Source organism: Epinephelus fuscoguttatus, linkage group LG21, assembly GCF_011397635.1.
Source record: "Epinephelus fuscoguttatus linkage group LG21, E.fuscoguttatus.final_Chr_v1".
Lineage (NCBI taxonomy): Eukaryota > Metazoa > Chordata > Actinopteri > Perciformes > Serranidae > Epinephelus > Epinephelus fuscoguttatus.
Window position 1 is genome coordinate 10,138,088 of NC_064772.1, and position 72,089 is coordinate 10,210,176.

The window sequence follows — 72,089 nt, forward strand, 5'->3', positions numbered from 1 at the left end:
TTTGGCGCTGACAGCGGCTTGCAGCTAACAGCGCTGTTAACAGCGGTAAACAGCTGTTAGCGACCATGCGAGGAGAGGGATAAGGTGTGTGAGGTTGAGCCACTTGTCAGTTGTCAAAAGACGATTTACACCCACCCAACAGTCCTACGTTGTAAACACAGCCAGCATGGTGAGGAGGGGGTTTGTCAACTCGGGTCGTGTGTGTCTGTGTAGGAGCCTGAATGAATACTCCATGAAATATCGGATGACATGGTATCATCAATGTTATCATAGCTTTTTGGTACAGAGCGGCTACCGTTGTTGCAATACACGTTTGAAACACTGAGGCTCTAGAGTGTGCTATACATTTGAATGCAATATGTTAGATGGGAGAAATTCTTACACACTGTGGCTTTAAAGAAATTCAAGGAGTTCTTGAGATATCCCATTCACGAGAATGGGACGGACGGATGGATGGATGGAAAACTCAAAAACATAATGTCTCTGGCTATGGCTCTCATCAGCACAGAGACATAATACTGTAGTAACTATGAATGATTAGTGTAATGCATTGCCTATTTTGGTGGAAAACAACTTAAATTTTTCGTCAGTGAATATTTTGCTAATCCATTAAGCATCAACATTTTTGTGACGTGCCAGGTGCATTTATTAGCAAGTTTTCCTCTTCATTTTAATCAAGAAAACATAATTCACACTGCATTACACTTCTCTCAAAATGTATTAACTGTTTAAAATTAATAATACATTCCAATGGATAATTGTTGTCCTATCCTCTTTGCATTCTAATTTCTAGGAGAGAGGACTTAATTGTGACATTAAAAGAAATTAAATACCTTCCAGTGCTTATGCCCAAGCAACATATTTGGCTCAATTGATTTTATTATTCTTTAGTTTTAATGATAGTTTTATTCTATTGTTGAGATTGTATTCTATTAATGTTTCAATTAAACGTAATACTGCTAAAATTCATACTATAAATAAGATCAAGAAATATAACTAGGATTTCATGAATGACTCCACTGCATAAGAAGTGTTTCTTCATTTTCCTTGCTGCTAAGCTTCCATCTCGCTCTGTAGAGCTTTAGAGAAACGCACACAAATTTGTCTTGGCTGTAAATAATACTATAAGACATGCCAAAAAGAAAGAAACCTGACATTTGTCATTTCATTATCACGTCCAATCTGTTCTTGTCATATGAGAAGAAAGGCCAGTGTTTGAGAAAAGGGAAAAAAAGAGTTTTGCAGCAATTCCATTCGCATCTCTCTGATATCCAACTTTTTCTTATTAATCACAAACCACATCTAAATGAAATGAAATGCACCATGCTGTATTGATCCCAGGACTAAGGACATCAACGACAAACAGTCCTGTTACTTTTCTCTGCAAGATGAATAATTGTCATGCCGGACAATGTGTCAGCAATGTCAGTGCAAAATGACAGGGAGTGAAGAGAAACAGTGCTTGAAGGCTTGATATAAGCCATCAGGGAAATGTAAAAAAAAAAAAAAAAAAAAGTATGCTCATGCCACATAACAACCAATATGCCCTTAAAGTCCTTTGCTGTCAGCAAGTACACACAACTCGTCACAAACACGTAGCCAGGTTGTTTTTCTTTCAATGAACATCTCAGGTACTGTAATACAAGAGACCCACCAGGATGTATTAAAGCTGACAGCTTGTCTGGCAGCTATTTTCAAATTTATTTTCATGACAAGCATTTATTTCAAATACATCATGTGCTGTTTCTTCTGTCGGCATCACATGTTATACCCGTGAAAACAGTCTCAGTGGCAGCATGTATTGATACAAACAAGGTGTCCTCGTGGTGGGCATTAATCATGCTTTGGATAATCGGCCACCATTTTTATTTTGGCTAAGGAATACAAGCTTACATCTGGACATGGAATCTGTCATCAGCCTCCAGTCACTGCAGCCTTAAAGAAGACGCAAGAAAATGCAAAATCTAGTGACTGTGGAATCATCATAGCTATGATCAAACCTTGTTCTAGTATGATATAACACTAGCTTAGTCTACCTTACATCATTTGTGTGTTAAAGTACTGTCGCTGATGATATCTTTTTATAGTGGGGCAGAAGTAAAGATCAAAGCAATCTGGTTTGATCAAGTATTGTCTGAACATCTTGAGCAATTGAATTTTGCATTTTGATGCTGAGCTTGTCGTAAGCCATATACAATATTGGGATAAATTGCCTTCATACTTAAGATCAATGCATGTCATTTGCAATGCTTTGATACTGGAACAATACAGAAAGTATCATTGCACTTCCAAGATATAAAAGCCATTGGAGAAGGCTCATTTGAAAATAGCTGAATGTTCAGTTTTAAATTTGCCAAAATACTTCAGTCATAAATTAGAGAAGTGCACTCAGTGAAGTGCAGATCTCCGCCAGGTGGTCGCCTGAGCTGATCACAGCTACCCTGGACAATTGTTGTAATTTCAGCAGACTCGCTGCTGCACATTTCAGAAGCTTATAGAAATACATGCCTTGTTTATTTTTGATGGGGCCAAAGCATGTCTCACAGAGCATATCAAGTTTCCTGTTATCAGGCACTGTATGTAAAATATAGATATGGTATAATTATGAGGGTGAATGTATTTTAAATAACTTAAACACAGCTAGAAATCTTTGACTCATATCCTTTGTAACTGGACTTCTGACCTTTACAACGTTGTCTGTTGGCTACAGCCCAACAAAGTGGGAAATGACAACAATAAACACAATCAAACAGAAGAAAAGCAAACATTTTACTATATGGCCTACTTACTTAGTCATGGTGGAAGCACAAATATCATAGAAAAATGACCAAATCAATAAAATCTGCAAGCCCACAAAATTGGCCAGGCAAAATTGACCTCTTCTGAAATGGTCATATGATCTTGTGCGACAGATGGGACAAAACCAGGTTGCAGCTGGGCCTGGTGTCCCACCAGGCTCCCTTACAGTCAAGATGGCTGTGAAGCTAACAAAAATGGGGACTATTTAATCTCGCTCAGTATGAGCTTTTACCTTCGGACAGACGTTACAGGATGCCCAAATTTAAACTGAATTTGAAGTTGAAAATCACAATTTGTGCCAACCTTAATTAAGATTTTAAATAATGCGCTTGATGCTTAAGGGTTGCTTTGTGTTTTGCTTATGGTGCTTTGTTGTGTGTTGGTGTTATGTGCAACACATCAGTGGCTGATGTGCAGTACTGTTAGGTGCAGAATGTTTTATGTTTTTGTGGTTAAAGCTTTTCTTCTGGACTATTATTGTAAGGCAGCAATACTTGTGCAGCTCCTGAGTCCAGGACAACTTACCCTATGGGAACAATAAAGTATATTGTATAATATCGTATTGCATCACATCGCATCGCATCATATCGTATCATATCATATTGTATCGTATCTTATCATATCATGTAATGTGCCTAATCCCAGTGAATCATAACATATCAGGTATGGAATTAATCAGCAGATGCTCAGGTCCAAAATAAGACCAAACTTTTCGATGGATGTCAACTTTTGAGCCACGATGAAGTCTGGTTAAGAGGAGTGAGGAATCAGCAGTCACGACAGTGTAACACAGTCAATAAAAGAGTTTTTTCAACATTATGAATCACCGCAACCACGAGAGGTCCCTGAGCATAAAGTCATAAATGTGCACACAAAATGTTAGGCTGAATGATCCAGTAGCTTGCGAGATTAGCTGCAGATAGACAGATACACACACTCAAGCATGCATGTTACTTTATGCATGATTCCCTCCAGGCTTGCAGCTGACAGAGATAATAATGTGTCCACACACTATATAGTGGTACGTTATCTGCATGTATTCATATTCTAATATAAACTTGTCAAAAATATCTTTGATAGAGGTGGGCAAACCAAATTAAAGAGTTGAAAAATTGGTTTCCACACTACTGTGCTCCCAAGAGTACAGACCACTGACATTATGAGCACAACAAATTGGTATCATATCTTCCACCTGGCAAGACATTTCACACCTGGACATGGGTGGCCTTTTTGACACTAATAAGCATCCAAGAGGGAAGGAGAAGGTGAAATCCAGCTGAAAACTAGCCAGTGGCAGACAGCTGAGGTCCTGTTTGGCACTGATCTCCTCACTGACTTGCTGAAGAAGTTCACAGATGGCTCACTTATACTAGGCTCGGGGTGCAAAATAAACAAAGTGCTGCGGATGTTGCTAATCTGACCCCAGCAGTGTACAGTAGGAGCCTGTCTGGATGTTGAATGAGGCTGTGTGATTGTGGTACATGACAGTACATTCAGGGTCGTAGCTGCAGCGGGGGAATGGGCCACGTCTTGCTCTATTTTACACTTTAATGAACTCTTCTGATTCTTGTCATTTCTTTCTGCTAATTGAATTCGCAGTAGCTTTATGTTTAGTTGGGTTTGCCATTTTTATCTAGCACCCAGTGCATATGGCAAGAATGTGGAGCTTATTAAAATGCAACATTTCCTTCCAACTATTTGCATCCAATTTTGTACAATTTCGCAAAATATTCATACAGCACAGCATCCTATGGCTTCCTGTCTCATTTATATTCTACTGCTGTATCCTACTAAATAGCCATGGCTTGATAGACTGATTCACAATATAATGTCAATCAAACATTCTGGACACTACCACCAACAGGCACCAAAGGTATTGGCCATGTTTTATTCATACAGCTTTAAAATTTTCATTTTCCTCTGACTTCCTGCAAAGTACAGGCATAGTTGGAAAAAAAGAAATGTATAAATGGTGGTCAGAACAAACCAGTTGTAAGCTGTACGTGTTTATTCACTTCTTATGTGTATAATTAGATTCATTAGAATAATTAAACAACCTGCCTACAGAGCCTGACGCTTTGAATAGCAAAAGGGTGAACCTCTTTCAAGCGTTTAAAGGATTGACTGCTGTCTCAGGGCAGTTTAAATGCTGTGCATTTGCAATGTCATGTCTTTGTGATTTATGAGCTGCAGCTAATCCAGATAATAAGCTATCATACAAATAATGAATAAAAGAGCCCCTTTCCTATACCTGAGACGCAACATCATGTTAAGGTTTTGTCTTTTTTGTGTATGTGTGGGTGTGTATGTGTGGGTGTGTGCATGACGCAGAATAAATGAAGCACCTTTACGCTTTGTAGTGAGAACAACAAGTCCTCATACTCAGACAGCAAAGGCCAAGGACAGACTAAGCTCATGGTTAATACATTACTCTCAAGTTTAAACTTGAGCGGCTACTGATTTAAAGAAAACGGAAATTGTAATTCCCTTCTCAAAAATATAACATCTGAATCTGCAGCTGTTTTGTGTATTTTTCCTTTTTTTTTTTGTTGGGCATATATTTGAGAAATAGCATCTAAGCCTTAAAGTGCATTCAGCCCAAACGCAAAGCAATTATTCGTGCTGCCCGTTAACATCAAGGGCTCTAGTTCCGCAGACTGTGCGGGGCGGGGGCGCAGCGTACCTGCACTTCGCCAACTGGGTGTGGCCAGGCGGATTTTGCAAGTTTGGCACACCGTGCGCCTGGCGCAGCTACTCCTCTTTCCCACCTCCGTCCCTCCTACCTGCACAAGACGGAAAAAGGGAGGAGAGAAGGCGTGGAGTGGGTTTTACACACATCACACCAATCAAATGAGCCCCTCTCCTCGCCCTTAAATGCGCCGCGCGAAGGTGTAATGAGAGTTTACTCAATTCGCCATGGCAGAAGAGAGCAGCAGCGTCATACGGCCAAACTTCTCCCAGGAGGAAAGTGATGTTTTGGTCCAGGAGGTCCAAGCTCGCAGTGTCCAAATATACGGAACTGTGAGCAGACCTCCACGGGCTGATGATGCAAAGGTAGCCTGGGAGGAGGTCACCACAATTGTAAATCAATGTTGCGTTTCTCTCGTGCGCGCGCTCTCTCTCTCTCTTTCTCTCTCGCAGTCTCACTCTGTTTCTTTTCTTTTGACTTTTCTAAGATGACAGATGCTGAATATATACTCCCTGTCTGATGCTGTGGCTGTTTGTGGTTGGCTGAGAGGAATGTGAACTCATTAGTTTGCAGCTGTGTTAATCAAATCAGGTTGGGTTTCCATTACGCGTGCCAAACGTGCCAAACAGCCAATCCCCTTTGATCTGACATCAGATGTGACGGGACAGTCGATATAGAGATACATTTATGTGCTGATTGCAGATAGTTGCATTGAATAGTGTTTTTTGTGGGTATTTATTGCATTGTTAATGTGCCTGACATTCTGGAAACCTGCCTGTGAGGTTTTGGTGACGTGTGCACACTGTCCGTCGGTCAGCCAAACTTCCACTTACACCGACTACGCTCTGCCTGCGCTGACAGTAGACCTGGTTTCAGCTGGCGAGCTTTTAGCGCACCTTCGGCGAAGCCTTTTGGCACGAAACTGTCACTGCGCCAAGCTGGATCTGTCGACACCTCCCCCTGCTGCGCCACCACACCCATCTCAGCGCACCTCAGTCTGCCATACTACCAAACTGAGTGTGCCTCGGGTTGCGCAGCTCAAAACTAGCTCTGTGCGGGGTTCACCACCCTACGCTGCGCTGGGAAACTAGAGCCCCTAAAGTCAATTAAACAGAGTGCCCCAGAAATGAGTCCTAAAACCCAGAAATGAGTTAGCATTTTAGCGCTCCCGGTTTTTTGTTAGATGCCTGAAATAAGGTCTGTAGTTAACAAAAGCTTAAGAGACTCTTACGTTTTGTTCTACCACATAAAGTATGTCAGTAAATACCCCTCTTCTAAATTTTTAAGCTTTTGTTTGTCTTAAAAGGGGTGGCTAAAAATTGGCTAATTGAAACTACAGATTGTCATCATACTTAACACAGCTTTACAGCTGCACTATGGTGGTGACCTTAAGTCATGGGACTGTAGTGTAGTCTGTTTATTGCCTAACGTTAGCTTGTTCCTTCCGGTGATTGCTTTTCAGCCTCAAAAATCATTAAAGTGGTGTTCATTTGTGAAGATTATCTTGCTGAACAAAAAGTGTAGGTACCATAAAAGTTTGTTTACCACAGCACTTATTTTCTGCAATACTCCAAAGTCCAACAGAAAAATCCCATAGATTGTCTGATGAGTAAACCAGGGCGACGCTAACATAGGCCTCAGCCTACAGAAAAACATCATCCCTGGAGCACCCTATGATGCAAATAGATGCAAATTAGCACCAGTGGACTTGAGCAAAAACTTGCATGGCGCTGTGTTGCGAAAGTCTTACAACAAGGACAAAAACACAAATCTCCAACTGTTGCCGCCTGTGGGCACCTGGAGCGCACCAAAGCAACATCATTAATGTAAAGAGACAGACCAAAAAAGGAGAGAGCTTGGAGAAAAGTGAGCAAAGCCGTAGGACTACATGATAAATTCTGAAAATAAGTATTTGTTACTTGATGTTGGTTGGTTGGTTGGTTTGTTACTTGATGTTGGTTGTTGGTTGTATGACTAACAAACTTCTACAAACTAAGTTAGCACTCATGTTAGCGTTAGCTGCATTCCCCAGTTAGCTAGCACACCTGGCTCTCCCAGCGTACTTCTCAGTGATTATTTTTTTGGGAGCAGCGCAGGGCCAAAATTCGCTTCATGTATGGTTTGAACAGGGGCTGCTTGATTTTGTGAACATATCCACAAATATTTTGGTCAATACTAATACCACAATTATTTAACACAATTTCTGATTGACTTTTGAAACATCATGCATCTGTTGAACTTAAAATAATAATGATAATAATTATTTCTTCTTTTAAACAGTTGATTTTTTAATGGATTTACAACACAAGACAAACTGGGAGAATCATTGCAAAAGAGAAGGCATCACAATAATAGTTTTATCTTAAATTATCCTGTTTTCATAATCACTGGGGGCCAATATCATAAATGAAACACTCAAGTAATCGACCAACCCTATGTCAGGGCTAATTTCCAGCAGTCTGTGTTGTTTGGTCATGTTATATGAGAACCGGCTAAGTCAGCTTTACACTTAGTGATGTGTTTATCCCACATTATAGTGTTTACCTCACTTTGATTGATCCAGTTGGGGAAAACGACTGCCAGAACTTCAAGCAATGGGTAGTCCTATGACAGCAGCACACCACGTCACCCGGTGACTCAAACCATATATAATGAGTCACTGGATCACAGTCAGAACTAAGCTACGGCTAACAATGAGTCGTGGCCAGATGGTTACTCTAAATCTACGAAATCCGTGCGAGCCACTTCAAAATATTCTTGTCTTCTTGTTTTATGGTGAGACAACCCTGTGGTTAAGGTCTGGTTAGGTTTAGGCACTCAGAGTCTTTTGGTTTTGGTTAAAGTGATCACTTGAAATGTGGAACATGAAATCTCAGGGGAGTTTTCACAACTGAGGGGTTACCATCTTGACACGACCCAGACAACTCTATCCCCCCAGCAGGTTAACTCCTTGTGTGGCTGCTGTAACCGAGGTAATCATAAATGTTAGCACCCAGCCATACAAATATTGCACTTAAATGACAGAACAGATCTTCAGTCTGAAAAAAGATGATAATAGCAATGTTTATTCCGCTCTTGGCTCTGCTCTCAGCTGTCCCTGACTTTCTCCACAAGACCTTTGGTAGTGGAATGCCTGCTTTGCTACTCATGGGTTGTTCAAAGCCATTTCAACAAACAACCAATGCTTGTTTTTCCCAAAAAAGTCTCAGTGAGACATACATTTAATGCTTATGTTGTCTTTAATGTCTGACTTTATCTTTTGAGAATGTTGAAAAATAGGTCATAATATTCTCTTTTCACTTACACCCCTTTCATGCCAGAGTTCAGAGTCAGCTACAGTGAAGAAACAGCATGGCAGGTGCTAGAAGACACAAATATTTGAACCAACTTTTGGTCTTTTGTTTTAAAGAATATCTTCCTACTCCCAACACACCATGCTGCCTCTAACACTATGCACTCGCATAAGCCAGAAGGCCAAGGCACTTTCTCTTATCTGTGATGAAGGATACAAATGTAAGTATTTTATTCTTATTTAATTTTCCAAAAGTAAATATTTCAGAGAGACGGCAACACTACAGAGGTGCACATCATTTTGAAATGATGTGACTGCAGGCTATAATACTATTTTGACAGATTACCTTCATCATAATTTTTTTAACTTAAATTTGATTTTTATGACTGTTATTCTCGATTAGAATTCAGGAGTAATATGCCTCTAAAATTGCATTTTTCATATCGACTACTTTCAGAGCCATTTAATTTAAAGTGTTCACTGCAAGATTGAATATTCATGTTAGCAATGTTAATTCATTTGCAATAGTCTTTCACTGTTGACACTTATTTAACTAAAAAGAGATACGTTATAATCACATGAAAGAAAACATACATTCATACATGCAGCGCCACATGACACCAAGGTGTACACACTAAATGAGCTCAGTGTAATGAGCATCACATGCAGGCTTCACTGCAACAACAGGGACATTCTGGGTTAAACTGTTAATACAGCAAAAAACAGAGCAAGACAGGCAGATTAACTAAGAAACAGGACTTAAAAAAACTCAAGGGAAAATGTGTATATTCTGTGACTACTGACTTTGCCCAATGTATTTCCCTGAATATCATAATACTTCACCTTACAATGGATAATTTTGCATCACAGAGTTAGTGTAATTATATGATAGGATGAAATGAGCTCCAAGAAGCAAATTAACAGATTTGAGGGTAACATAGATAATTACATGTTTTGGGGAAATGTGCTTCAATACTAATGTGGCATTTAGAGAGATTTTTCTTTTAATTACACTGGTTCCTTTGGGGGAAAAAAATACATTTTTAGAGATGGTGGATAGAAAAATGTGCTGATACTAATGCTAATACTTTGTTTTTTGTAAAGAAAGAAAGGCTATCACATAATCAGTGTTGAGAGGGTTACTTTAAAAATATATTTCACTACAGATTACTGAATACATGCTCTAAAATGTAATTTCTAATGTATTCAGTGAGATTACTTAAACTAAGTGATGTATTCTAAACACTTTCAGTTACCTTTGGAATACTTTAAAATCATCTTGCTGCACTCGTTTCCACTTACATATGTGACTGGTGTCTGTAGATGCACAAATATACTGAATATGCCTCTAGTGTCAGGTGCAAGGAAGTGCATTTCTTTACAAATCGATAGAAACCTTATAGAAACTACTGTATCTCTAGCCATGGGAAGAGGCCAATTCTGTCCATTGTTTTCAATCCAGTAGTTTGGAATATGCACTTCAAACATTACCGGGACAGAAACAGGACCAATATTGCATAGCAACAAATAAGTGAAGATGTTAGAATGCCAGGTACGTGGCATGTTTTGTGAAATATTTAATTAAAGAGATGGAAACGGCTGAATGAGTCATATGCCTATATTTTAATATCAAACTGACAAAGATGATGACTGTATTTAATATCAGACTGATAAATCTAACTGTAACATTGGGCTATGTCATATTAAATCTGACTGTATTTTATATTAAACTGATAATAACAATATGACTGTATATAATGTATGACCATATTTTAGCAGAATTACATTACTCAGATTCACAATGTGTTAAAACTAGATAAACAACTTATTTTTAATCATACAAACTCACTTGACAATCAACACAGGAGACTGACTTGAAGAAAATAGCCTGTTAGCTAATTAGCAGCCTGTTAGCTAAGCTAGCACACTGTCATACAGTCTCCCTGAAATCCACTGCAAGATTTCTTGATCGTAGTCGAGGCAAATTCCAGATCAAAATATCACGGGGGGGTGGGTTCGCAGGCACATTGGATGTCAAAAAGATTCCCATAGGAAAGAATGGACTTCTGGCTGACTTGTCTCCGTAAACATAGGTACATGGAAACGAGGCATTGTATTTTCATGCCAAAAATACAGGACAGTGTCCTGGTTGTACATTTACTCTGCCATTGTCATGTGGCAGATGGACTGCACGCATCTTTTAAAAATCTGTTCATGGTAAATGTGCTTCATATAAATGTTACACTGTGTCCTAAATACGTATTTCTGTTACGTCATGGAAACCAACCACGTAGGTTACCAATCAGCTGTACGCTCATCTCGAGACTCTGAGTTTCCAAGGGGCCATGAGTACGAACATTTCTCCACCTGAGGGTTACATATGAGCTCCAACAGCGCGCCAAGGAACATGGTACCATAGACTGAGTTAGAAAATCCTGGGTATTATCTGACTGCTTCTTTGCGCGGAGCACAAAGAAGCAGTCTGAGCTACAGGCTACAGTGAGGCTAAAAACAGAGTTCAAATGACGTTTTTCGAAACAACTTTATATGTCGGGGCTGCAGCACACTTGGATCACTACGGATGAGCATGTTGGAGATAATTTGTGGTTTCAATTTTGTGTTCTTGGACGTTAGTCTGGGGCGCCGTCTGCCATTAGGTGTGCTAGCCGCTTCCCCCGCCGATCTCTGCAAGGGATGTGAGGACTCTAAAACTTCACCAGAGCCTTCCTCAGCATGAGGGTGAGTAGATAATGGCTGAATTTTAATTTTTGGTTGCACTATCCCTTTAAGCATGGGAGTTAAAGTTCACACATACAGTATAGCTATATTATAAGCTAACTGGGCCTCTTCGCACCATGGTTTTGAATCATATTTTTGTACACAACTCCCAGTTTTATATTTGTAGCCATCACCTATTCCTCTCCCATGCAAAAAGGTGTTTAAAGTATAGAGTGTGTAATCACAAGGTTTGTGTTGAAATTAGGAATTGAGTGAGGGGGCTACACATAACTTAGTTATTTTTATCAGTTACATACCAACTCTGCACATAATTCGTGTTATGTATGTTTTTAAGAAAAAAGCTCATAGATTCATGACTAATATAGTTGCAGATAATGAGATTCTATGGGAAAAACTAGGCCAATACAAAGTTTTGGATTGGCTTGTAGGCAATCAGATGAACTGTCATGTCTGTCTATATTTTCCCCAAAAAATGTGCTTAAAGTTGCAAGAATTCAGCCTCTGTGAATTCAACACAATGTCTGGCTGAAACCCTGCTGGAGCTGGAATTAAGGGTCGATTGGGGGGTCGAGATGTTCAAAAGTGGGCAGATTGGACGCCAACAACCGTGGACGGTAACCTATTCTACTGGAGAGAAGTGCTGGCCTCACCCCCCAGCTGTGAACCATTTTCCCACAGTGGCCATAATAAAGTATGTCTCACTCTGGGTGGGAAAAAAAAATAATGTACTGGCCGCCTATGACCTGTGCTTTTGCACCAAGATTCATAATGTACCAGTATCAAAACCACAAAAACATTTATTATTCCATAGATTTTTTCCCTTGACAACTCATCAGATATGAACAGAACTAAAAATGGATTAAACTTCATGGTTTTGTTTGGAGGCAAGTTGTAGATTTTATATTGAAAAAGAATCTATTTAATGCAAATACTGACTTTATGTTTACAAATATAAACAAAAATAACATGATATAGGGGACACTACAGATACACATCTATTTTCTGTGACTTTAATTTGAAGGTCACTGATTACTCCTTCCTTTTTCATGCTAAAAGCAGACATGGGCTACCTGACAGTTTATTTGGCCACATACACCGCACTCTGAATGACAAGCAGCAAATTCCCTTGACATCAGTCTTAAGTCAAGTGTCCTACATATTTAAAAGACTATTAAAGCCTTAATGAAGTGTTCAGTGATGGGTGATTGAACGCACATAGTCAAATGGAGTGATTATTATTCAGTTTGCCTGGCTAAATTTACACAATACCCTTCATAAACACCTGATGCTGCACCATTATTTATTTATTTGTTTAAATTAAATGTCTCCCAAAAGGAATTAAACCAGAATAGATGCAGGCCTCTCATTTCCATAATCTAATGCTATGTTTATGAGCTACCATGGTGCAATTTGAATAAGAATGAATCCTGATAGAGATTCAGGGTCTGACAGCGTGGAAGAGTGCCTCCCCAAGGTTTCTGAGTGCCAATTCAGACGCACAGTTAAAGCTCCTGCTGAATCCAAATACTGTATACTTCTTGCTTAAATTTGGCTGTTGTCATGCAAATAAAATAATAAAATAAACAATCAAGGATTCCGAATTTACCCAAGACTATTAATCTCTGTTGGGTGGAGTAATTGCTGAGACTGCATTTAAAACTTTCAGGCTGAAAGTAATGTTAATGTGTTGGAGAGGCCTGTCTTAAAACATAGTCCATCTCCACTGGAAACACGATCCAAATTTGAAACATAGCAACCTTCCAGTCCCAACTATCATATGATGTGTCCAAGCTGGTTTTCATCCCCAGGTCATCAAATACCGATGCTTTGTCACACCCCTTGGCTTGGCACCAAAGGTATCCTTTAGCGTCTTCTTGAGACACACTGGGCTTTCAAGTGACTCTAGTGGAAACCTTTCCACAACGATACTTGATGCTGAGAGCAACAGGAGCTTGCTGTTGGTGTCCCATGTTAAACTAAAAGTCAGTACTGTTTTAACACAACATTACGTACAGCTGCAATCAAATTTATTCAACCCCCATTGCATATTAGGCTTATTGGCAAAATATACAATTTCTCAGCTGTTTGCAATAAACAAATTACATGAGAACTGTTTAAGTAGTTCAATGAAACTAATATGCAAACGTGATGCATAGCCAGACACCAGCTTTAGACAGCGTTCCTGAGGAATCTTAGCCCATTCCTCATGGGCAATGGCCTCCAGTTCAGTAATATTCTTGGGTGTGTGTTTTGCAACCGCCTTCTTCAAATCCCACCAAAGATTTTCTATGGGGTTCAAGTCAGGCGACTGTGACGGCCACTCTAGAATCTTCCATTTCTTCTTCTGAAACCAAGCCTTGGTGGACTTTGAGGTATGCTTGGGATCATTATCCTGTTGGAAGGTCCAATGATGCCTAAGCTTCAGCTTCCTCACAGACGGCACGACGTTTTTACCTTTTTACCCTCCACACGCTGCAGGTTTCCAGTGCCATGGGCAGCAAAGCAGCCCCAGAGCATCACTGAGCCACCGCCATGCTTCACTGTAGGCAGGGTGTTCTTTTCAGTGTATGCTTCATTCTTCTTCCTCCAGACATACCGCTGTTCCATAGGCCCGAAAAGTTCCAGTTTTGTTTCATCGCTCCACAGAACAGAATTCCAAAACTTCTGTGGCTTATTTATATGGTTTTGAGCATAATGGAGCCGACTTTTCGTGTGCTTTTGGGTCAGTTGTGGTGTACGTCTTGGAGTCGCGGCATGGAGCCCTTCAGTGTTTAGTATGCGCCTTATTGTACAAACTGAAACCTCAGTGCCTGCTGCCACCAAGTCTTGCTGCAGGTGTTTTGCAGTCACTCGAGGGTTTTTGACCACTTGCCTCCTCAGGAATCTGGTGGCAGCCGCTGACAGTTTCCTCTTTCTGCCACGTCCAGGTAGTGTAGCCACTGTTCCTTTAACTTTGAACTTGCGAACTATGCTTCCAGCTGTACCTCTAGGAACATTCAGAGCTTTTGCTATCTTTTTGTATCCTTGTCCTTGTTTGTGCAAGGCAATGATTTCTTCTCTGAACTTTCTGGACAATTCTTTTGACTTAGCCATATTTCTAACATGCAATCAAATGTCACTCTCAACAAACCCCTAGCCAGTCCAGGTATTTATGTGTTCTGTCTCAAGCACACCTGAATTAATGAAGCCCTTGATTAGTTGCACCAGGTGTGCCTGAAACAGGGGGTTGAATAATTGTGATTAGTTGCATCAGGTGTGCTTGAGACAGGGGGTTGAATAATTTTGAGACTGCAGTAGTGATTAAAAGTAGCATTTTGTGTTGAATTTGGATAAAAACCATGGTAATATTAGTTTTATTAAACTATTTCAACTGTTCTTGTCTACTTTGTTTATTGCAAACTGCTGAAAAATTGTACATTTTGCCAATAAGTCTAATATGCAATGGGGGTTTAATAATTTTGATTGCAACTGTAAATCAAGTAAACTTGTCATACACAGATGTCAGTTGTTGTTGCATAACAGACATACCTATTTTAACCCAAATCATGACCATTTTTCTAAACCTAACAAAATAGTTTTATTGCCTAAACCTAACCGTGATAATTTTACATCATCAACCATGTTTTACAATGTGTTTTAGCTGTGAAACACAGAGATGCTGAAAGGTGCCCTGTGCATTGCTGTAAGATGCCAAGGGGCATGACAAAGCGTCAGTGTTTGACTACCTAGGAGTTATGTGTCCACATAGGTTGATTTTATCTGTGGTCTGTGTTGGCACTACAAACTGACCAGTTTTGTTTGAACATCACAACAAATGTGAAATACAATGTAAACCGATCAAGGGTTGTGCCTTTAACCCTATGGGCCCGAACGACGCATAGTGCATCCAAATTCACACCTATTCTTCTCTATTGATTTTCTCCGCGACCGTGCGTCATAGCCACTCATATCACATGAAACAGTGGAACTGCAGCTTTCCAACAAGACCAAGCACTTGTCAGCAGTCCAGTGTTTTCACAATGAAAAACAATGATAAAGTTACACTAAAATTATGTATAACAGAGCTTTCATACAACTTTGCACACACACTACTCTTGGATGGATTACTCGCGAATGCAGGCTCTCACAGAAATGCCACGCATATCACATGAAAGCACAGGACTAGAGCTTTCCAGTGATACCACACACATCATTGTGCTGTCATCCCATCACACTATAAATCCAGATGAATTGTCTACAAAATAAAAACCTGACAAATTTCTTCACAATCCATTATACAGATCTTGTTATCAGTCACTTCATATAGTGAGGAATATCGTATCTTACCACGTCTTAGGCTTGCATGTGTTTCTCCCTGTCTATCCACACTTGTAGTCTGGCTTTCAAGATGCAAATATCTCCATATCTCTGGTTAGCCCAGATTGTCCTGAAAAAAACAAAACAAGATATAGCTTGTGTATGTAACCTTTATAATGACTGTGCTATGAGCTTAAAAGTAAAGGCAGTAAAAATACCCCAAAAAGGCCTAGGACCCAAAGGGTTAAAGTTCTGTTCATCCTGTTAATAAATAACAGTTTTTCCTACTAAAGATGTTATACTGATGAGCATATATGTTACCATAGTTACCAAAACAATTTACTTAAACAGAATACACTGCCTCCAACAGTTGCTTGTAAGCTTCTTCACAGGCCACAATCAGTAGTCTATCACACAGCTCTGTGGCTGGTTTATTCTGCTGTTCCATCAAAAATAAACCACACTTGCATGAAAGCAGACCAAGATCCACATTTCTTGCATCGAGGCCTGTTTTTACATTCCAAACCAGTCCTATACACAGCTTTCAAGCTAGCCTAAAGGAAACAAACCAAGCAGGCATTTGTACCAGAGTTGGTCTGAACTAAATCAAACAGGTTAGCCCTGAGGATAATTCACAGTGAACAGGTTTCATGGGAACTACAGTACATTTTGCTGAGGGTTAAACAGTGCTAAACATAGTGAGCAATATAGACAGCAGATTTTAAGAATCCCATAACCTCCATGTGAGTAAAATCACTACTGTGAGCTGTTTTGAAACACGTGTGAAGATTTAAGAGCATCAACCCAATCAGCAGAATAAATGTTGGCATTGTATATTTCTTTTAACCATGGCTAATTACATTTGTACATTTCATATGTAGTGGATATGTTGTAACTTTACGTTCTAATTTTTTAATTTTACGTTGCGATGACGCTGTAATTAATGCATGGTGAGGTTTAGGCAAGGGTTACGGTTAGGAAAACATGGTTTGGCCTAAAATACTTGCCACAAATACAGCTGGAAATTTCCAAATGTGTCATTAAAAAATACCCAGTTTGTTGCCACAAACATGGCTAACAATGTCCTGACATTGGAAAAAAACACAAGGTTTGGCTGCTACAAACACAGCTTGAGATGTCCCAATATTTTATTAAAAAAGACTATACAGTTGCTACAGACATGGCTGAAAAATGACTTGTCATTAAAAGATACTTGATGTGTTTGCAACAAATGTGGCTTGAAATGTCCAGGAAAGTTGTTTATAAAATACCCAGTTTTGTTGTCACAAACACAACATGAAATACCCCAACAAAATAATCGGATTGGTCACTATAAATATGGCTGGAAATGTCCCAACATGTTGATTTCAACGTAAACAGAATCTCAGTGGTCTACTGCTTGGCAGCCATCTTGCCTTCGTGTCACACCATCCACCATTCCCTCCTCCTGATGAGAAACTTGGCTCATATGCATGATATGTATAAAACATACAAATGTAACAAATCCAGGGTTTGCAGAAACATAACAATGCCAAAATGTTCTGGCTACTGGGCTCAAAGCAGTCTTAGCAAATCAGAAGTGGGCGACTCTGACTGATTAATATCCTATGTTTTGAATTTTTAAGTCGAACTGCATTGTGTGCCAGTATAACAGTGTAATCCTGACACACATGCAGACACATACGTTCAAACTGACTCTGTTCATGATTCAGCAATAACTGGATACACTGCTCAGTAGTTGTGGACATTTGTGAGATGGAGGAAAGGAAAGCTGGTGGACAAATAACCTCAGGAGAGACAGCTGACTTGTTTGTGGCATGGTCTTACTGGTTTGGACTGGTGTTTGGACACTAACCCTTGTACATACAATATAATATTCATCTCAGGGTTTAAGCCTATTATTCTATTGTTTTTTCATTTTCCTTTATGGGGACTGTGAGGCTCTGTGTCCCACTTACAGTACTTTAGACAGTGCCGTATGTGTCTCTGGGGCCACACTGAAAAGGGAACCAAGGTCCTTTGGAGACAGAGGGAACATGCACAGCATATGAGATAACACAGAGGAACAATGGAAACCAAACCCCAACAGGACTCCCCATATTGAGCCTACCTACTGCAAACAAGACACTGCATCAAGGAAGGATGTTCATCCAAATTCTCATAATGTATTACAGCCTCGAGACTATTTTTATCTGTTCTTTTTCAATACACCAAGGTATGCATTGTCTGCCACTGTTGTTAATGTTTCCCTTTTCATCTCTGCGTATACATAGTTATAAATCACAAGAGACAATTTCATTTTTGATGTCTCTCACCATGACCACCTGAATTGCACGGCTTAATAATTGTTGCCATGTCTGTGTAATTGAACTCAACAATTTGTGGGAATAGAATCATTTCAAGGAAATACTTGCTGACAGAAAGAGTCTGGCATCAGTGTACACTCATCTAACATCAAAGCATGTCCTGTCTAAAAATACAGAGAATTTCTCAGTCAAGGTTTGTCTACGAACAATCAAAGCAACCCCCCCCCCTCCCCCCACCAGACCTCATAGGGAGCCATTTTAATATATTATATAGCATCTCTCCATTTTTAAATGCCCTTGTTTAACATGTCGATAGTAGCGTACTTTGACTTGTTATTCAAAAGGCCAACATTTCCCGGTGTCAGAGTGATGCCTGACCCTTGTCAAAAGCATTAAAAATAGATCCAAATTAGACTCCTGGAAGTCAAACCGTTTGTGATGATTAATTTCATTTTCATGAAATTTTTAGCCCTTATTCCCTGTTATTGAATATGTTTTTATTACTAGATGTGACCTTGCTGAATGGCACTTCTTTTATGAAATACCATTAATATAGAAGCACTACAGAGGGAGATATATGGAGGAACTTAGTGCCCATCACAGGAGAAAACACACTTTGGTTCCCCTCAGTCCAATCATCGAAACAGAATTGAAAGGTCATTCCCATTCAAATCAATGTTTGTGGATGGTCAGAGCAGCGGCCATTATTATGTGCACCATTGCCATTATCGTATAAACTTTAGTATAAACAGCAGCAAGTCTTGAACACACTGAGGTGAGGTCTTTTAGTTACAACAAAAGAAAGCAGTGGAGTAGTGCGATTTCAAATAAGCATTCCATTACTTTTAAAATTTGACCCTGTTTCTCTGTTTCTTTTGTCCCAATAATTACATGTTTGCTGAAACATGATGTACTGCAGCTGCCTCCAAAAAATGAGTGTGAGAGGCAGAAAAGATGGTGCCTTCCATTTGTACTAGAAAGTCTGAATTTCCATGTTCCCCATCAGGTATTTCAACTGAAGGGACTCAGAAAGTCAGAAGAACCTCACAAAGTCCGACCTCAAAAATTCAAGATGGCTGCTCCGTGACAGTTGTGGTAAATATCGGTTGATTAGCATTTCTGTCTTATTTGTGTCTCATTATAAACAGTCGTACACAAAGTACTATCCAACTTCTATCCATGTACATGTTGCTACAGTGTTGTGCAAAATATAGCGTAATGACTCATTACCAACTAAGGCAAACAACTGGATAGAACTGGTATTGCTAATAATACACACACACACACACACACACACACACACACACATCCGAGTTGACTATGTTCCAGTGCAACATGTATTGCATGCAAAGGTTTGGGCAAAGGTTTGGGTTTGTGAATAGTAAAATAACGTTAACAATGAACTTATTTCCAAAAGGCATGAAGTTAAAGATAAAACATGCTCTTCAACCTTTTAAGCAAGATTAGATTATTATTTATGTTTTATATAATTTTAGAGTGAAAAAAAAAGGAAAGGGGCACCATGCAAAAGTTTGTGCACCCAAAGACGTGAGCTCTCAGACAACTTCTACCAGGGTGTCAGACCATGGTTAGCTTGGTAGGGCTTTGGCTTGCTCCCAGTAAGTGTTACGCCAGGGCAGGGGTCGCGTTAACTGGATATTCTCGGTCATTGACCGGATTTTTACAACAATGACCGGAAAATCTGAAGGCCGTCGGTCATTTGACCGTTTTCACACTGCACAGAAAAGGTCATTCATCTGCTTCATGTAGCATTGTTAACATAACGGCCTGGATACACCAGATGCAGTAGTGCCGCAGAAGTCCTGCGAGTGTACTCGCAGGCGCTTGACTGTCCACACAGGCAGCGCATTTCTCCTGCGCTCTCCGCGCTGGTTAAACATCGACTCCACTCGTGTGTTCCCGTCAGTACTTGTTTTTTCAACAGGTCATTTTAAACATGGGTAAGTCCATATTTTAATCGTTTTTTAAAACGTAATAGGTTAATGACAATTTGTCATTGCATGTCCATGTATTGAGCGTGTTGGATTAACACTGAATGAATAGGGCATATTGTTCTGACCATTTTATTTATGTAGTCTGGAGGCTCAGTGACACAAAATTAAAATTGTAATGAAGTGATTAGGGTATTGAAAAATGTGTTCGATTATGCACTGTTGTGTTATTTTAAATTATAAACATGGTATTCCCTCATGTTCCTCAGTGCATGCTGTTGTTATTTTATTTTGAAAATTGGTCGGATTCTCTCGTCTTTTCTGTGTCCGACTTCCTGTTTGGTACGATCTGCTCTATCCAGCTTGACAGAAGCGCTCGCGGCTCGCGTGTAGACCAGACGCCGAACTGAAGCACTGTGGTGTGTGGATGTCTTTTCGTTCATGTCCTTATTAATGCGCACTTTATAACTTGCTTGTTGGATTTATTAAAAACGAACGAATGAAAACTTTCTGTCTTTGAATATCTTTATTATCATTTAAAAAATGAAAATTAAAATGGCCGGTAAAAATAGATCAATACCGGATTTTACGACCCTGTCGGTCAAAATGACGGGCAATGAAAAAGTCTAGTGCAACCTCTGCGCCAGGGCCACACTGCCAACGAAGTGCTGAGAAGCGCAGCGCACTGAAATTCTCGCGCAAGCTCGTTCACATCAGACGCGCATTTCTCCACGCCGGTCGACAAGCGCTTCTGCTCCCAGATGTTGTCTCCGTCACATTTGGGATTGTTTTTCCATCATGGGTATCTCTCTCTGTTTGCGTGTGTGTGTGCCCCAACCCCCACCCCCTATAGCCGGCCCACTCTCTCTCTCTCTCTCTCTCACTCTCTCTCTCTCTCTCTCTCTCTCTCTCTCTCTCTCGTGTGTGTGTGTGTGTGTGTGTGTGTGTGTGTTAGTGGGTGTGAGTGTGTGTGTGTGTGTGTTCATCTCTCTCGCGCTCTGTTTAGATACCACTGACTAATATGTATAGCCTATATTCCTGCCCGGCTTGACACATTCGCTCACGGCTCACGCAGAAAATAGACCAGACGCCAAAATGATCACTGCAGCACCGGCCGCGGAGCTGCGCAGCGCGGCTGGTGTGGATGACACAATCGGTTAACATGGGCGCCGAAAGGAAACTGGCTTTGCTTCGAGGCTATTCGCAGCGCTTCCGCGTTCGGTGTGGCCCTGGCGTTAGCGAAGGCAAGGTGATGCAAATTGCAAAGCATTATGAATATTCTGACTCCTGAAACATTTTCCCAACAATCAACAGCCACAGGCTCCTCTGAACAGCTGCCTAGCACTGAAAACTAAAATAACTGATGCCCACAAAGCAGGAGAAGACGATAAGAAGATAGCAAAGCGTTTTCAGGTAGCTGTTGCCTGTTGTTGAGGTCTGGAAGACCACGAACACTTTGATTGTTTGACAGGCAAGACAGCCCAGAAATCTCACAGAGCTAGATGTCTTTTGCAGGAGGAATGGGTGAAAAATAACTGAAAGACTCTTAGCTGGTTACAAAAAAGCATTTAGAAGCTGTGATACTTGCCAAAAGGGGTGCTACTCAGTACTGACCATGCAGGGTGCCCAAACTTTTGCTTCAGGCCCTTTTCATTTTTATGTATTTTTTTATTTTTTTAAAATGTAAAATATTGAAATGAAAATGTAATCTTTCTTAAAATATTGATGAAATGTGTCATCTTTACTTTTTTGCCTTTTGGAAATCAGTTCATGGTCTACTTACTTAACTATTCATGAAATTTTAAAAAGGGGTGCCCTAAGTTTTGCATGCCACTCTGTGTGTGTGTTTGTGTGTGTGTGTGTGTGTGTGTGTGTATGTATATATATATATATATATATATATATATATAGATAGATAGATAGATAGATATAGTTGGCAGTGTACTGTAGGTAATGTTCACCATTTACCTGATAAAACAATCAGTTACTAAAATAAATGCAGATCAATGTTTCAACTCTACATAAAATTTTGAATATTAAACATTGGCACATCATTTTGCTTTACACTTTAGTTACTAAATTCAGAGACAAACATTACATTTCTTGCTCCAAATGAGCAACACAAACCATGGAGGAAACATGCATGAGAGGACAACAACAGTCAAGTGGTCTAAAAACTGATGCTCTTTCAATTGGCAAGCGGTTAGAGGTCAAGTGAGAAATTATGAGCGTTTGCATTGCAGGTGTTGGAAAAGCAGACAGCAGCAGGTGGTCTCATCAGGTTGTTGTGCTCTACTGTTGCTTGTAGCAAGTCATGTGGAAAAGTGGAGAGGAGCACTTAGGGTTGTCTGTGCTTGATTAATAAGGACACAGAGAGGCAAATATGTGCACACAGTCACTGGGTAATGAGCCGCAAATGTGATTAGGTCTTTACGCTGCACCTGCTTCCAATTGAGCATACAGCTTAGCAACCCTGTGCAAAAACCTGTACATACACACTCCCGGTGATAAACAACATCCAAGTATTTGTTAGTGTGTGTGCGTGTGTGTTTTGTGTGTGTGCTCTGATACCTTTGAAACTGTTGACAAGTGAATACTTGATTGCACTGCTGTATTCTCTTTAGACTTAAGATACAGATGTTACCTCCCCTCCAATAGATGCCTTGATTGTATGATGTTGCACTGACAAAGTGTTATTACCTTGCATTCAAACACATTAGACTTAGCATCACACACTCACAAATTTCCCATTTCATACAGTATAGTAGCAAAAGATGCTGTATCGTGGAAATTTGGACATGGGAGTGAAGGTAGACTCACTATTCAGGTATCTCTATGGGTTTCCTTTCAGACTGACACACTGATGTTGATGACACCTGTTATTGCATGATATAAGGTGGAGAAGGTGGAAAGGAAGGTAAGCACTGAAATCATCAATGCCACAAAATAGCTCTACCTGCATGTGTCAAATACTGAACGCCTGCACCTGATTCAATACGTGATAAGACAAACCTCACTGAGCTTCTCAGATTTCTGCACATTACATCACCAAAGACATGGCTGAAAATCTCCATGTCCTCCTACCTCCGACCTTTTTGCAATCCCCAGGTAACATTCTAGTTCACTGCTAAGGTTTTTCAAACTAATTATTTTTAAATAAATAAATTTCCTTCCACACGGTTAATGTGATTTAAGTTCAAACATATTATTTAACAGGTATGTTCACAGTGTTGCAGCTGAGCAGCTAATTAGCTATCTAGCCTGCACACTAAATGTTTGTTTGGTCATTTGTTCAAAAACCTAAGGTGCAGGACAGCAAAAAAAGATACTATGGAGACTTTGGCAAGAAAGCTAGTTGTGTAGCAGGCTGCTATCAGGCTGGTATTTAGTAACTACAGAGCCAAATATTTATCTCAGGAGCTGGTGATGACCAAAACAGAGCCAAAAGGAGATAGCATATAAGATATTTTTCTGGCAACAAAACAATTCAACACAGACACTGGCTAGTGTTAGCTAGCAAGTTCTGTTGTCTTGTTTTCAAAAAGGGAGGAAGATGATACGAGTCTCTCTGAATACGGAGCACACTCCGGCAAAAACTGAACCCTTCATGAATTCCAAGAGCTGTCTGAATGTACCTTTTGGTTATCCAGAGCACCACACTCTCAGAGTGGCAGAGTGTACTCTGGGCACTTTGTCTGGGGAAACGGAGCAACAGAGTGCCGAGAGGAGTGAACATGTGATTAACTTAACCATTCGTTAATTCATGTAGATATACAGTGCCAGACAGCGCTCTCATTTTAGTGTAGAGCATCAGACTGAATTACCGGATGCACCATGTCAGGTCACTTACTCTCTGGAACTACAAGTGTTACTTGAAAAAGTAAACACTGACCAACGGGACCAGACTGGCCGACCCGTATGCTCTCACTCAGTGGATGGATGAAGAAGGTGGGAAAGTTATTTTTTCAGAGATATCCAATATTCCTCATAATCCCTCCCCAATTTCTGATTAGGTGGACATGTTAACCCTTAATACACTGCAAAAAACCAACTTGTATTTTTTGGCCTAAAACAGTCATTTAAGCTGGTTAAACTTGAAAATATAAACTATTGACATTTGAGGCAATAATATTAGTAAGCACAACAAAGCAAGCCAGTTGTTTGCTCCAGAAAAAATTTGGTGAGTTGGTAATACTTATATCTTTAAGCTGGAGTTAAATACAAGGGACAACAGTTCCAACAGTTCTGCAAACTCTTATTTCTTTGTTGTGAAATGGGGGAAAGCCAACTTTCCAAGTTGGCACTTGAAGTCTCATTGTGGCTGTGTTGCCTCTAGCTGGAGCCCACACAAGTAAGCAACCTTTAATTAAATTAAGTTAAAATGATACGGGAGTTTTATTCTGAGTTGTGTTGTGCAGTATTGTATGTCGTCTGATGGAGAAGGCGACCTACACATTTTCAACATACAAACACAAACAGCTTTTCAGTCATTAGCGAAAGCTAGCGGCTAACTGATGCTAGTGGCGCTAGCATCATTTAGCCGCTAGCTTGTCTGGGCAAATACCGTTCAAGCAGGACAGGCATGTTATCTTCTAACTGGTTGCTATTGTGTTTATTCATGTTCTGCTAACTTGTTACAGCTACAAGAGTAGCCATTAGGGTATCAGTGCTAACTCAAAATTGTGGTCGCAACATTAGCTGACATTTCATGTCATCTTTCAGAAGAATTGGCGGTGTTACTACACTGTGGTAATAACACTCGTGCCAATTCAGCCCATTGCTCCATTTATGCTCCAGGACCACAGCAGGTGAGCAGGCTGGTTTGACAGTAGGGACAGAGAGAGCGGAGCCGGGGCCGGCCACAGGCTGCGGCTCGGTCCACTGTGCAGTTAGTTTGCTGTCTGCCTCTCTACTCAGTTCTCTTTACCGTCTGCTCGTCTCAGTAAATGGCTTACTGTGTGTTGAGACAGTGGTGATTTAAGAAGTTAACGTTAAACTATAACATGATTATTATCTGTGTGGGTGGAGGAACTCAGAGGCTACAGTTATTGTGGCGTGTCCTCCCCTATTTTAGCCGGTCACTACCAGAGCTTTTTTAAAAAAAAAAAAAAAAAAAAAAAAAAAGTGGTTGGGTCACAGTCCCACATTGCACCCATTCATTAATATAAACTCTCTGTCCTCAGACTGTCTGGACCTGTCCCTGAACATCACACAGGGACAACATGGAGCTGCTTGCTTGTGTGACTGGTTATTGAGTTTTATGAATGTTTACATCAGGCTGAGTTCAACAAATCACTATATGCTACTGTGATTTAAGTATTAGAATAATAAGATGTAATTCATATCAGAGTTAATATCATCATAATAGTGTGGTTCTTTCTTGTTAAACAAAGGGTATCTTAATCTTTAAATAAAAAAACTCAACTCAAAATCAAAGTCCAGTTGCCTGCGATTTAATTGTTGCCAGAATCTTGCTCTGTAGGGATCCTTTTCATAATGTTGTCAGACACTGATAATATTTGTCTGTCAGTGACACAAAAAGCACTTACCCTTTAAAAGGAGTAAACCTTTGACGTGAAATCACCAGGAATTTTCTGGATATGGAAGGACAGCTGCTTGCATTTTTACTCTACTTTATATATGTCAGTTACATCTTGTAATGTTTCATGCAACTCTTTGCTTCAGACATCTGACATCACTGCACATCGACAAACTGCAGCACTGAAGGGCCTTCCCTTGTATCTCTGTGACAGTCAGGAGAAGCTCTTCAGGAACTGTCTTGTGAGTGGTTATAAATAGAAATTGTAAATATGTTATTATACTGTATTTATAGTGCTGTATTTAATGTTGACTTCAACCATTACCTCTCTGTCCTCCTTGTTCCCTTCATCTTTCCCAATGTCCAGAGTGTCTTCAATAGTTGTACTGTCCTGGCTATGACTTGATGTAGCCTAATTGATGTCAGTTGATTTGTGTATGGGGGTTCAATTTTTATTTGTGGGGTATGGGATGGAAATAGTTAATATGTCAAACTCATAATTAATTCTATTTGGAAAAAAATGTTTATTCAATAATTTGGAATTATTTTAGCGTAATACTGTAACTTATTCTGATTCATAGGATTTTAATGACTAATGTCTTGCACTTCATGTGTTGGTCTTTTCCTGTCTGTCAACATAAGGACACTGACCCAGAAGAGGAGCAGACGAAGGGCCTCATTGTGGGTATCCTCACTGTGTTGGGGGAGGATAACAGCGCAGCTCCTCAAAGTGTCGCGAGTGTTGCTGTTGTTGTGGAAGAAGAGATTGTCCTTCAAGATCTCCCTGACCTGCCAACTGCTTTTGCTTACCTCTTTGGACTGATCTATGCTTTAAACCTTAAGTACCCAAAAGATCTCAGGTACACATTTGAAACTATTCAGAAGGTTTTCATGGAACTTGGTACAGACCTCTCTGCAAGGGTCAGATCCCTCAAAAACAAACTCCTTCAGTGAATCCACAAGTTAACTGATAATGTTGGATCTGGAATTGTTGACCTCTGAAAGTTCCCTTCTGTCCAGCCAACACCATGTTAATTTACTCTTCCTGTTACTCACACTCAACTCTGATGTACCTCAAACTCCCACTCTCTTACATTTATTTTGCACTTTATTCGGTTTCCCTAAACATGTTACATGTTAAGATTCAGTGTTTGTGAGTTGTCACTTAGTATTGAGCAGAGTTACAAAAAAGAATTTGCTGATTATTTTGAGACCGGAAGTTATGGCGCAGAGTATCCTTGTTAACAGATTCATTAGATTCATAGTTGTGTATCATACTGGTTCTGTATGGTCTTGGATATACGACTCATGTTTGATCTTTTATTCAGTCTCAAGTTTACAAGCATACAATGTAGCACAAGTTGACTGCTAGGACTGGGAAAATTGGGTCTCATTAGTTTGCATTTACTTGGCCTTGCTGGAAGGGATTTGATGCTGGTACAGTTTAATAAAACAAATGTTTTGAATGTATATGTTGCATCTGTAATTATTTATACATTTGATTAGAAGTTATTGGTTCTAAATTATAAAGTTGAGTTACATTATAAATGATTGCAGTGTGCAATTTTAAATTCCTCTTAAATTATTCTGCTACACTAACTTAACCAAATTTAAGTTGATTCTGTAAGAATTCAGAGTTATTACAATGTAAAATTATAAGTTAGTACAATTTACAGGAGAGTTAGCAGAAGTAAGGATTAAAAGTTATTACAATATAAAATTATAAGTTAGTACAACTAACAGTTGAGTTGACAAAAATCAGAATTCAGAGTTGAGCAAACTCAAAAGCAAAACTTAAAATATTTAGTTTAATTGCCCAACTTAAAATTTTATCGAAGTTTGTTGCCTTGAAATTTTGAGTTCACCCAACTTTTCTTTTTTTGCAGTGTACACATAACGTTATTCATCACTACAACAGTAAATACTTTTTCCCTAACCTGATATGAAGTGTGCGCTGCACTTGCGGGCATTTTTGATGATTGCCTTCATACAGTTCTTTTCATCTTATCACATTCAGCTCTGTTTTTATATTTTTTTTTAATTATTGTGACTGTTTCTTAGCATAGCTTTTTTGTTGTCTTTTACACTGCAGAGGATGCACTTTTAAGTTTTGTTATTATGACAATGACAATAAAGTATCTATCTATCTATCTAAACCATGGTTGTCTTAGTTTTTGTTGACAGGCAGTGGTGACTGATATGCGATAAAATTCAAGTTTTGAGCCATGACTCCTTCTATTCTGTCACCCAATTACACAACAAGATGACATTTTAAGACCTCTATGGAGCCTACAGCCCTGTGATGTTGAGTTGTGTTTTGCCTCCAGCCAAAAATCATGTGATCAAGAGGCTGGCCCTAAAAGCATCTATAAGCATCTATACTTTCTTACATTAAAAATCACCAGCCAAAGCTTCCAAACACAACTGCACATGTTTCAGCAAGAGTATAATCCAAAATCAAGGAGAAATTTACAATGTCAGTAACCAAGATTACGCGCTTCTCTGATGTTAGCATGTAGCTATATTTAGCAGTGTGCTGGAGGCTGGGGAGTGACTGTGTATAGCAGAACTTCCCCCCATCAAATTCACCAATAAAATATTTGAAACACAATCAGACATGTTTCAGCAGAAATGTGATCCACAATCAGGAAAAATTCACACTAGTACAATATATGTTTTACCTAATGTAAGCATGTAGATAGGGCTTGGAACAGACAACTGTAGAAAGAAATCTGTCTTCATCTGATGCCATCTTGTAGCCAAAATCAAAGTCCTGTGATGAGTATTCTGCTCCAATAAGGCTTGCGTCTAATGATATTGTTTGTATTTGCCAAAATCCTAGATCACCATTTCAGTTAGCAAAACTCCAATTATACTTCTCCTGTTGAGAGATTAAAGCATAAAGCTTTTGTGGTGTATCACATTCACACTGAAATGACCTGCTAGCATGAATTGTAGTGACACTTAAAAACTATTTTCAAGAAAATGTCCTTAAACTCGCACTGAACATCTACTCTGGCTACTCCACACATACACACACAAAATCAACATTCATAGGGTTGGGTAAAAAAAAAAGATTAAATGTGGTTTTGAAGAACAAAAGTTATTAAAAGAGCTGGGAAGTTTTTCCTTCTTTCTATGTTTCATTTGCATATTGTGGTATTAATAAAAATGATATTACATAAGAAGCTCCCCCTCTGATAAATAGCCTATATCTTTTGCTGCTCTGCCCTTTTTCAAATGTCTCTAAGCCACATATAGTGAACTGTATAGAAAGTGGGCAGCAATGAGGACACACGTTGCTCCCCACACTTCTCAAAGAAGAGAGCAAAATTAAGATGAATGGCTTTAAGTGGATTTGTCAAGCTTTAACATCTTTCTTTCAGAAGGCCTGGGTCATACAAGCCCAATAAACCTGTCTTTATCGAGTTATGGCTGTGTTCACACCCACGCAGAGTAGAGCAGGCCAGCTGAACCCAGGAGTTGTAATCTTGTGACATCTGACTACTCATGCAGTAAACTATTGCAAAGGAAAATTTAATTTCCACTCAGCCAGTGATCAGTTGAAAGCTACCAGGATGGTCAGTGCCCTAGTTGGGCAGAAAATCTCATCACGTGACTCAGCTGACAGTCAAAAATCTATTTTTACCAAGGCTCTTTGTTTTAACATCCACTATCTGTATTTATTTGTTCCGGCTTTACTTACTGTAGGCTTGAAATAAAAATGTTGCAGATGTTCTGACTTTTAATAACATACTGTTTCCCAGTTGCAGATACCACTGGAGAGTAGAAAATCAAGAACCAGATGGGATACAGGCATAAGTGTGCTCATGTTCAGATCAATATAGAAAATGAGGATTCAACAGAATTAATTTAACATTCCCTTAGCCTCACAGCTTTAACGTGTTAGTGCATATGATTAATACTTTATATGGCATGTGTTACTCTTTCTTCTTATATTACAAGTTTTCCAAAGAAACCCTGGACATAGATTGTGTCTGTTGGCAAAACTGAATGACTTCAAGGTCCAGCATTAAGGATTTAGGGGGATATATTGGCAGAAATGGTATATGATATCCATAACTATGTTTCATTTGAGTACAATCACAGGAAACTAAGAATCATTGTGTTCTTGTTTGCTTAGAATGAGGCCTTTATGTCTACATATGTGACAAGTCTTCTCCCATGGAGTCTGGCATGTTGTTTTTACAGTAGCCTTGAACTGACAAACCAGGTTCCCCAGAAGTGCGCCAGGTTTTGAAACCAATTTTCATAGTGGCCAAACACTGTAATTACACCGTCATTCTATGCCCTGTGCCAAAAAAAGACTTTTTATCTTTGACATACATGGCAAAAAGAGACAGGTTTAAATCGGTGTTTGTTTTTTTTTGTTTTTGTTTTTTTTTGTGAGCATCTAGTGTTTAAGGGGCACAAAGCGAAATCGTTTCACCGCTAGGTTTGCTGTTGTGCACTGCCTGTAGACCAAAACAAAGTGTGTCATGAGCCATTCTTCCCTCTACCTCTGCTCTCCACCCCCCACCCCACTCGCCTTGTCTGTGCAGCCTCTCCATGGACTATTACATCCAGACGGTCCCGGTGTTTCTTCCGTAGGCTCCACTTCACTCAGCTGCCCGACAAACCCGCTGCTTCTTCCCACATTAACCTGAATAACAAACCAGGGCTCGGTGCTCCGAGAGCCAGGGCTAACGTTAGCTGGGAAGCTAGCGGAGGCTAACTGGCTGTGCTGGCAGCTGAGTGAAGTGGAGCCTGAGGAGGAAGCACCGGTTAGCCCCGGTTTCACTGCAGGGGCGAGGAAATAAAACCTAAACAGCCAACTTAGTTTGGCTTAGTTTAGCAGTTAGCAATGTCTTTCACTCACTCTCAGTCTTTGCTGTGTTTAGCTATTTCCCTGCTTTCCTGTTAGCGTTAGCACTAGTCGGCTGCCACGCTAACGCCTCTACTCTTCTCTGTGAGCCGGAGCTGTGAGCCCACCAGGCTGCCCGCCGGGCTACATTTTACAATGCTAATTGCAAATGTTAGCTGGGCTGCCGGGCTACTCACCTAACACAACCGTAATGCCTGACCCATTGCTGGGACAGATCCGCTAATAACTCGACTCACGGGGGGGGTTCACATGAACGTACATGAATGCGCAGCTGGACCGGCTTGTAAACAATGGGCTGGAGATCAACACAGAGAGAGGGTGTGTGAGGTCATGCTATACTCCAGATGAAATTACATCTCTAGTTCTTCACATAGCACTTTTTTAATCCCTTCAATCTAGAAATGATGAATTTCGCTTATTGCCCCTTTAACATTCTGGGACACCACAACCAACACCAGGACATCCACAGAAGCACATGGTTCGGGTTTAGGCAACAAAGGCATGTCGTTAGGCTTTGAAAAAACATAATAGTTTGGTTTTAAATTCATATGGGGAGCAAATATTGTAATCCTGGGTGAATGTTCAGGGTTTGTTTGACAAAGGCAACTGCCCCTCCCACCCACCCTGTAGGGACTTTCTATCTTTGTATATTACGTCATCACCAGCAGCATGTCACACTGATGCTGTCCAATGGTGTATCATTCCACCGCAACAGGTGCGCATTATGAACTGACACCACCCCATTTGCATATCATGCTGCCCTTATAGGTGCCATCTAGCCAACCAATGGTATATCATATCATTGCAAAAGGTTTTGTCCGGCTGCGTTACAAACTGACAACGCAGCGGTATTTGATGACTTTGGAACGTGAACAGTCTTCAGACAGTGGCTTTAGACAGAGCCTTTTATGTTTGTGAATTCTGGCATTAGCTACTGTAGTAATCACATATGCTTGGCACACAGGAAAAGTTTCAGCTGGTTGCAAACTACAACCTCACTAGACCTTTTAATACATTTTTAGGAATATTTTTGAATACCATAGATAGCAAACAGGTGTTGGTTATATAGTTCATGGTATTATTGTTATTGTTTTTTTTAAGCAAGAATCAAATGATAGTGGGTGTCATATTTTTGGCAGACTGTAAAGCCCTTTAAAGCAAATTTTTAATTTGTGATTTTGGGTTAAACAAATAAATTGACTTGAAAAGCACAGATCATGCCGTTTTCTGGCTTGTCAGATAAAAGCATAGCATAACTGTACTCTGCATCAACTGGCGAGAAGTGACATATCTGCTAGGTGACTTTGTTTAATCACCTTCCACTGCTTTGTTTCACATGAGCCACACAAATCAGCAGCAAGCCCAGCAGGACAGTGTGAGTCAGTGGGCACTATCACATGTCAAGCAAGCTAGCAGTGTCTATGGAGTTTCTTCCTCACCTGGAAATCACAAGTGCCTGCCAGTGTGACAGATGGCCATGGTACTAATCAAGGTGATTCAAAGCAATACTCCTGCCTTACCCGCATCACACAAGATTTTCCAGCAGTTACAAGTTTGGATTTATTCGGTGACAGTTATTCAGGGTTGACAGGTGTTGATTAGAGTGTTGTTTGTCCTCTTATAGTGCTGATATGTCTGTGGGGCTGTTGTTTAAAAATATCAAAAGTATTGAGTGTGACAGGTGCGTACTTTTGTAAACACAAGCTTAGTGTTGATTTTAACATCCTGAGTCAGATTAGCACTGACAGTTGGGCCATGGGGAAGTAATTTTAGGTGTTGTTTCAAAAGTCACAACTCAATCAGTATACGTAAGAATGAATCCTACAAAGAAAGTTTAAAGGTTGATTTAAACAAAACAAAACAAAAAAAGTGTTTACTTGTTTAACATGCAACACTAAAGGTGCTAATTTGGCAAATTAGCATGTGGCAGGCATGTGAATGTCATTTAATGTATAGACAACAACACAAGTTAAGTCAAAACAACAACAATAATAACATCAATAAAGACAACAACAACAACAACAATGGTATTAATAAAGATAATAATAATAAAAGCAACAATACTACTACTACATAAAATAATAACACTAATAGCAATACTTCTACTACTACTACTACTACTATTACTATTACTACTAATAATAATACAAATAATAATAGTAATACAACTACTCCATAAAATATTAACATTAATAGCATTAGCAATACTACTGCTACTACTGCTAATAGTAATGATAATAATTTTAATAAAACTACTTCATATAACACCAACAGCATTAAAAAAACTACTACCACTACTTCTACTAATACTACTACTTAGTCTTCTTCAGCTTTAGTAGCACTTTTTTCGAAATTGTTTTCTTTTTCATTTAAAAAATATTGTCTGTTTCTGAAGAAAGCTGTTAAGCATATCCAGCTGTCTTTGTTTTCAGTGTCAGGTGGGATTCTTTTACAAGCCCTCAGGGTTTATTTTTTCCTCCTACCTGTGCATTTTCATATATTACTGTATTGTATTCTCTTTTGTTTACTTTTATAGTATGCACAAATAAAGACGTAAAGAGCTAAACAGTATATAAAAATACATTACTTGATTGCAATGAGCCGCTTGGAGATTTAGAGGTAGAGGACCATGTGTTAATCCATATACATGTAATATAAAATGCACAAAGTATGATGGACCACATACTAATGAAGGCATTCAATATGTTATGTAGAATGGTCATGTAACGTGAGGAAAATGTTAATTTTCTCCTGAGGTAGGGTAGTACATAATCACCAGTGTATATTTACTGCACATTGTTAAGACTGTGTTGTGCATGTTTTCAGTTATCCTATCCCTGTCCTTACCTTGAGCCACACTTGCAACCTTTGTGTATCATTCAACGGATTCTTAGCCTGTCTTATGAGCCACGGTTTAGCTGCTGGAGATAGTGATAACGGGTGTTCTATGGAGTCTGTAAACACACACAGCCATTAAATATGAACTCTTATTAATAATGACCTTCTATCCAAAACATGATCAAATAATAACACTGCATATTTGTTGAATCATCAGTAAGTGTTAGTTCAGCGTTCAAACTAATGCAGGTTGTCAAATAACCTAAAGAACTGTAACTCCATAGCAGCCAAATTCAGGCAACACTTGCACTGGAGATAAGCTGGGACTCACTAAGGTATGATCTGCATGAAAAGCACACTCCAACGTAATCACCAGAGCTGTTCATAATTGATTGACTGAACTTGATTGACTTTGCCTGAAAATGCTCATGTTTTAGACAATTTCCAACAAGACACCATATGTTTAGACACAGCATCTGCATAAATGACGGCGCCACAATTGGTATTCTCCTCAGAGACGCTACATCTCATAATGTCAGCTTTTATGGGCTCCAGTGAAAGAGACACTAATATCCCTTACATGATGAGTGTAAGCATTACATGGACATAAAAAATTCACAAACCAGAATGTAAATCAGAATGTTTAGCAGTGTCAGTTTTGCATTAGCAACAGAAGATGGTTGAATCAGTAATTCTCCTGGTTTAATGATGAGGCCTTGTGCCACTGGGACTGTATGTTTAAATACTGCATGTGTGGAAGAGGGAGTAGATGGGATGTTTAAAGATGACGGGAAATTAGAATGTATTAAATGAGACATGCGAGCACCATATAGCTTTGGACAGGAGATTTGTAGCTGGGCTTCAAGTGATTAATTGGGCAAAGCTGTAGGAGTGCTGAGAATCTCCGGTCACAAAAGTGGATTTTTTTTTTAAATATTAATTCTCACAGAGTAGCAGTAAGACTTTTTCTACATAATGTCATGCTGATTATGTCTCTAAACCAAGATCAGTCAGGGGTAAAAACTACAAATTATGATTTGTCTTCACTGTGTACCTGTCATTTTGTATTAAATCACAGTTATTGCCACTGTAAGTGGAAACGTGTCAGTTATAATTTCTTACTGTTGACAGTAACATATTACTATGATGCATTGGGTTTTTATTTTCAGTAATTATATTACAGTGTTACTGGTGCAATATAAAATACTCTTCAAAAGATAAATAAACAAAATAAAATAAAACAGAATGATAACAAGATGCTTTGAATGTGTGTCTGTATTTGTCAAGGAAAGGAAAGTTTCTTAGCAGGACAGAAGGTAACAGACCATAATCACAACAAGCAATCCTATGGTGGCTTTGTGATGCCATGATGCTCTATATAAAGAGATCTAAACTGGTGGGCAGATAAATCAAATCTAAATTTTGACCTGGTGATGGTGCTGGATGATAGATCAGGGGCAAAGACTGTATAAAATGATAGGCATAGCTACAGTTATGTCACCCACTGGTTTGCGGACTACCGTTTTGAAGCCTCAATAATGGCCATCTTGGATTTTTGTGGCCAGAAGTGACCATATTTGGATGAACGGGCGGGGCTGTGGAGGATTGAAGGGTGGATCTGACCTATTAGGTGATGCAGACAGCTTGTTACTCAGAGTGCAATCTGGAAATCCATCGGTAAAAAAAAAAGAAAAATTTTTTTTTTTTTTCTTCCTTTACCTCTAGAGGCACAGCCCGGAGTTTTTCGACTAATGGAAGTGCAGGAGCCTCGGCAATCGCTCATGCCCTTAACTTTCGGCGGTGCCCCCAGGGAATCGCTATGTAGTTTACAAATACTTCGGGTAGAAAACCAGCTGAGTTTAGCTATATATCACATTTTTCACGTCACTATATCACCGTGTAGACTAATCTGATGTTTGTTAAGTCTATAAACACAATGATTGAACAAACATTACTATTTCTGTGTGTTTTTTAATTAACATGGTTAATAGCAGATTAGCTGGGCTAACCATTAGCTGTTAATGTTAGCCGTTAGCAGTGTCTGTAATAACCATAGACTGTATAAAAATAAGGTAATAACTCAATAAACGGTCTGTGAATAAAAATTTTTTCCAGTGGATATCTTAGTTACAACATGAGTGAGCTAGCAAAGCAGTTATGTGTTGCTATGTGTGGTATTTATTCAGTTATGGGAAATCACGATGTCTAGAAAGCATCAGTGGCTGCAGCTGACAGGGACAGTTAACATTAGCAAAGCTAACATCAGGACGTCATCTGTTAAAAGCCTCCCATTGTCGGATACGACATGAAACTACTCCAGTTAGCTCAATCATTTTGTAACTAGGACATCCGCTGGAAAAAAAAAAAAAAAAATTCACGTTGATGAGATGGCGTTTTGGTGGTACACTTTTCCTGGGGACACCTGCACATCTCGGCCACGCCCCCTCCATTGTGATTGGCTAAAGCGCAGCATCGTTCAAACTCAAAGCCTGTCGTCTTTCACACAGGGCTGCCGACAGATTCTACAATGTAAACTGCAGAATCTGTCTTGAGAGATTACTCAGTGTCCCAACCTCAATCATGTGTAACTTTAAGCCTCAATAAAACTATAACGTGTGAGTTGTATAAACCCCCCCCCCCCCCCCCTCCCCCCCCGTAAAGGTGTCATGGATGTGGAGACTAGCTATAGAGACCAAAACTGTAAACGTGTATTTCAGTTGTAAAGTTGGGCTTGTTAGCATTAAGGTCTGTGGGGATTCAAGGAACTGCAGTGTTTGGCACCTCCATGGTGGCTTCATTTTTCAGCTGCTTTCTCAACAGCTAAACTAATTTTGCAAAAACCCTTCTTTTCTCTCTTAAAGTCCATGTAAAGCAAATTCTGCTATTTTCTTCTAAACACATTAAATAGGTCATTAAAGTATTCCTCAAAATGTGTAAAAAAGCCTTTCAACCATTTACAATTGAATTGTGGAGCTAGGCTTCACAAACTGTGTTTCTAGGTTTCTGTGTTCTGGATTTAGTGGGCGGGCCTTAAATCATAGCCGCGTTTTGTAACGGAGCTATCCCTGCTACAAACAAGCCCCCTGAGACTGCGGCAGTATAAATGCACACTCTTGTACAGTAGGTGGCGGTATGCACCTGGAGGTTGTTTGTGATCCACCAATAAATTGAGAGAAGAAGAAGAAGGAGAAGAAGAAGAAGAAGTAGCGGTATAAATAGAGGGAATCGCCTTGTTGTTTACAAATACTTTCAGATAGAAAGCCAGCAGAGTTTAGCTATACACACACACACACACACACACATATATATATACTGTATATATATCTATATCTATATCTATATATATATATATCACATTTTTCACGTCACTACATCACCGTTTAGACTAATCTGATGTTTGTAAAGTCTATAAACAAAATGATTGAACAAACGTTACTATTTCTGTGTGCACGTTTTGTAATTAATAACATGGTTATCGTAGATTAGCTGGGCTAACTGTTAGCTGTTAGCCATTAGCGGTGTCTGTAATAACTCAATAAACGGTCCGTGAATTTTTTTTTTTCCCAGCGGATGTCTTAGTTACAACATGATTGAGCTAGCAAAGTAGTTTTGTGGTGCTATGTGTGGTATTTATGCAGTTTTGGGAAATCACGATGTCTAGAAAGCATCAGCGGCTGCAGCTGACAGGGACAGCTAACAGCAGCAGCAAAGCTAACATCAGGATGTCATCTGTTAAAAGCCTCCCGTTGTCGGATACAATATGAAATTACTCCAGTTAGCTTAATCATGTTGTAACTAAGACATCCACTGGAAAAAATATTTTCAGTCATTGGAGCCGAACCAACACTCTCCCTCCCTGGATTATATCCTCCCGTTCCGCCGGCTGCAGGTGCAGGGTTACGTCCTTGTACAGTACATGGAGGCGGCTTCCCTCCCACGAGTGGGCGTGGACTGAATGGCTGCAGCCTGGAGTCATGAGACAAGAGGCTGCAGACACACCCCTCTGGACACCGGACCCCCAGCGTTTCACAGCAGAGAGAAGTGCTTGTTTATACATTATTTTGAGAGCTAATTTTATATACTTAGTGATTTTTTTTTTATCTTTCAAATTTGGCTCAGTGATTAATGACACATATTTCTGTAATGTGACAAAGTTATAACAGACATTTTTTGCTGCATAATCAATGCAGTGAATAATCAGTGTCACTGGAATATATCCTCTGGAGACCATGAGCAAAATTTATGCCAAGACCATCCATCAAATGTCAAAATATCTCACTAAACTGTTGTTTGTTGTTGCTGTTGCAGAGTACTACAACAGGACTAAAAACACTCGTGCCAAAATGAGTACATTTTGTCATGAGTGGTTTTAGTCCTATTTAACTTTTTACACCTTTCACAGATTAAAAAAGAAAGAAACAAAAAGATATTGTTCTGACAAAAGCTTTTCTTTTTTCACTATTCTTAAAGAAGTATTTCAGTGATGGAAAGATGGTCTTTTCATAAAATTAGGTTGTTTATGCAGTAAAAAGACACAAATACTTTTGAAATTGGTGCTTTATGACCAGAGAAAACAATGAAAAAAAGACTGGAGTTTGCTTTTGTTCAAGAGGTTGAAAACCTACATTTTCAAGAATACTCTGCGCCACTCCAGACCAATAAACGCTCCTGCTAGTAGGCTGCCAGCTGGCAACAAACAATCTTATATTGCAGTTAAACAGCAACCTAAAACATGTTTCTCAAAACATCTGAGGTCAGAAAAAAGCAACTCAGTAACAGAAACTTGGTTTACATTTGATTAGCATTGCTTAGTTTTATCGTTTGATATCGGTTTTTTTCAGCCTCTGTTTTCACTGTGTAGGAAACAGCATGGCACCCACACTTTTAAACAGATTCCACAATAGTAAAAAACAACCTAGCCATTATGCTGAAACAAACAACGCCACCATAATGCTGAAACAAACAACGCCACCATAATTCTGTCCGAGTGTATGATTTTAGATAGCATCCTGAAACAAAAGAGGCGTCACGTGGTAGGTGTCACAACAGCATCGGCATCTAGTGTGTATGCCTGTAGTCCCACCATGCTGGCTGTCCCTTTTACACAGATGTTGACTCGGCTCTGTTGCTACCTTTGCTGCCAGCTTAACAGCAAAATAACTCTGGCTACACATTCCGTGTTTGTACCGTATGTACAAAATGGCAAAGGGCAAGAACGGTGCAACATTCCTGCCTTGGACTGCTGTATAAAAAAGACTTAAAAAATTTCAGTCAAGCATAATTCCTAAAATAATTACACTGTCAAAAATTCAATAAAAATTTAAGTTTGATAAAACACATTTTTATTTCAGCATTCCAATCTTCAATGCAATTGCAAATTCTGTAAACTGTCAACTGTTGGAACAAACGCAATCATGTTCAGGTTTTCACCATCTGTCCAGAAGGCAGTTTCGATGTTGAATGATGGATGAAAATCAAGATATTATAGTTGAAATATACAGTAGCAGCAATATTAGCAGTATTATGAGGAATATGTCTTATTGGTATTTACCTCATTTTATTCCACCTCATATAGGCTTTTGTTCCCTACACAAAGTATTTTGTGCTGGTCAGGGTCAGGTAACTTGGCTGCTGAAAAATATTTCAAAGAGGGTATATCACATTAATGAAAAAAGTTTGAGAACCTTGGCTATACAGCCCTCTCAAAATAAGTTCTTTGTGGGCATGTTCAATAGCGTCTAGTCGAAACAGGAAGCACCCGGCAGGGAAAATAAACAGTGACCTCTTTTGCATCAGTTTACCCTTCTGCTACAGCCTACAGTCACTCCCTTGAGGTTTAAGAGTTTCTCAGGCAAACAGGCTCAATCCTGAGTTATCATACCTTTGGATCATGGATAAAGGCAACAATTGATTCATTATCTTTGTGCATCAGCTCCCTGAGGCTGAGATGGATACTTGTCAGAGTGTTGGTAGTTTAATGGGCAAACATTCAAGGTCACAACCAACAAAGAAGACCAGGAGAGAGATAAAAGGGGGCCCATTTAATTCGCTGCTGATCAAACTAGCAACGTGATAATGGAAAACATTTTTTATAAGAGATAGAGATGCTCTCAGAGCTAATCCTTGTTAACCGATGAAGCCATTTAGCTGACTTTGCTTATTGGGCCCTCTCTTTTGATGAAAGGATTCAACAGTTTCCTTGAACTTTATTGCTGTGTTCTTGTTTCACCTTCATAGTCTATTGAATTGATCACACTTTCATGTTATCATCATCCCTATCATCACCCTGTACAACCCGACCATGCAAGAGCAAACACCATGGTTTTATTAATATAGAAGGACTACTGGCTCACCCCCCTTCCCGTTCCAGTTCACTCTGAAAATTTCCTCAGCCCAGTAATTTTCTGTGGAGTTGAATATTCTTTTATGTTGATAATCAGAATTCCTTTCCAAAAGCACTTCTTGGATCCCGTTTCATTTCCTCAATAGACAGGGGAAAGATCCATTTTCTAGTTCAAGGGAATTCAAATAAGGGGAGGAAACGAGAAGCTTATCTGATCAGAAGTGAGGCCTTTGAACAGAAATGCTGACATGATCATTAAATGGCAGCGCACAGAGACAGTAATATAGTACAGTAGTGATACTTTTGTTCACCTATTGCTAGCATAATAGATTAGAGGACCCTTTTGACTTGACATGCTCAGCTTGCAATTTTGGTTATTTAAAGGCTTGTGATCAGTGTGTTCGCGGGACGGTTTTGATTGAATATTCATGCCATGAATACTTAACATGCTTCTTACCCCTCTTAACCCCTTATGCTGCAAATGTCTTTGACCACGTTGAGAGGGTCCTGGCACTTTTCCACTCATGATGGCCACTTTCAAATTCCTTGTCTGCAGCCATTTCTGCTTACTAAGGACAGCGTAAATGTAGATTTAAGGGTACTGAGACAAGCTTTGCATGGCACTAAAATCAATGTGTTTTAGTCCTCAATATCAAGGCTGTGTGCATAAATTTGTTTAGACTCGTGCACTTAATCAGAGGTTATTTGCTAAAACCCTCCGCCTCTCGCTAACAACTTCCTGAAGTGCCATTGCAATGTTAGCGTTCACATGTCACGCCTCCTCCTCCTGCGTCTCAAGCCAAGTGTCACATCCAGCGGAATGAGTGAAGCTGCCACTCTGCCACACTGGCCACTGGCATTGTTTATTTCAATCAGTGGCAACAGAAAACTGGTGGCTTGCAAAAAGAACCTGAGTTAATTACAGTCTGAAGACCAAAGATACAAAAATAGCAAGTAATTTGAAAAATATGCCTGATACAAGTAAGCCCGACGGTATTTCTATCACAGACAAGCCCACACCATAAACTCTATCTACTCATCATGAAATAAAAAGGTTTATCAGGGAAAGTAAAAACAAATGACTCTTATAAAACTATAAGACCATATGCTGGATGGCAACAGTATTTCTCTCCATGGTCTGGCTGTCTTACCGAGCAGATCTGAAATACAATGTGGGAGATGATCGAGTCTTAGTGTCAATACATCACCCCAGAAAATTACCTCTTCTCTGCTTGGCCTACTTTAATCTCTAACCCTCTATTGAAAGAATGAACACTCTCTCCTCTGTCCTATTGACAACGTAAAATAGGTTTGCCAGCTTGATTGACAACTTTGTCCACCTGACAAAATGTAATGCAGTAGAGGACAAAAAAACAGGTCAGGAATTCTTTGGACCCAATCTGGTGCTGCCGATTACATTTTCTCTGCCGTCTTCTTCTTTATTGTGTCAGATGGGTCTTTTGAAGTATTGAGGTAGAGTGTCGCATTGTGTGTTGTCTGTGCACTGCTGAATGTGAGCGTTCACATGGTTGCATAAATATTTGGGACCGTGTTGGAGAGGTATAAGACTCCACAAAGCTCAACATAAAAGTCATTAGCATTACATTACACTGACATTTCTGGCATTTGACTCAGACTTTTATCCAGAGTGACTCAGAATGAGGAGCAGAAAAAAAATGTATTCTTCACTCACCAAAACAACATTTCATACGACCAGCACTGAGTGTGCGAGAGGTAGAGCTGCTCTGATAATATTTATGTGACTGGGATTTATTTTCGTTTTAGCAATTGAATAATTCAGCAAGCTAAACAACGGACTGAGATTGTAGACATCAAAACACATATCCTGCTAAATGCAAATGTCATGAAAACCAATCAAGCACTAACCAGAGGGTATAAATGGAGCTATTGTCACTTAAAGCTATTCACAGGCTGATCTGAGTTTTAGTTGTAAAAATGTTTCTGAAAGCAAAGGTGGTTCTTTGGCTCTGAGATGATTTCTGCATCTAAGAAATCTGTATGATGGGAATGATCATGTGAAGTGTGTCATTTCAACACAAGGAAGTGTCAAAACCATTCACCTTCATGTTGGCTAACATTAACATCTCAACAGCTTGGCCATATGAAGATGAACTGCAGATTTTATGGCCTTTACAGGTGGCAATGCAAATGTCAAAACATTAACATGATGCTCAATCTGTGGAAACGCAGGGCTGATGATGGAGAGAACCATTATGAATGAATATTTAGTCATCAATGAATGATACTACATATTAAATTATTTTATTATTTTTTTCTTTAGTTCAAGACTTAAAAGGTAATTACAGTATCTATTAACATGTACACTATTTTTCCATGTTTTTTGTGTCTAAATGACTGATGGGAATTACAGTGATTGGTATTGTAAGTGTATGACAACATTATGGAAGGGATCCTTTCAGAGAAAAACCAAAGTATGGTCTTGTTTCACCACAAACAGCTGATATTGCTGTCACCAAATTACCCCGACTTTAACAGTAATTTTATCATTGTAAAACACAATTCATTCAAAGCCAAATGAAATAAAGTAAAACTCACACAAGATGTCTTAATTCATCTTTTCACTCTTCCAAAAATTGCCGACACTTCTTTGGTTGAAATCAATCCTTTATCAGCCAGTAAAATTAGAAAAATGCTGGTTCAATACACACTTGAATTATCATTTATTTAAATGGAGTCTGGTGGGTTTGGCGTTAGTGATTTCGGGGCTGTTTCTAGTTGCTAATAAAGGATCTTACTCTGTAACAAAAAGGTTGACCTCTGTCGGAATCCTCTCTAGAATGTTGTCAGACACTAATAATACCAATCTGAGCCTGTCAGTGGCAAAACATGCACTTTTAGTGGACTTAAATTGACGGTGCATAATTGCCCCAAGTGGTTACATATCAGCCTGTTGTACTGCTCCAGGCTGCAGCCCTGTCGATCAGTGCTGGACCAATTGCAAAAATTGTCTCTATTCGTTATCTAGACACAAAAACATGGTAAAAAAGAGTCCAGATTGAAAAATACTGAGGTTACCCTTTAAGTCTGCAACGCAAAGCATGCTGTGTCATTTTACTACCCGTGGTGAAAAAATGTACAGCTAGTGTATTTTTATTCCACTAAAGAACAAGAGTAAAATAATCAATTACTGTAAGACTGAAGAAGGGATTTAACGACTTATCACATGTATTAAAACTGTTGATGCTCGCTGCAGCTTACATGTTACATCACATGTATCAGCTTGGAACTACAACTGTCAAATATTTCATCTTGGCTCTGACTGACCTTTTATTGTGTGGTGTGTCAATGCAATTACAGCTTCCAACAAGTGTTGAAAATCTCTGAAGTCTCCTTCACAAGTCTCCCAGTCATACAACAGTGTCATCCAAATGTGTCAACATAATTGAATTAGCGGAGGATAATGATGGCCAAGCTTGGACAGTGCCAATAATTACAAGATATTCAGATGTGTACCCAGATAATGCTGACATACTCCAGCTGGAGAGACTGACCTTGTGTTCTGCCTATGTGAAGACATTTTTTAGCTTGGGTTGAGGGAGAAGAAAGGGTGAAAACAAAAGATCACTTTGGTGTAGTTCACTGTGCTTGAAAATGTCATTGTAAATTATTAATTTCACTGACATGAACGCCAGTGAATGGCGCAGTTCTTGAGGCAGGTGGTAACCTCCCCTGGTTTTTTACCAGCATTAAAAGGCAGAAAACTGTGAGAAAATGTCTTTTCATTCTCCCCAGGTACCACTGAGCTGCCAGCAGCAACAAATCATTAAGTGGACATCAATAACGCCATGTGTCTTACATTACTGATTGTACAAAACACATTTGCAAAGAAATGCACAGTGTTTTTTCCCCCCAGATATTATAGTTTAAAAGGAAAGAAAAGGGAATCAACTAATGAATTAGCGGGGCCAAGTGAGCCAACATCTATGCCAAGTGCTAAGAACACTGCAAGAGAGGGAACATAAGATAGAGGCAGGGGTTAATGGCACCATTCTTGCACCTTGCCAACATGATCCTTACAGCCATTTCCATTAAGTCATGGTTGAACCTCTTTCATTATTTTACCTGACCTTTACAAAAGGTTAGTTGTAGTTCAGCTCTGCGGTTATCATTGTTCCTTCAACCGAAACAGCGGACGTATCAGTCATAGTGAAACTAATATATCATAAGTAAAGCACAAAGGGGCAGGTCATGTCATAAGTCAAGTGGAAAAGATCTAAGCCCAATGTTTTAACATTGTCATGAAACTTAAAAGCACACAGTGTTGTAATCAAAAGCACAATGTCACATTATTACCTTTAAAGTATATAACGTACAACTGTTGTAATACGTCATGCCATTCTGTTAGCTGGTAGCTTTGTATTTCTCAAATCTGTTCTTTTCAGATGTAAAGGGGAAGTGGGTCTCCTAATTTAGTCTGTACTTGGGACAAAATTTGGGGATCCAATCCTCAGGGATCAAACTTCCGGAACAGAAACCTTTTGCTATTCCAACAGGGGATTAAGGTAAGGGGATACTCATCTTAAAGGATAGAATTGGGTTAGGGTTGTGAGTTCTCTCAAGGAAAACTTCTTGTGGAGGTTAGCCAGGCTCTGCCAGCTGAGCTTATGTCTGCAGAAGTAACTCAAAGTAGAAAAGGCTGCATTAGGTCTGTTTGCTGTGAATGCCAGTTCTGATGTGACATTTTACATTGCTGAGGCTGTGTTTTCTGTCTGAGTTCAAAGGGGGCGTCAGGATTTGGACAGTGCCAGTAGTGGTGGAAGACACATCTTTTACTTACTGTAAGTAACACTGGACCTTTCTAAAAATACAGTAAATACTACCAAAATTAAAAGTCCAGCAGTGAGAGTTTTACCAAAGTAAAAGCACACGTGTTATCACCAAAATGCACTTAAAGTATCAGGAGTAAAAAGCAACTGTGGGACAGAGGGACTCCTTTCAGAATGTAACAGTATTGTATATACTTTAATTTTGAATTACTATGTCTTGATTCAGGTTGGGACTCGTTAGGATTTTAACGATTCCAATTCCTTACCGATTCCTTCTTAACGGCCCGATTCCTTACAGATTCCTCTTACCGATTCCTACACTATATTCATTATACTTGCTATACTTAAACAAGTATATAATAAACACCAATGCAGTCATACAAATACAAAAACTTTATTCTAACTGTTGCACAGTACAATTAGATGAAAATACACATTTGTGTGTGGTGTGTATTTCAGACTTAGAGCTTGTATCATCTCCCTAAGAATATATAACAACAAAAAGTGATTCTCTGATTTCTACAGTAACACTATTACCTCAAATTAACCACAGCAATGTAATAAAAAATACTTATATGCATTCATGCTTGGGCACTGTTATTTACGTGACAACACCTGAACATAACACACACACACACTGGTTTGTTTCTACCGCTCCCCTCGCTGGAAGCGGACCTTCCGCCGCCCGCCTCCGCCTTGATTAAACGCTGAAAATAAAATAAAAAAGGGAGACAGGTGTCTCCTATTTTATCTTATTTTGTCATATTTCTCCCACTCCCCTCGCTGGAAGCGTCGGACCTCCCGCCACCCACTCCCGTCTCAAACACGGAGGTCTCACTCACCGGCCTGTTAAATAGCCTGTAACCATGACAACTGTGTGACACAAACTCAGTGCTTTAGTGATTAGATAATGTCGGGCTCGGTCGGGTTCGGACAGAAATATGCGGCCCGTGCCGCACTCTAATGGAAATGCACGTGACGTTTTTTTTTTTTTTTTTACAATCTAGGAACCCTTTGCAGGAACTGTTATGCCAAATGTGATGGAACCAGTTCCGGAACCTGAACTTTGGACCCAGTTCCAAAAAAGAACCGGATCCGGATCCCAACCCTAGTCTTGATGCATTAACACATGGGCAGCATTTTAATCAGAGGTGCCTCCACAAATTTTTCATTGGGGTGGCCAGTTGGGGCCAATGAGAATCTTGGGGTGGCACCAAAATCAACATATCTTCAGGAATTCTGTTATGCTGTTGTAATATATAGACTCTATAAAAACTTTGTCAACATCAGAGTTCAAGATACAGTGTGTAGGATTCAGGGGGATATATTGGTAGAAATGGAACATAATATAAAAACTATGTTTTTCTTAGTGTCTAATCACCTGAAAATAAGAATGATTGTGTTTCCATTACCTCAGAATGAGCCTTTTTTATCTACATAGTGAGCAGGTCCTTATTTATGGCCATGTTCACTGCGATGTTTCTACAGTAGCTCAGAACAGACAAGCCAAAAACTGGCTCTAGATAGGGCCATTTACGTTTTGCATCAGCCGTTGTAGTTACAAGCCTGTCTGCAACGAGCAGCCTCGGAAACATTACTGATTTGTAACATGAGACTGCTTTATTCAGTGTTCGTACCGTGTTTAATCACTTGTCCATTTGTGTTGGAGAGGAAGAGACCTCAGTGGATGATTCATCTCTTGGTGAAAACCTCTTAAACGTCTAGATTCTAAGTTATCAGAGACAAAACAGTGAGCACAAGTTTGTATGTGGTGGGCAAGCTGCCTGTCCCTAATATGCCAAAAAGAGTCAGAGATACACTGATTTACACATGAATCCAAACACATTTCCTTTGTACATCCCAATCAACGTGGAATTGAGTGCACATGTTTAAGTACCCGGCCTCTCCTTGTCCACGCCCCCATTTAAATATGCAAATCATATTTAAATGAACCCTGCACCTGAGATTCCCCTCTCTGCACAATCAGAAATCTAAAACAAAAGAATGAGTGAGAAAGGAAAAAAGAAAATCTTCACAGAATGCGAATTGGAAACGCTACTCACTTAAGTGGAGGCGCACAAAAATGTACTTTTTGGCACGCTGTCCTCTGGCATCAATACTAAATGTAAGAGGAGTGAGTGGGAGTGTGTGTGAGGCTGTCAATGCTGTGGGGACAGAAAAGCATACACACGCAGAATTAAAAAAGAAGTGGTCCGACATTAAGGTGGACGTGAAGCGGAGGAGGGCTGCCCACCGCCCAAGTGTGGCCAAAACAGGCGGGGGGACAGGAGAGGAGGAGCTCATCCCGTTTGAACAGAGAGTCGCCTGGGGTCAATTGAAAGCAGACAAATAATTATGTGAACTGGATTTACAGTTTACAATTGTTAATTTTATACACCACTTACACAGATCACACACCATTGTAAGTGCGCCGGGGAAAAGGTGTGGCCTATTAAGAAATGTCACACTTTACGCACGGGTTTATTGACATGAGTACTTTACACACAGAGACAATCAGGGGCTTGTTAGAAAGCTCTGAAGCTGTAGTTTAACCAGCAAACAGCAGCAAGTCACTAACTTTAACCACTGACTAGTACTGATGCTGTGAAGACAGGATAATATTTGGGAGCGCACATGCTCAGTGCGCATCATGGGGATTAATATTAGGACAATTAAACAAATAAATTATTTACTCACCAAGAAGCCACCCATCGCGCACAGTGCCAGCTAGTAGTCTGTTCCCAACCATGCTGTTACTCAGAATGTATGAATCGTGCGTTAAACCAGGCCACCTCGCCACAATGTTGGTTAATTGCATTTGTGCATCACATATGATCTGTACATTGATTGAATGAGAATGCTTCCTGTTGACATAAACACATTCATCCAGTGCCATCTGTCTCTGAACACACGCTCTCTTCGTATTGCGCCATTTACAAATCTTCTAATACTGCTAAAGCAGCCGTTGTTGTTAACGGTATTTTCGGCACCACTTTGCGCATGCTTTCATATCCACTCATCTAATTGCAGACACATGAGTGTGTTAATTGTTCATCAGTGTTATTTTTACATGTGTCTCTGATGTGCACATCACTCTGAGGACTAATTGTTTTCACATTTATTTATTGTAACAGTTTCTCAGCATCACCTCTAGGTGTCGCCAAAGGATCGACAGCTGTAGAAACGTGCGTACGCCAGCCATGAAGTTGGCGTGAGGCACTGCACATTTCCACGGTCATTTCACTCTTGATACATCTGAACTTTGCCGTGGAAAAGGCCGTACACCACGTTTTTGTGCGTACGCACCCTTTGTACATGAGCCCCTTGGTCCGTTTGTTTTGGAGAGGGAGAGGCCTCTGTAGATAATTCGGGTCCCACTGAAAACCCTCTGACAATGAACTCTTGCCAGGAAATCTGCGATCTTTACTAGTAGACGCCACACACTGTTCCTTTAAGGCATTGCTTACTGATACAGTTGTGTTTCTCAGATTAGTTAATGTTATTAATTATCTGATGTGGATTCACAACACTTTTGTTTTTTTGTGTTATGTATCTGTACATGTGTTAGGCTATTCATTGTTCTTCAAATAGGTCTTTTCCCCTACAATGATGAACATACGGCTTGATTGGACAACATATTCTCACTCCAAACTCGTCACATATGGCTGCTTGTTCAGTGGACTTTTAACATCAACATATGACCTGCAAGGTATCATGGGTGCGTCCATTGTTTATGTTCAGGGACGCAAAATACATTTGTGTTTCCACAGAAAATGTACCGTTTTTGCTTGTTAGATGCATACGGCCTTTTTCGAAATAAACTTACAACAATGGTAAAGCACTGTGTATTTACGTTTATTTCATTCTGCAACAAAAACATGTGGTTAGGTTTAGAAAAAAAACATCATGTGAACGCTGGCTTCCTAGGTGAAAGTCCAGTGTTTGTTGAACCCATCTGCCACCTACCCTAAAGGGACTTTCCAGGTCCTTAAATTACATTGGTTACCAGCTGCGTATCATACTGCCACGAAAGGATGGCTTTGCTAGTCGGTGTCTGATGTGGCAATCACTGACCGAGCAGCGGTATTTGACAACTTCAGAATGGGTTGGCTTGTAAGAAGCCCAACATTTGAGGGCATCACTAATTTTAGTCACCCAAGGTCAAGGTGGTTTTATGCTGGTTTTGATCCACATTTTGTATGTATGATATTAATTTGTCAGTACCTATAACTGACAGAACAAATGTAACAGAAAAAAGAAAAAATACTTTCCTCTGAAATGTGATGAAATACCAGTACAATGTAGCATAAAATGGAAAGTACAGCTACATCAAAACTGCACTTAAGTAAATGTACTTAGTTGCTACTCACTAAATAGTGGTTTAAAAACATGTCTTTGTGAAAAGAATTGTTGTGTTCCTTTTCATCAGCTCAAACATTCCTTAGTATTGAAATATGCCTGAAAGATCAGATTCCACATATGTAGTAAACCCAGTAATGGAGACCATAAGGCCTCACTCTGTCCTTCACCCACTATGGTAAATTTATTCATGTCATACCAAAGAGATCAAACTATATTCCTCTCAGAAATGACAATTTCAAGTTTGGGGACAATAAGCTGGTCAAGGTTGCTGTCTAATAAATGACTTCTTGTCATGTTTGCAGATGCTCAAGGTCCCTTGACGTCTACCAGCTGGGATAAGGCACGGTCCCTGAAGCCGATGTCACTATGATCAAGAGCACATAACAGGCAGATGCCTCTGAACTGGCTAACAAAAGCTATTTAGATGTGAGACTGCTCCATTGTTCCCCGCCTTCATCTCTCTCTATCCCCCTGCCATGTTCTTCTTCTTCTCCTACTGTTAAAAACCGGAAGGCATATTCATGAGGGAAGCATAATTAACCAGTCAGGGTTTGGATGACTTCCAGATGGATGAGTTATTATTGCCATTATTGATACTGGCTGGTATGAGCCCTGCTATCTGGGATTAATGCTGTTAGAATTTAGAAGCCCGACACCATCTTACCACTTAGTCCCATGATGAATAGTGTTAGGCAAAGTCGTTTGCACTGACACTCACTTACTTCCCCTCATTTTATGTACTTTGCTTGCCTTATTAAGGCTCTTACCACTGGCTTAATTGCCTATTTAGAATTCTCCTCTTTGTGACCTAGATGTGTTTTATTTGGTGAATGTAATTAAGTTACCTGTAAATATCTTTGCGAGAGCCCCATCCATCTCTGTTATGTGGGAACTCTATTTTTGTTTTAATTAATTTAATGGCTGCTGTGTCTGGACACTATTAACCTCAATGAAACCAAGAGGAGAAATTGGTTTCACTTGTGCTCAAGACAAGGCATCTCTGTTGAACCGCTGCTCACTAGATTTGTATTGGTGTACTGAACCTCTGGGCTAATAGAGAGGTGAAGTTCCATCCCTTCTGGTGGACCACCATGGAAAATTATTAGACCAAACCAAAAAAAAAAAAAAAATTATAATCACTAATGCCAAAAGACAAAAAAATCTTCCGATCCCATTTAAATTTTGCTATGAATTAAACATTTGAATTTTCGTCAATTTAAATTTTGAAAGTAAAGAAAGTCACAGTTTGTCTTAAAACTGTTGAAGTACAAGCTTGTAAAAATATGTAATCAGAGACACTACACGAGTAAAATAAAGTTGCTAAAGCTATGGGTCAAGCAGTGGGTCTTGCTTGTTCTTTCCATTCCTTGCCAAGACCTGGAGTTGCAGGGTAAATCACATCAGGTAAGATAACGCTACATTTGTGCTTGGAACTTAGCTAATTTATCTGGCTAGCGAGCTACATAGCTGTTTTCAGTGATTGTGTGACAAGACTTGTTGTTTCTCTGAGTGGCTTTACACAAAACTAAAGAGTGCTATGACTAATCAGTGAGAAATTGCGACTTTCTCGACTTGCAAAATTAACTTTTTAATTGATAAACATTGTGTGTGTGTATATCATAGCACAGTTCAAACAGATAAGGTCCCATGGGGGGCACTGATATAGCATGGTAAGCTGGCTCACAATGACTTTGCATTTTTCAAATTGGAATTTTTTTTTGAATTTTGTTAAAAAGATCTCTCCAGAATAAATGGCCTCCTCTCAGCTTCAGTTTACGTCACCTTTTGTGTTAATCAGCAATTGTTAGCCAGCTAACCATGGTTTTTTACCAACAAAATATCAGCTAGTTAGCGTCTTGATGTTAGCTTTAAGCTCAAAGCTCCACTTTGCAGTGGTACATCCTCTCAGAGCTGTTTAGCCAGAAGAAAATGTTGACATTTTTTGTTCCTGCAAACCAGGAATATGTCACATTTGTACGCTGATACATATCACATCATCATTTCGAAACTAATGTAGTTCTGATTACATGCATATGAGCTGAGCTCCTCATCAGGGGGAGAGGGGTGTGGGGGATGGCTTTGGCAAGATGGCTGCCAAGCAGTCAAGCAGCAGACCACTGAGACCAGCCATGTTTTTGAGGCTACGTCCTGCAGTGTTTGCTGTACTTGGTGATGTTGTCACATTTCCAACCTTTTTTTTTTTTTTTTTTTTTTTCCCCTTCTCATTAGTGATATTGACACATCTCCACCAGTGGTTGTTGTGACAACTTATTATTTTTCCAGCATTGATTGTATGTTTCCCCACCCACATGTTAAACACAATGTTTTCACAACATAAAATTAAAACATAAAGAAAGGTAAAGTTTTGACATATGTGCCACAAATGAAATGTACAAATGTAACCTATTTGTGGTTTTTAAAAAACACACAAGGCCAACATTTATTCTGGCAATTTGCTTGAGCTGCTACTATGGTTTAGGCTGTCAGTCTTGTTTCGTCCATTAATGAGACATTTATCTTCAGTCACTTTTCTTATCAATAATGCAAGAACACCACTTATGATAATGACAAAAGTGACAGGATGCAACCTCAATATCCAAAAAAGCCTATGAGGGTGCAGGTCCATCAGAAGAAAATCTTTCTCAGTGCACCTTTAAACCAATCATATTAATGTAAATTGTATTTATCTTTAAATGTCCTCGTTATAAAATATTGCTTACATCATTAAATATTTATGTAATTGAAGGAATAAATACAACACCAGCCAAGATTTAAAAAAAAAAAATGAAAACACATATAAACCACAAAAGGAATCCTGATGTGTGGAGTATCCATTAAGAAATGGGACATATCCCATCACTATCCTACCTCCAACCCCAAAGAGAGTGGACGACATGGCGGATGCCCTCCAGAAACACTTAAACGACACGAAGGAACAAGCCCTTCCCTTATTAATGTGCTCTTTTACAAAGCGACACACCATGCACAGTTCCCCCGGGACAAGGGAGTGCAATGAGTGTGGCAAGTGGGTCTGTTCATTTTTTAAAGTTGGGTAACCTGTCCTTAAAGGTACTGTAGTAAATCAAGTTGCTACTTAACTGCTCTGGTAGGTCTTACTCACTTGGCACACATAATGATTCATGAAACATCAACCTCTGACAGAAGCTACTAAAGGAAGTAATTTTGTTTTTTAATTTACGCAATGGTGGTGAACGAATGGACACTTATAACCTAACTATAAAAAAAAATGAAGGGGTGCATGACCACAGTTTATGTTAACACGAGAGAGGATATTCTTAAAGGAAAATGAAAACCACTCATTTTGTTGTTTTAACCTCACGTTGGTGCAGAATGAGCAAGATGAATAAAGGGAATTTTACAACATATCTTTTGGAACCAATTGGCAGTTTTGGCCATGATATGTGTTCACAGTCCAAAGGACAGGGCTGAATGCTTGGGTGGCGTTGTACCTATTAAAGGTGGTGCTTTAGAATGGAGGAAATGCTTACTTTGATTTCCCTCAGGGTTTTTTGCTCTCTGAGCAGAATGAAAATGCTCCTTCTCTGGCAGCATAAAAGGTACAACCCAGCACACAAAAAACACATATGCACACATTGTATGTACACACACACACCCACACTTCTGAGCAAACTTTACAGGCCTGTGCTCCTGCAGTCCAGGAAATTTAGCAGTTAAAAGATTCCTTCATTACTGAATGACCTTGTGTGCATTATAGAATATGATGGATGCCGGGATGTAGTGCAGCATGACAAGAGGATGGATTGTGTTGCACAAGCAAGCAAGTTTATGCTTGACACAGTAATACTCACATTTCAGTGCAGAGCTGGAAAATTATACAAGGGGCATCATTGCAAATCCATATTTATTGTGTGGTATATTTCCAGCAGTAAAAATGTGTGCATTGCTTTTACACACCCACCCATCCACTCGTACCTTTCACTCCTTCCCTCTGCACTGATCAAAACACAGCGCTATATTCATGTGGCATTCTGATCTGAGATCTCTGATCCCTAATTGCACATGAGCAATAGATGATTCTCAGGGGTGGGATGAGCAGATGTGCTGTGTGGCCAGAAGCGCTTTGAGTTTGCGTTGCAGAGAGTGAGGGGGGTCTGGCTTAGCCAATGGCAACTAATACAAGCTCACACACTGCAGGTGGTGCAAGTTGTGGTGGTCCAAAGGTCTTTGGTTTTTTGTGTGTGTGTGTGTGTGTGTATGTGTGTGAGAAACAGACAGGAGAGAGATTGCCAATAACCATTCCCTCTAGTCTCATCACACATAAAGCTACAGGCTATTATTAATCATTTAGTAGGTTTCATAGTTTGGTTCACTGCTCATGCACAGCACCTGTCAAACCACGCTGTGGCGGGGAGGGTTCCATTTGATTAAGTCTCTTTAGCCTTCACATCCTCCCATCAAAAGGTCAACATGCATCCTTGTCTGATTTCTGTTCTTATACTTATTTTGCATTTACATTTTGTCACACAAGCCTAAAGTTGAGCCCGTCTCACATTTACACAATGCAATCAATTCTCCTCACTGTCTGCCTGCGTCAGACACTGTGTCAGCTCACTTGGTACCTTTGTGTAAAAGATTTCTCTTCCGTGGCAACTATAAGACAAGTTTAATTTTATCTTTAGTGACGTCTTTGGTGCTAGTTGTGTTTTATTTCTCGCTGCTTCTGTGATGTCTATTTTTAAACCTTTTGTTGATGTGCTTAGCTCATGTTAACAACCCACACATCACTTCCTGTCCACCAGGGCTTTTTTTCTTGGAAAGACCTACCCACCAGCTGCTGGTTGGAACACTAAATGTGAATATGCTCATGCGCTGGCTGTATGTTGAACTGCTATTATCCTCAATCGATGTTTTCAGTTTTTTAGTTTTCTTTTGTATCTACAGGCTTGTTTTTATGTCTTAAAGGGGCAGAGAGACAAAGAAAGAATAGAAGGAAATTGAGCACAATTTACACAGAGTAAGTATTATCTGATAACCTCCTGTAAATAACAATTTACCAAAAAACCTCCATGTTTGGAGAGATGCATTTACACGAGTTGTTGATTGATAGATGTTCCGAATACAGCTGCATTAAAACCCTGAAATCTTGGCAGATAATGTATTCAGAACCTTCCTCAGATCATATCGTGACTACCCCCACTTTACATGAGAAGAGGAACATAGAATTTGCATGTCTACAAGAGGAATATGCGGTAAAAACAAATTACGTCTGAAATTACCGTAGGAATAATTGTATTTTCCTGGGTATAGTACTTTCAGGGCGCCCGTGTGTTCACTAAATCTCACCTTGGAACATTTACTTTACAAATTACACACTTGGCAGTTTTGCACAGGATGAAAATCACTTAGTCTGCAATTACTGGAAATCATCGGTGCACCTTAGATATTAGTTCGCTTTTAAGAAGGCCTTTATAGAACAAGCATATATACACAGACAGACAGAGGTGTTAAAGAGTTTGAATAACTGAGGCACCTGTTTCAGCAGTGACTTAGATCCATGTGCACAGAAAGGACACGGCCTTTGTATTCTCTCTGAAATGGGATCAGAGAAACTACTCCATATATTAATGAATAAACACCACACACAGAGAGATACAGAGCAACCCCTGCATCATGCTGATGCAACAACAAAGCAATCTAACACTCGCGTGGCTTCTGGTTATTGTGCTGTGTGAAATTTCATGCACTAATTAACATGTAAGGAAGTGACGATGGTGTCATTTCTTACCTCTGAGGGCTGGAGCTGCCTCAGTGACATTTTGATCCCCAAGCTGCACGAGTTCCCCTCCCCATGTGAGGCATTGATTGTTTATTTATTTAATAATTTTAGTCTTTTGGGGTGGGAGGTAGGGTTGCACTCAATCTGACAAATAAGACTCAGGGTGTTTGCTTATACCATGCTTGCTCACGTTGGCTTTGGGAATTCACATAATCAGGATCAGAATGATATTATTTAATCATTTTATTCATAAAGATGAACGACCTCTATGCATTTATCGGCTGACGTTGACACATTGACACATACGTACAAGAAAGGTGTCCAATGGCACTCAAGCGATAAAGGCTACTTTGACTTCTGCTTCCATGTGATGATGATAAATATGAAGATACAGTATACCTAACTTCAGTATATTTAGACAGTTGAGAAAAATTAAATTCTATTCTTAGCCTCAAAGCTGGAAAAGTGCACTCAGCAGAGTGCAGATCTCTATCAGGCAGCCATGTTCTGGTTACGCCGCAGCTGCGGGGGCTGATTGTGGCCACTTTAGACAATAATGCTTGTAAATCCAGCAGACGTTCCACAGAGCATTTCAGAAGCATATAAAAAAGTAATAAATTAACGCCTAGTCTGACGGAGCTGCAGCATGGTGCACAGAGCACATCCAGTTCTCCTGCTACATGTAGGTGAAATATAGATAAACTATAATTATGTGGATGAATGTATTTTTTATTAAATAAAACACAGCCACACATTTCAGAATCACCATGGCTTTTATTGTCATTGTATCATTAAATAACACAATCAAATTAGGAGTTGTTGACAGTTAAAAACCACATCCTCCATACATTCAACCATCCAATGCACACAATAATAAATGACCCATGTCATTAATAACTGGACTTTTAACGGTATTAACTCTATCTGTAGGCTACAGCACCACAACTTAAGAAAAAAAAAATAAACACAAAACAGACAAAAGAAAAAGAAACTATTAACTGCTTAGCCTACTTCTGGTAGAAGCACAGATATCAATATTTAATGATAGGAAAAATCACCAAATCAACAAAATGGGGCAGGCAAAACACTGCTCCTGGTGTGGTATGATACTGCGCAACGGATGAACAAAACCTTATCTCAGCTGGAACACCTTGCACTTGCACCTAGTTGAATTATCTCTCCCAGCTCCCTTACAATCAAGATGGTGGTGAGGATAACAAAAATGGAGAGTAATTCGTCCCATAATAGGGGTGTAATGATCAATCAATCTAGATCGATATACCGATTCAAAGGATCCAGTATCATCGATGCAAAGTGAAAACATCAATCCATATTGTCATCTTTAGGATACGCTTTTATTTTGAAAGTCTGTGTCACTATGAAGTTACGGTTTATTCGCTTGGGAATAGATCAGCAGTGTGGAAATATTTTGGATTTCAGAGAAAACACATGTCAACAGAGCACATGCCTTTTGTAAACAATGCTGTTACAAGATGGGCATCTCATCCTGCTAACGTCTCACTACTGCTACATTAGCCGCTGTGATTTAATAATGTTCAGCTGAAAAAATGAGCATGCACACTGAAATTTAACCTTACTGTTCTGTTAAGAGATGCAATGACTTAAACGATGGTGAGTAAGAAAAATAATAACATTACATGTAATTTGTTAAGCTATGAGTGGAGGAAAAAAGTCTGCTAGCCGCTAGACTAATTCATGCAATGTAAACATGCTAATAATGGGTCACTAGCAAAAAAACAATTGTTGTATCCATGAACCTTGACAGTTATTATTGAGCTGATACAGTGACATTACAGCGGTTACAGTAACTTAGGTTGTTTATGTGTTGTTTTTATCTTTTATAGCCAAAAGCAGAAAAGAAAGGAGTGGCAGCTTCTTTTGTAACTGAATGTGTTATATGGGCATACAGTATCGTCTCATATCGATCGCAGGCCCCTAAATCGCATCAAATCAAAATAATATCATGGCTTTGTAGTGTCAGCAAATATCGTATTGTTTTCCAAAGAGATGATACGATTGTATCATCATGAAACTGGTGATTTACAGGCCTTCCCCGTAACATGCCTAACTTAAGTGATTCATTACATATTGGGTATGGAATCAGTTTGCAGATGTTGTAGTACAAAATGAAACCAGACCTGAAGGATGTCAGTTTTTGAGCCATAGTGAAGGCCAAAATGTGACGTGCAATGGACAGTAAGGCTTGTTGTTTTTCAGCCAAGCTGATTTCCAGAAAACTTGCAGCCCCTACTGGCCTGTTAAGAGGATTGAGGAGCCAGTCAATAATGGTAGAAAACAGTTTATGAAACAGTTTTGTTTTTTTTTTTTAAACTGTGAGTTACTGCAACCACAAAAGGTCCTTGAACATACAGTCATAAATGTGTACACAAAATAAATAAATAGGCTGATTCATCCAGTAGTTTGTGAGATTAGCTGTGGACAGACAGCTACACACACTCACAAACACAATCAAACACATGATCCCCTCCACAATTTAGCCTGTCATCGATACTAACCACATCAGGAAAAAAATCAATTGCAGATGATTAGGAGTGATTATAAAACCCAAACTGACAACAGCAGTAGCTCAAGAGTAGAACACTTAATAAAATTTAAAAAAAAAAAAATAACAACATGATTAGAAAGATTTCCATGATTGTTACTTCATGTTGTCTCAACATATAAACAAGCTAGAAGGTCAGTTGCAGCAAAGAGTGTGCTTATTGAAAGTTACCTTTATTGGGCAGCTTACCAAACACTATATATGCACGCATTTATTCAGCGTAGCTATGTCTGCGTCTCAAATGACAGAGGACGTGAGAAATCTGGGTCCAATACTTTGATGGATGCTTTGACACTCACTGTGGGCATTCATCAGATTTCACTGCAGAATGGCACTACTTCTCACATGTTTACGGAAACAACAAGCAAGTTTATTCCAGACTTTGTAAAGACTTGATGAAATAACAATGGCTGTCATGTTATGTAATGTGTTCCTGAGACTGGTGGTTACTGGTCTTTTAATAGAGTACAACCAAAATGCCAGTGAGTCATTCCATTATTCATTCAGTTCAAGCTGGCATTGTAAGCCAAGCCAACAATAAATGTTGTCCTGCGTGGTCATAAGACAAATCCAACTGAAGCTATAAACTGACTACACAGACATACAGTAGAGAGTGGCATACATAGTTTGCTTTCCAGTAGTTTTGTGATTTCAGGCCACTATATTCCAACAATAAAAATGAAACTACATTTCAGCCATGTTCCTGTATTTTTTATTATTTTTCCTCCATCATCATTCAGCCAAAACAGTCAACAGCGCCATGCTTTTAGTCTGTTTCAGTCCCAAATGAAATGTCACTCCCAAGAGTTCCAGATGCTGAAAATTAGTTGCTTTGTGTTCATTTCTTATCTTCATAAATCACAAAATAGAATTCCACTCAAGGGAATAAGCCACACGGTGTGTTTTAAATGTAAAACCAATAAATTCCTGACACGGGTTTTAAGATTCAGATTTCGGTGAAAATGCAGGGTAAATCAGATGTGGAAATACCACAGAGTAATGAATATTTCATTGTAAAGCACAGATCAAACCACATTTAGAGGAAGAGAGGAGCCTGAACAGACAGAGAATGGCGAGTGTATCCCCACAAAAGACAGCCAGTGTTGTTAAGATTTTATTTATTTAATTAGCACCGCACTAAGTGGAAATCCTTGTTTATCCACCTGGAGGGAATTCCGGATTCAGGAATGAATTTCATTGCATAGCTGTCAATATCAAACCTTTCCATTATACAGTAGTTTACCTCCAGTGATCTCTGAAGAATTCATCAACAGTCAATCAAAGGGAGTTTATGCGCAGCCCTGATTTGGTTTCCTCTTCCCTGCAAACACAATTTGAATACCCAAGGCAACAACACAGTGAAAATGCATTATACATTCATGTTGCCCTTACTTTCACTACCATGGAGGGGTTGTTCTCCCTCTGTCAGTCAATCAAGGACAATCTGGGATCTTTGTACATCACAGCTCGAGAAAAGGCAGAACTAGGCAGATCTGGCACACAGGAAACAGGATGAGGCCTGTCCCATTAGATGCTGGAGATTTTTTAAATCAATTACCCAATGAGAGATCCTCAAGTGCCCTTTTATTACAATCACATGACAAAGTTCTTGAGCTCTCAGTCTTCATCTGTAATCCCATTTGAATTTGAGTCCTTTAGTCCTAGTTTTAATATATATGAATAATATACAGGCAGACTTATTTGTCCAAAATGGAAAATGTGCAATGCATTTGTGATCATTGATGCAACACAGTCAGGAACGTGGCCTCTGATTGGTCAACATGCCACGAACACAGCATCTGCCTGGTCAGCAGACTCAACACAAGACATCATGGATGGCTAGCTGGCAGCTTACATCAGCAATAACTGTTACGGAAGACATTCAGCATTGGATTTATCACTATGGATTTATTTTACAATGTCTCTAGTCCAAGGTCAGATTACAAAGCTTCTGAAAGGGAAATGATTGCACCAGGACTCTTCTCGGAATAAGATGATGGTTGATATTAGCTTCCAAACAAAAACAGGAAGTCTCTCACACGCAGCGTTCTAGAGATATTTAACATTAGTAAAGTTATGTTGTATACAACATGGTTGACCCCAGATTTTTCCTATCAGACATAACAAAATTTTGTTATGACATGCAGATATAAGCCAAGGTGCATTGAGCATTCAATTTGCATTATTTTTTTTAAATATTAAATTTTTATTTGATTCCCATAAAATGTTCAGGGTCCATGTCATTGGTTCGACAGCCCATTGGTTCGACATCCCATTAGTCACACACTGTCTGCGGTGCTGAACGACTCGCGGCGGGCGTATGGTGCGCTGCGACCAGCTTGAGGTGGAGCAGGCTCACGGCTTATGTGTTTGTCACTTTCTTTTTCATTTTAACCCACACCATGATCTTTTCCTGACCCTAACCAAGTGGTTTTTGTGCCTAAACCTAACCAGACCTTAACCACAGGGCATCATTGATGATTTCGGAACAATGGGACTTCGGAACAATGAGTTTAATATGGTCAGAACAATGGGATGTCAAATCAATGGGCTGTCGAACCAATGGGCAGTTCCCAAATGTTCCAACAGCCCTCCAAAGCTCTTTAATGTTCTGCATGCCCTGATACCGTGGCACCGGATAAAGGCAGGTTTAAAAGCACTGAGTGTTTACATAGGTTAATTTTAGCACTGAAACTAAGAGTTAGGTTTTTTGTGTTTCCCTAAATCTCTGTGGTAAAGTCAAATACAGTGGTTTTGTCAGTGATTTAGCATCATCACCAATAGAAAAAGGCACTTTGCACTTGGCACTTTTGTCACACAAGAAAATAAACATAAAAACCAGGTGTTTTTACAGCAATGTATTTTGAAAAGAGGCTATTCAGGACACAGATGAAAATTGACACGTTGTCCCCAAATGTCAACAGCAGATTCAGGAGATTACCTAGCATGTCATACTTAGCTGTGAAGGTCCACTGACAAAGCCATAATAACGCTGATTTGCGATGAGAACGCATTGAAATAGAAGGTCGACAGACAACATTTTCAAACTAGAAATTTTATGGTCCTTTACACTTAAAGCTGTAAGAGAAGCATGTACCCATTATGTTTTGGAGATTTGAGCCTTGAGGCTACTGTATGAAGACAATGTGACTGTCAGTGACTCATTGTGACCTTTTCTCTCTCACAATCAAGTTATCAAATCCTGCTAGACAAGATCCAAGGTCTTTCTAAAGTCATAGGAGTAAAATGTTTATTTTCTAAATAAAAGGACATTGTTCTGTGTTAGTTTTAACGTTCCTTTGTGTGCATGAATCAAAGCAGAGTCAAAAGTAATGTCCTCATGCTGACAATAAAGTATCAAATCCCTGTCTCACATTGAGGAAGTATGTTACTGTTAAGGCAACATTATAGTGTCTGTGCAGTTCTTGAGTTGCCAAAAAATCCAGCCCAGTATTATCCAAGACATTTTTAGTGATGGACAGAAAAAAAGAAAAAAATGTCTCCCACATCATGAATCATTTGGAATGAAATTCATTTTTATTGCACATGATAGAAAATGATACTTGTTGAATGTAATGTTATAGCTCTGTAGGATTTGTCTGCATATAAACATAATTGATATATACAAAAGCCCTAAATGGGGCTTGAAAATGTCTTCGCATAAAACCTAATGGCACTATAAGCCTAAGTGAATCTGCAATAGATTCCTCTATGACAAGGCTGACTATTTGGCCAGAGACTCATAAAACAAAGGCTCCAAGTAATTACAACTATACTTAACGCTTTACAGCTCAGTTCCTGTGATAGCGAATGAACAGAGAGACAGCTGAATACAATGAAATTTGTTGAAGGACACGCACAAGATCCCGTTTTTAAATCGAATTGAGAAAAGGTTGAGGGTGAAAAAAACCCACTATTTACAAAATTGAGAGAGGGACATATCCTCTGCTATTTATGTGGTCCCTATGCCCTTAATTTGATTTGACCCGAGTTCATTTCACGACACTTCAAACAAACATGGCCACTTTGGGCTGATGCTCAATGTTAATGGTGTGATCAGTGCTGTATCTTTCCCTTGGTCTGGCAATTTATTTTGCCCCATTAAGCCTTTGAAGCTATGCCCTGCTGACTCAGATGCTCTTAGTAACAAACAGTAATATTAAAATGGCTATTACCTCCAAAATCTATCATCTGGAATGGCCTATAAGGTCATAGTAAAGTGTACCCCCGTGAAATGCCTGAAAAGGAAGCAATATATCTACATCCATGTTCTCAGGGAAGAGAAATGCCCTACATTTTTAGTAGAGATATACTAGCTGCAAGTTTTGTCCATATCATTTGCTTTGCAAGCTAGATCGAGTGGTCAAATGTGGGAATAATTGCTTTCCATTACAATGTAAATACAAAGAAAAAAATCTAAACAACAAAAACTAATTGCTTGTAATTGCCCTCAAAAACAACACATATAGATGTTTTCTGATGTGATGCCAAAACCATGACAAATTACTATTACAAACATAATACAGTTTTCTGATCAGACACCACTATTGTTAAGGTCCAGCACAGTGATGTCTTTGTACTGACTGGGAAGGGTTAAACTACACACAAGTTGCCAGAAAAATGTTTAAATTGTATTTTTTGTAACATGTAACATTTGTATGTTTCATGTGTGTCATGTCATTTTATGTTAAGGTACATAGTAGTCGAGCTGACTTTGTCACTGGGAGGTTGATGAGATGATTGATAGCATGAAACCTTTTCGAAACACCTGCAGACTATTATGAAGTCATTGCTTGTTTTCCAATGGCTTTTTAGCAACCAAATGTAGGTGCTGTTTTAGCAACCTGTCGCTGTGTTTCCAGCCAGAATAGTGCCATGAGAAGGGGCTGTTTTTTTTTACTGAAACATTGCTGCATTTCCTGCTAGAATAGTGCCACAAAAGGAAGTTGATTTTTACGGAGACATTGCAGCTTTTACTGATGGGATAGTGTCAGGAAAAGTGATTGTTTTTAACCAAGACAATGTTGCATTTACAGCCATGATTGTGTCACTAAATCTGGATGTTTTACGCCAAAAATGATCTTTTCCTACTCTTGACTAAGTGGCTTTTGTGCCAAAACTTAACTACATGTTAATCCAACTTGGTCTCACTGTGAGGTCATCAAAAAACAGTGCTTGGTAAGTGACTCCTGGTGTCAGAGACAAATGAAGAAACCTGTTCTTTCACAGTGGCATGATATGCTATCAGTTGACATTATTGTTTAAAGGCACCCAGCTGCGTCAGGGGGAAATAGGGTGGGACAACAAATAAAGTTAAGGCAGCAGAAGTCCGACTAAGGGCCCGTCCCAATACCCCCCTTAGCCCTACCCCTTGGCCCTACTCCTAGATTTGCGCGTTCCCGCGAGGGGTAGAGGTGTCCCAATTCCTTTTTGCGTGTAGTGGTAGGGGGCATAACGAGGGGTAGTGGGTATGAAACTAGCCCTTCGGAGCGAGTAATTTCAGATGCTGACTTGCCAGCAAGGGGTAGACGTCGCCATGGCCGAGCAAGAGACGGGGAAAAAAGTTTTTATTGCTATTCACAATGTCTAGATTGGAGTTGCTGTAGCCAGATAGCTAACGTTACCGTCGTCAGGTTGCTTGTTAGCTAGCTAGCTCGCACTACCTGCCGTCTGTCATCTGTCCTGTAGGGGAAATACCTCTAAGCGACTAATCAGATTAATAACTCCGTAAACCAATTATTAATTCATCAGCAGGCTTATCAATAATGAATTAATCTCAGTATCTGGGTTATGAATTCTCTATACAGTGATCTCAGCTCCTGTCCAAAAGATTTATACACAGACAATGACTTGGCGATAAATGAAGATTTATTTAAACTAAATAGGTAACAACTGAATAAATGAATAGCAAGTGATGATTATATGACACAACACAAAATTAACAGTATATAAATAGAATGAAATGAGAAGTAACACTCATGTAAGTTACTTAGTTTGGCGATAGTGGGAGAGTAAATTAAAATAGCCTATGTTATAAATGGGGAACGCAGGAATGCATCAAAGTTATTATTACGCGCAAAAAAGTGGAAAACACTGGAGATAAAAGAAAACTGGATCGATAAAATTTAAATGTTCAAAATAACTTTTCTCGTGAGCACAAAAGAGTTAAAAGTGTAATAAAGGAAATTGCGCACGACAAGAAGGTAAAATACGAATAAGCACGGCAGAACTCACAGTACGAATAATAGGGAATAACTAACAAAAGACACAGGGCAAAAAGAAAAGAGCAGATAACTAAAACGGAAAAAGACACCGCTAGAATGAACTGAAAAGAAGAAAAGACGAAAAGAACAAGAGACTGAAAAGAGCAAGAGACTGAGCCGTGCCGAACGCATGGGCAAAAAGTGGGCGGCCTTGATCAGGGAGGCTTCCCTCGTGATGGAAAATATATCACCATGGGATATACTCAGAGGAAACTTTAATGCTTTCCTGATATGAGGTCGTATACTTTGATATGTTACGCACGAGGGACGCATACTCTTCCCACTATGGTCAACATTGATTCTTAACATCCAATTAAACATACAGATTAACATTAAACCAGAACACACTTACTGTGCCGTGATATCAGATAGCCTACGTCAAATACACACACTCTAGATTAACTCAATGACAATATATAATGAAAAACAAAATGAAGGAGCACGTATTCATGCAACAGGTTGATTAATAATCCCTAATTATATCTTCATTCAAAATATATAAAGTTGACTTCCTTGCAGTAACTCTTCTTAACTCCGCCACAAGATGGCAGTATGGCTACATGTTAGAGAGTTGAAACTAATCTTTTGTATTAACAGGGTTAAAGCAAAGTATCATTCAGATAAAAACATGATCATGTGCGTGTACAAGTCAGGACATGTCAAACGGCCAACAAAGAGGAACAAAAAGAATAATCTCACTTGCAACATACATTTTAATTTTATCACACAGAAGCATTTGTTCAGCGAGGGGTAGCGTGGTGAGGATGGACTTATCAATATGCCCCTACAGTCCTATTTTGCAAAATTGTCAGATTTTTCACATTACGATAACACGCCAGCTAGTATAACTATGTTGCCTCATAATGTTAGCTGGTTAGCTAGCTAGCTAGTCCTTTGTCGTACATATCTTATTACTCTAATGGTACGTTAATAGCAAGCATAATAGTAGCTAACATTATCCTTACATTGTAGATGCCGGTTGAAAATGTAGATGGCTTGTGGTTTCCTGTTTAAAATAGTTATGTTTTCATGAACGTAACCGACGCACTGGGTGGTGTCCCAATTCCTAGGGAAAGATTTCAACCCCTTCCCCTTGTTGCTTCATTTCGAGGGCCAGGGGGTAGTGGGCAATGGCTAGGGGTAGGGCCAAGGGCTAAGGGGTAGTGGACAAGGGGGGGGGGGGGGGGGGGGGTATTGGGATTGGGCCTAAGACGGGTGGGAGGGGTCCAACAACCACTGACTTTCACTCAGGAGGCCAGTGTGCTTGTAATGTGAATGGAAAGCCAATCCTGTTCTTTTTTTCTAAACACAACCATGTGCTTTTGTTGCCTAACCCAACCATGTGAGTGTATTGGCAAAACATAGCCATGTATATTTGTTGTTGAAGGAAAAAAATGTCAATTTGCGGTGTTGTACCTGCGTTTTTTTGTTGTTGTTTTTTTAAAGGGTACAGCCCCTTTAAAAACAACAACAACAAAAAAAAACTGTACATTTCCTGTGAAACCAGAAGTGTATTTTGAAAACAGACAATGCATGTAACAGGCTGAAGTTGACATGGTGTCCCAGAAAGTCAACAACCAATGCACCTAGGGTACGTTGCGCATCATATGACGGCGTGGATAGTCCATGCCCAAACCTCGATATGTGACAAGGTCGAAGTGAGAATGTGTTCATTAACTACAGTACTGTTAAAACATACATAATAATATATAATTGTAGCATATCCATGATTTGCTCAAATGTATGATGCCAACATTTATTTTGGTGATTGGGTTCTAAACCAACTGCTTGGTTCAGGCTAGGGAACAGCTGTGGTCTTGGTTTGAAGTAATCAGTGTTCACCATTGGAAACAGGAAGTGGAAAAAAAGGTCTTGCTTGTCAAAGTTCAAGATCTGGTTGACCCGTCCCACCACCATGACCTCGAATCTCTGAAGACGTAGGTGTTAAATATGTCATGCAGTCTAAGAGCTGCTACAGTGGTTCTTATATGCCATTAAATTTCCTTATACATTTATTTGAAGTAGGTTATTGTGCAACAAGTGAGCCCCTTAAAATATCTGTTGGCTGTAAATTGATCAGTGTGCTTCAGTCTTTCCTTCTCCCTTTGAATGTGTCTGTTGTTCTATATGAACCTTTTGTCCAACAGCATTTCCCATCCTAGTTTTCATTCAATATCTGCCCTCCATATTTTGACTCATCCCACTAAGTAGATCAGTGTAATCTATATCTGAATAGACTATGCTCATTATAGAAAACATCTCCAGCACTGCAGACTGGAGTCACAGTTGCCCTTTGCATTTTCAGAGGTTTAATATAATTAGTAAAGACTTTGCACTCCTGCTCACTGATCTGGCCAATCAGATGGTAAATTTAGAGGCCATAATTACATTTGATTTGACATCAACACAGCTCTCTGGCATGAACCCAAATGCCTGCTGAACAGATGAGACATACAGTAACAGTAGAGAAGCAGCTTTAAATTAAGCAAACGTCCATCGATTTGGGAAGTGATTTAGGCTCAAACTGCCTTCAGTTTACTCTCATATTTCAGCTGCATTGCAGAGTTTACAAACCATTAAAGCATGCAGGCTGGGGATGTGTTCTTTCTGACTATGATGAATTGCCTGCAGCTTATCAACAGGAGTTGGCATATGGTGTGAGGACATGGCTTGATGGGGTGTCAATCAATCTGTCCATGATTTGAATGTGCTCATATGAGTTTCTTTGCCCATGGTGAGGAGTAATCCCAAGATGGGTCTTAAGTAAGCATTAATTCAGTGTCAGAATATTTTGAGGTAGATTTACTGGATGTTAGGCTACAGTGGGCTCTCCATAGAGGTTTGATAGACTTAGATTTTTGCTGTTTAGAAAGAAAAAGACATTCTTACTCTTAAAAAAAAAAAAAAAAAAAAAAAAAAAAAATTAGGACCTTTGAAGATCTTCAGAGCAGTCTCATTTATTCCATGACCTTTTTCATGTTATATAAAACCAGACCTTTAGAGAACAAGATGCGCTTCTACAGATAAAGTAGAATCATTTTAAAATATGAGCAGTGGATGAAAAGAGAGCAAAAATGATGCATGGCCTGGGTTTTGGTAATGATCAGAGATATAATCCCAAGATCTCACACACACACACTGCATGTATGTATATATTCAAGTCAAATTCACTAACATAAGTGCACTACATCTTTACAGATACCTCGGGGTTTCAGAATGATCTCAGATGTTTTTCAGCCAGAGTACATCTTTTTGAACAAAGCTAGGCTCTGTAGTTTTAGGAATAACTCAAGTAATTCCTGTCTTCACATAGTCAGAACAGTGTGTAATACCACAGCTTGCCTCCTACCTGAAAATATTTGCAGCTCCTCATTCTATAGTATGACTGATAACTTTTACAGAGCAGTCCATCACATCAAATATTAAAGCTTAACTTCTTTTCACAGGCAAGTGCATAAGGGGTAGCGAAGGGGGGTTCGGGAATTCCTGCCCCTTTTGCTCTTGATGTCCACAGTGCCCTTTTGTCAAGGTGGATTTTATGTTGTTTTAACAATGAATAATAATTTACCTATGGATGAAATGACCTGGCTGCTGTCAGTTTTCATCACAAGTTGTGGCTTGAGAAAGATCATCCATGATGTGCCCTCCATTATGCTACCATTTGCAATCCAGGACACTGCAGCTGGACACTCAATGGCAACGTTTACATGGTGAGTTTCATTTTTGTGATTATCATGTTATATTTATAGTATTAACATCAACTTCAAATTGTGCATCAGTTATGCGGCATAAGTTTACTAGTGGTCATTTTTCTTGAAAACCCGATCAAGCCAGCCACTGCCTGGATGTTGATGCTTGTCTGTTCTTGGTGTTAAGCTGAAAAGGGCACATAAACCACAGCAGCACAGCATGTCACATGACACCCGTCAAGTGCTGCCCCTAGCACACACCTGAAGCGTCGTGCTGGGATCGTGGGTTTAGCTCGGGATATTTCCCGACATCAACAACGAGTCTCTTCTCATCTATTCTTTGTCACACACAAGACAAAGCAACAGCTATAGAGTTGTCTTTATGGTGAGGAGGGGAGTCGAGCCTCTGTAGGAGCACAGAAAAGTACATATACAAGCAGAGAACGGGTGAGTGAAAGGTGCATTTAATTTCAGGTGTGAAGAGGCTAGAAATAGGACAGTTGCGTGAAATGCTGCTGGGTGGTGTGTCCAGGAGCGCTGGTGTGGATCTAGCTACCACAATGAGGATTTAAACACTGAAAATAATATGGCCATATTTTTTGACGCACGGTGTTCGCTACTGGTAGGTTTTGGGCGTTAGGGTACAAGTACATTGAACAGCCAAAAAGAAAGAAGAAAGACCCATATTTCAGCAATAATTTGTCACATTTAATATACCAAGTAAATTGACCACATATTCCACATTATATGAAATCAATTTACACAAAAATTTGAATTTATTCTTTTGTACTTTTTATTTTTAAGAGCTCCAAGGTTAAAATATCCTCAAAGAACAACTTATTATCTTTGACCTGAGGTAAAAACCTTTTCTTCATAGGTTAGCTGAAATTTCTAATGGACTCCTTTTCAGGATGACCCTGACCATTTCATTTAAACAAAATTCATAATAGGTCATATGAAATGATTGCTGTTTTGAATGATCCTAACTATGTCCATGTCAAATTTGATGTGATTTCACTGTACAGTTTTTGATACATTTAGAGGGAAAGCTTAGATGATATTACACATTCATAATATACTCATATTAATTTATCAAACCCCGATATGTTTTCAACGGGTGTAGCACAAGAATACAGTATGATGTGGTTTGTTGTAAGATTCCATGTTACATCAACACATTCTCACTCCCATCTCATCACATATCGCTGCTTGGTCAGTGGACTTTGACATCTACATAAGATGCAATAGGTATCTGGCTGAACCTGTTGTTGACTTCCTGGGACAACATGTCGATTTACGCCTGTCACAAGCTTTGTGTCTTTTCAAAATACACCTCCATTTTCACAAGAAATGCACAGTTTCCATTTGTTAGATGCATAGTCTTTTTCAAAATAAACTTAAAAAGCTGGTAAATCACCACATATTTACGTTTATTTCATTGTGGAACAAATGCAAGTGGTGAGGTTTAGAAAAAAAACAAAACATCATGATTTGGCTCTACATTCATACAGGAAGCAAACACCCGCCTCCTGGGTGAAAGTCCAGTATAGCTGGACCACTCTGCCACCTCTCCCACCCACCCTTCATGGACTTTCTAGACCTTTTTAATTATATTGTTGTCAGTTGGCATTGCTGCCAGACTGTGCATCATACCGCCACAAAAGGATGCCCTTTTTTGTGTGGGTTTGAAATCAATGACCAGACTGCAGTATTTGACAGCTTCAGGATGAGACTGGGTATTGGTTTCATACAGTTTCAGTATGGGTTGCTTTAACTGAACATGTTATGCTGTAATTACATACAATTAATTATAGTACGGTGGTGTATGGTGTTTTAAAATATTGTTTCGGGTGCCCCTTTTAACTTTGAGTCGTTCCCCTGTTTTTTAAGAAGTTTGCTATATCTTAAATTAATTGTGCAAAGTGTTTTATAATTGAATTTTTTTTTTTTTTTTTTTTTTTTTTAAAAGAAAATAAATCCTATCTGGCAGACACAACTGCTGTGTCCTTCTTGACGTGGTGTATTCACATGGTCCTCTGAAAACTGTTTTCTGTGGGTATAAAGAATGCAAAAAAAGTGGTTAAATAGCAAGTGATGATGTGATATTTACTAGATGTTAAAGGCCCAGGTGGATGGCAAAAAAAACAAACAAAAAAGAAACAGATCAATAAAAAAGAGAAAAAGATAGTAAATGATGAAAAAAAGAAGAAAGAAGTCAGGCACTACCTTTGCTGTTGTAACTAAGTATACAGTATATAGTAGTTTTTTACCTTTCACCTGTCACATTGTTTGCTAAGTGTCAATCTCTATCTCCAGATAGTGTGACTGATGATGTGATGACATGTTACAACTCTGACAGCTGGATCAAGTGCAAACAGTTCTTTAAGTCTTTTATCTATTTGCTTGCTGTAAATGTGTTGGTTTTTTTATGAATTGCTCTCTTGTCTTATTTTCTATTCAAGGGGAACTACAGTTTGTTATTCTCCATCTAAAGATGCTCAGTTTTTATCTTGCAGTGAGTTCCATTTACGACTAAAATCAGTGTCTATAACAATAATAGACACACTAATACATATATAGATGATGAAAAAATCTTTACACATTCTCTGTTTCTGAATAGATGATTGAGAAACCATACATGCAGATAGTATACAATAAGAACAGACTGCGGTTTAAATAGATGTGTTGTCTATATAGAGCCAGCACAGCATTCAATTGATGAAAAGCTGTCAACAAATGCATTCACAGGAGGGAAACAAGCACACATCACTGCCCAGTAAATAAGAGGATCGTTCTGGTCGTACAGTGTTGTCAATTTGTCAGGTGATTGCATCTTAAATTCCACTGGGAGCAATGTGACATCAGGTTAGCAATTTGTGATTTGCTAGTGCTGCATGTTAAATATAATCAGTCAGCATTTACTTGGTAATATGGCATGCCTGTCATATAACATATATTTTCCTGGATTGCTATATGTTTTTTTTTTTTGTTTTGTTTTTTTTTTTCATTTTAAAGGCAAATGCAGGGTGAATACAAATGCCTGTTTTCATCAAACAAGAATGTTGATGTGTGTCTGGTCTGCAATGCAACTAACTGTCTTTTCCCGAACGACATTAGATTTTGTTTTTACTGAAACTGCATTAGGGTTATAATCAGCAGACAGATTTATCTGTTGTGTCCCTTATAGTGCAAACTAATAATGGCTTCTTGGCATAATCCTAACGATCTGGATGTACATATGTGTCTAAGTAGGCATTCATATATCTGTGTGTGCGGCTGCATGTGGGGCTAATGGGTCATCCACAAAATATCCTTGAAAGGTCTGAGAAAAACAGAATAAAACATATAATACTAACCACATGCGGTTAGCTATTGGCAAGGGACAATAATAGAGGAGGGCAGACCAACGGGATATAAGACTATGATGAGACTGGGTTTAAATTTAGAGGTCTGAACATTCCTGTTGATCTGTTATAAGTACAATCTAATAGATGAAAATAAGCATGAAAACTCCTTAAAGGAACAGTTCAGCCCCAAATCAAAATACATATTTATCCTCTTCCCTGTAGTACTATTTACAAATCTAGATTGTTTTGGTCTGAATTGCTGAGTGTTGGAGATATTGGCCATAGAGATGTCTGCCTTCTCTAAACAAAACTCAATAGTAATTTCTCTTTCCAGAAATCATGACCAGGTTACTCAAGATAATGCACAGACATAGGTGGAGTACTGAAGAGACCTACCAGGCACAGGCCCAGAGGCCCAAAGGTTCAGAGGGGCCCCCTGAACCTTCGCTTGCCAAATATAAATTGTCAAATGAACACATACCAACCAGGAAGACACTCAAAACGACAACAAAGAAACACAAAAGAACGACAGAGAAATGCAAAGGATCCGCAAAGTGACACAAAATAATCATGCAAAACAACCACAAAACAACCAAGATTACCTTAATAAGACACAAACAACTACAAAAAGACACACATTACTACAAGGGCACATAAAATGACAAAGAGATGCAAAAGCACAACAGCACAACCACAAAGAGACCCAAAATGATTATAAAGAGATGCAAAACAACAAAAACGAAACACAGTTATCTCCGTGACACATAAATGACTACTATAAGACACAAGTCACCACAAGCAGACACAAATCGACTACTCTACAGAGTGATGCAAAACGACACAAAAGACAAAGAATTACCTCAATGAGACACAAAACAACCATAAGGAGACACAATATGACTAAAAAGAGACACAAAACAACAAAAGTCACCCACATAATAACCTCAAAGACACAAAACAAACACAAAGAGACACAAAATGACCTCAAAGAGACACAAAATAACCTCAAAGAGACACAAAATGACCTCAAAGAGACACAAAATGACAAAAAAAACACCCACATAATTACCTCAAAGAGACACAAAACAACCACAAAGGCCTTGTGTCTTTCTCCTCTGTAGGTGAGGTGGTGTTTCAAGTAGGAACTATTTTAACTGTTTTCTTTCTACCGAACTGGCTGCCAACTGCATTCACGCTCAGAAGGAAGCGTGAATGTATTGCTAGCTCACCTGGCACCACTGACCTTGCTAACATTACAGCTCAGCCAAGGAGGACGCCATCAGTGTTCACACCTTGAGCCATCACGGACATGAGTCTCTTGTCCATGAGAAGACACTACATTGATAAATAGCAATATAGGTAAGAGAAATAAAGATGCATTTTTGAATTTGTTAGTGAACTGTCCTTTTATAAAGAGACTAACAAATCATCTGAATCAGGCCCGACGGGGAATCATTGATCTGCTTCCTGTTTCCCTAGCTGTATTTTGAAATAAAGTTATTCAGGCTCTGTCCTGACTTGCATTGCACTGATCAATTTGCCTCAGCCGTATGTCTCTACCCCCCTCGCACACTCTCGCTCTCTACGTTTATTGCTGCAT